Here is a 72089-nt window from a genome sequence, read left to right on the forward strand (position 1 = left end):
AGGGTTAGCTACGGGATTTTGGGGAGAAGCAGTACTCACAGCAGCTTATTTGATAAACCGAAGTCCATCAAGTGCTGTGGAGTTAAAGACCCCTGAAGAAAGATGGTCCGGCAAACCACCAGATTTATCCCACTTAAAGGTTTTTGGGTGTGCAGCATATGCACACCAAGGAGATGGAAAGTTAGAGCCTAGAGTTCTAAAGTGTGTATTTTTGGGATATTCAGAAGGAACAAAAGGGTATAGACTTTGGGTAAGAGAAAAAGGTTTTAAAACTATTAATAGTAGAGATGCAATATTTGATGAAAATATTTTTCCATGCATTGCTACTAACCCAAATGTTTTAGGTTCTTGCCCTAGTACTAACTATGCAGGTAACTCAATCAACGTTGATTTAAGACCTCCAAGTGATGAACAAGGAGAGAACACTGTTCAGGTGGAACAGGGAGAAGACACTGTTCAGGTGGAACAGGGAGAAAACACTGTTCAGGTAGAACAGGGAGAAAACACTGTTCAGGTAGAACAGGGAGAAAACACTGTTCAGGTAGAACAGGGAGAAGACACTGTTCAGGTGGAACAGGGAGAAGACATTGTTCAAGTGGAACATGGAGAAAATACTGTTCAGGTGGAACAGGGAGAGAAGATCGTTCATGTGGAACAAGGAAACCTAAGGGAAAGTCAAGCAGAGGAGTTGGAAGACTACCAGTTGACTAGAGACAAAGTTAAAAGAGCACCTAGACAGAATCCTAAGTATAGCTTCAACATTTGGAATGAAGACATTGCATATGCACTGTTAAGTGCTTTGCAAGGACAGAAGAACAAACCAGAAAGTTGTGAAGAAGCTATGAAGAGCAAAAATGCTAAGAAGTGGAACTGTGCTATGGATGAAGAGACAGACTCTTTGGGTAAAGAGAAGACTTGGGTTTGTGTTCCAAAACCCAAGGGAAGGAGTGTTGTGAAACATATGTGGCCCTTTAGACATAAAGGAAAATGCAGTAAGAAAAATAAAGAGTTGGAGGATATGAGTAAGATCCTCAACTCTAATGGGATTGATTCAAAGATGTATTTCATGTTGAGTACCATACCAGATACAACATATACTATAGTTGCTGTTAGCAAGTATATGGTATTGACTGGGAAGATACATTGGTTGAATATCATATGGATTTTAAGTTACTTAAAGAAGACCACATGTGTTATACTTGCGTTTAGAAAGTCACAAAACCAAATGGAAGGATTTTATGACTTGATCTATGCAAGGAAGATAAACAAGGTGACACAAGGAAGTGTCACTAACATGAAGACCAAGGTGTTTATCCTAGCTAAGTTCAAACTGAACTTGCTAGGGATAAACAAATGGTACTGACCCTTGGGGTCATTCAAGCCCTCATAGCATTATCAACTATCCTTGGGTAAATAAGAGAATCTGGGTGGAATTTGTTGTTTCAGATTCACTTATTTACCCTTAAGTTGTATAACACTAATCATAGGGTTTGACAAATATACCCTTACATCAGATACAACAAATATCAAGACTAAAGAACATAAAGACAGTTACAAAGACAGTTACAAAGACAGTTACAACTGAAGCAGTTATAAAAACAGTTACAAATATCACTAGGGCTCTGCCCTAGATCAGATCACAGAACAGTATATAAAGGAGGTGCTTTTCTCAGATACAACAAGCAATAACATACAGAGCAAAATAAGAGATACAACAAAAGTAAATAGTCACAGCCAGAGAGAACAATAGATTCAACAACAGAGAAAATGAGAGCCTTTTGGCTAAGAGTTGTCATCTCCATGTGAGCTCCTCCTAGAGTGTTCATGTAAAAGAAAAGAGAGTTTTTGTTAGTATCAAAAGTGAGAAAGACAGAGAGAAATACAAACTGTTGTAAATCAAAAAGTGTAACCTTTGTTTGATGATTAGTGGAATCAAGCTGAGGGCTTGACGGAGAAGTAGCCGGTTGTTTTGGGCGAACTCCGAGATCAAAGTTTTGGTGTCATCTTCTTAATCACTGTTTGCATTCTCTCATCTCACTCTTATTACTTTTCTGGTATTTGTATTTGTGTGTATGTTGAGTGTTCTTGCTATTTTCGGGTTTGTTGTGTTTCGGCCAAAAAGATGGTGATAGGGTTTTTTGGGGTTCGGTTTTGAGTAAGTTTTCTAGACATAGTTTCGGGTAGAAGCTTTGTGGGTTGTTTGGGTTGTTCTTGGTTCGGGTAGAAGCTGCAAAGAAGAAAAGAAATATCTTGAAGAACCCTAACCTTAGAACCTGTAGCAAGAAAGAAAAAGAAAAATATTAGAACCCATAGAATTATTGCTGCCATTAGTAAAGAAAAAGAAGAAAGCTTGAAGAAATCTCTAGTAGTAGATGCGGTTGTAGAAGAAAATAAGGAGAGGAAGAAATCTTTAGAAAGCCTAGAACACAACCTTGTTCTTGAGAAAAAAAGAAGAAGAGAAAAGATTAGAAACCCTAACTCTATTTTGTGTCTCTGCCGTTAGAGAGAAAGAGAAAGAAAAGAAGTGTTTGAAAAAGCTTTGAATATCTTTAGAGAGGGAAAGAGAGCTGCTGCCGTAGTAGTGTTTTAGGGTTTGAGAGCTTTACCTAATAATATACCTTTTATATTAGGATATTAGGGTTATACATTTAGTTGGGCTGGTTCTCTTCTTGCTGGGCCGAAATTGTTGAAAGGAAAGGGCATTTTACAAAAATACTGCATTTGGGGTAATTGTTTTCAATTTTACTGCCACACGGCAGAATTAACATTTATACTGTCCTCCCCCTTTTTTTTTCTTTTATACTGTCAACAACAAAACAAAAGTATGAGGCCTCCATCTTTGACAATCACAGACATAACCACCACAACAACACCAGGACACCGGAAAATAACCATTAATTCCGACAAGAATAAACAAAAGCAGTAAAATCGACGTCAATAAATAATCATGGCAAAACAACGGTAAAACAACACTAAAACAATCAAACAAAACAAAAGAAAAAAATGATTAAAAAAAACAAACAATCTGCTGCACAACCTCAACACCAGATGCAAAATCAACTATATTTGCAAGTCTATTCCTAGAAAATTATAAAAAAAAAAAAAAACTACTAAAACAACACTGAAACAACACAAAAACAAATGAAGCAAATATAACTACTTAGAAAAATATAAAAGAAACACACACCTCAAAACTCTCTTGTGAGTGAGCTCGTCAAATATATTTATAGGAGAACCAAAAGAAAAAAACCACAAAAATAGCCAAAGAGAACGAAGAAGAAATGTATTTATAGCCTCCATCTTCCACACTCACAGACATAACCATCACAACAACACGAGAACACCCAGAAAATACCTATTAATTCCAGCGAGATGGAGCAAGGGCAGTGAAATCGGCATCAAATAGATAAATCATGAAAAACAACAGTAAAACAATACTAAAACAATAGTAAAAAAAAAACAATAAAAGAAAAAAATGATCAAAAATTAACTATGTTGTGCACATCCTCAATACTAAATGCACTATATTTGCAAGAAAAGTTCTAGAAAATTAGAACAAAAAAAAACCACACTAACTCTTATATTTTCAAAAAAAAACATAACTAAGAACTTCAAAAAATTAAAAAAAGAAAAAAAAAAAAAAAAAGAAGAAAAGAAAAGAAGATGAAGAAGAAGAAGAAGAACTAAACATGAAAAAAAAATAAAAATCATGAAAAACAACAGTAGAACAATACTAAAACAACGGTAAAGATGAAGAAAAAAAAACTTGAAGAAGAAGATGAATATTAGAACATGGGGGTGAGATTTATTTGAAAAGCTAGAAGATAAAGATGATGAAGAAGATGAATAGTGAGAAATGGGAGTGGGATTTTTAAATCTATTTAAATAAAAAAAAGAATGAGACATGGAGTGTGATTTTTAAATTTATTTAAATAAAAGAAAAAGTAAAACATGTCACTTTTATGACACATCCCATCAACCTTTTCATCAAAATAATAATTATTAAATTATCTCAAAAAATAATAATTATTAAATATTAAAAATAATAAATAATAACTTTTATATCCATTAAAATAAAAAATTAAATAAATAATTGAGCCCATGTCCCAATCAATCTAAAAAAAACAAAACAATAACATAAAATTGAAAATTGTTGGCAGCCGAAAAAGAAAAAAAAAAACAAACAGTACAAAAGTTATTTTTGGAGTGTAACAGTATAAAAGAAATAAAATGGGAAAACACAGTAAACTGTGTAAATTTCCCAAAGGAAATGATGAGTCTTGTTTGACTCATTTCCTCTTTGACCGAATATATTGATAAATAAAGAGGGGCTTGATTGGAGAGATAAGATTTATTTCTCTTTGGGTTGATTAGTGTGAACCGAACCTTTACTGGTTCTTTTGATATTGATATATAACTTGAATATAAAAGCTTGTTCTTCTTGGGCCTTTAACTTTGGGCCTGAAATAGAAATAGTAATATTGTGTGAGTTATAATATTAACACTATTATTTTGTGGATACATAAAATAATAAATTTTTTGAAAAATACCAATTTGCATAACATAGTATTATTTTGCTTCTTAAAGTGTGTTGGTTAGAACAAATAATTTCCAACAACAATAATAGAACACAAAACATAACAACTAAAAAGAACAGCGGAACAACTAAAAAATAACCATAGAACAACAGTTAAAATTTAACACAGTACACAGTATTTTTAAAAAAAAATTAAAAAAGTAAAAAATTAAAAATTTCAATAGTATATGTGTAAATAATCCTTTTTTTAATTTCAACGTGAAGTATTTTTTATTAATTATTATTTTAAAATAACTAGATACGTTAGTAAATTGTGTTAAATTATATTTAATGAAAATAATATAATATTTAAATAATATTTAAAAATATTAAATCCTTTTAATTAAAAATTCACATTTTTTTCAAACCTTAAAAAAATATCAAATATATAATATTAATTTTTAAATATTTAAATTTAAATTGAATTGATATTTTTCTTTTTTTATTTAATAAATATACATAAATATCTAGTTATATAACACTAGTATATATACCAAACGTACCAAACCTATAAACTACTATTTTCTCATACTATACTTCCCATTCCTATATATAATATATACTTCTACCTTAGTTCTCATAAGCTTCAATCATGTCTACTAGTTCATCTTCTTCACTATCTTCAACTATGGCTACGTCGCTAACACCTTTTAAATCAATAAGGCATTATCTATTATATCTATTTTTCTTCTTTGTTTCATTTATTATTTAATTTAAATAGTTAGGAAATAGTTATGTATATATAGCATTGTTTTTAATATTTCTCACTCATAAAAATCGTGACTTTTTACCTTTTTATTTAAGTGATTAATCTAATTAAATATGTAATTTCGATATTTTTGTTCACTTACTTTACATTTGTTTCAATTTATTTATTTATTTTCGAAAAAGGTAGTTTATTAAGTAACTTATAACTAAACAAAATTATAGATTTATTGAATAATAATAATAAAAAAAAAAAAACTTTTAACCAATAACTAAATATAAATGTGTATATGCGTTTTGTTGTGATTTAACAAAAAAAAAAAAAAACTTGTGTTTATGGTTTTATATTATACTTAATAGATGTATGGTGCGATTTATCAAATATACATTTATATATATACTAGCATAGATTTCGAATCTTGGTTGCCTCTTTTGCTCTTAATCTTGATCTTAGCCATTGCTTTGTCTTTGTTCTTGGATAAAGGCTTAACCAAGTTTGATCCTTACTGGATTCATAGGGTTGGTGGTTCTTCTGGTGGGATTCTGGTTATTCTCTTGATTCTGGCTTTGGTTTTGAAGTGTAAAGCGTCTTTCGGAAACTAAAGAGGTTTGAGACTTAAGATGAGGAAAGAACCAGTTTTTGTATGAGAGAAAAAAAAACCCTTTTAAAGCATTTTCCTCTATGGCTTGTTGATATATGCTTCTCACTTCTCAGTTTTACATATCTCATAGTTCTTCTTATATCTCTTATTAGAGAATAGTAAGTAGTTAATATTATTAACTTAAATGTTTATTAATCTTGCTTTTGCTTTTTGTTTATATATGTTTATCAAGTAACATATATGCATAGAAAAAATAATAATTAGGATTCTGATTTTAAATTCTTGTAAATATTTTGTAACTTTCATAACCTGCATAGTTAATATGGTTCTTTTTCAAAGACGGGTTAGCTCAAATGGTTAGGTATGTAGTTTTGTCTCCATAATTAAAAAGTGTATCATAAATGAATTTAACTGGAGCTCGCGATGGTAGAGGATTTGGCTCGAAAAGAAGAGAAATTCTAGTTGTAAGATATCTAATGGATTAAGTCCAGCAATGTCGTGTTTAGTTGCCACCGTTGAGTTTGGAACCCTAAACAGACTGTCGGAAGAAGGTGAGGATGACCTCAAGTCATCGTGCCCCAGGGTCGCAATCTCGAGCACTTGATTCTCAAATATTATAAGATTAGTCGGAGACCCGAGTATTAAAAGAAAAACAAAAGAAGTGTTAGCTAACAAGACCTGATGTTTTTTCTTTTCACATAATGAAAGTGTGTGAGTGTTTATATATACACGTAGTGTTAGTTTTATTTAATATTTTAGTTTTTTATTTTAATTAATAATTAAAATAGTATAATTATTTGAATGATTTGTTTTATAAAAATAAAATATGTGTCAGTATATTTAGTAAGTAAAACATAGTTGTGTTATAATAATGTAAGTTATTAATAGTAAAATGTACATTAATCTTCTAACTGAAAAAAGTTCTATTATTTCATATCTAATAATAGCTACACAACTATATATTTATAAATTTTCACATTCTTTGCAAATTACTAATAAGCACCAATAATATTTTTCATATTCTAATATTTTTCAACCTTCTCCTCTTGGTGGTAAAATTAAAAATAAAACTAAAAATAAGCACAAACATATAAGGTAAATACTAATTACAGCCCATTTTATCGTCTTTTTATTTTTTTAAGCTATTTTATCTTTTCTAGACATTTTATCTATATTTTCCTTTTTTAAAAAATAAATAAAAAAAATTATTAATATTCTTTTTTAAGATAAGTTTGTTAGAGAGATATGTGGCTAAGATGATTTTTTTAATTTAAAAAGTGATTATTAATATTTAAAAGATTGTTTGATTTTTTGGGTTTAATTATTGGGTTTATTTGTTAACGGGAGATCAAACCTAATCGTTAAATTTAACAGAATATTTTTTATTTTTAAGTATATTCTGTGAAACCAAGAAATGCCGTTAGATAGGCACTTTTAATATATAAAGATATATATACTAGGTGAATGTACGTGCTGAGCCACGTATTGCTAATTTCATTTAAAATTTTAGTCTTTTTAAGATTTTAAATATATTTTATTTTTAAAGATTACAAATTTTTTTCTTGAAAAAATTAAATATTTATATTTGAAATATCTTTATGTATTTGAAATATCTTTATATTTGAAAAAATTAAAGATAGAAATGGTATTTCTGCTAAACCATGACACTTGAATCGGTTTCAAGGTGGAGTATTGTGTTTAATATATGAGTTTGCACGATCAGATTTAGAACAATTGCAAATAATGAGAAAGTAGATACAAAATTAAATCTAATCAAATTTAAATTTAAATAGTATATGATTTAGATATTTTTAATTAATCTATTTAATATTTAATAATTATTTAGTAAAAAAAAATATCTACAAACATCATAGTGAAAAAAATAATAACAATAAAAAAAATAGTTATCCTTATATGATAGAAAAATGGAAAAATTAAATTTTATCATCAATTAAAATTAATAATTATACCTGTATAATTAATAGGTTAAAAAAAAAGTAATGACCTATATTATAGATAGATATATAGATTATGGAGTGCAAACACTTGGACTAATTTGATGACTCTCTATTGCCAAAAATTTATTCACATTAGAATAGAAAAGAAATTATTAATATTTAAAAGATTGTTTAATTTTTTGGGTTTAATTTTTTGGTTTAATTATTGGGTTTATTTGTTAACGGAGATCAAACCTAATCGCTAAATTTAACAGAATATTTTTTTATTTTTAAGTATATTCTGTTAAACCAAGAAATGCCGTTAGATAGACACTTTTAATATATAAAGATATATATATACTAGTATATAAATTAATTATTTATATCAAAATTGTTTGAACACAAATAAATTTAATTTGATAAAATATTTATTTAACATGTATATATTTGAATTCAAAAAAATTTAACATTTATTATATTTAACGAATTCTTTGTTTAAATTTGAAATTTCACTAATTTAATAAAAATTGAAAAAAACAGCGACTTTATAATATATGTTTTAAATATTGATTTTTTTATTCTACTAATTAATTACTTAATTATATCTATAAATTTATTCTTATTATATATGTAATAATTATATTTTTATTTTTAAATTTATCTTCATTATTATCTCTTAATCATTGTTATTCAATCTCTAATTTTAATATCAAAAATATCATTTTTATGTTTTGCAGCTTACTCATTATCTTATGTCTTATTATCATCTTAATATATATGAATCAAGGAACCATTGCGAGCAACGAAATTAATGGTGTGCCTAGCAAGGATACTGTTCATGGGAGAGGAATACTGTAAGTTTTGATTATATTATTTTTAAAAAAAAATTAATATATAATAAATTTCATTTATATATTTATTATTATTAATACTATCATATAATATTTGTTTGTAGGGGTGATTTTAATTTAAATAATTCTCAAGATGGATTCTTACCTTCTAGCTACCTCATAGGATTTGGGATTTCAATTCTTATAGTTGCAATATGCAAAACAAGGCAATATAAATATAAATCTAAATATATATTTAAATAATAATAACATTTTATAAAAATAAAATTAATTTATTGTAATAATTAATTTCAAAAAATTTCAGTGGAAATCGACTCAATCTCATTCAAATTGGGTTAGTATATTGGATGACCGGTGTTGCTTTGTGCGGATTCTCAAACTATTTTCAAATTCTTACAATTTCTCGAATGTAAGTGATGAATTAAAATTTTATATTTTTATTTTTTTGCTAGAAGTAAATCGTTTTAGATAGAGGTATTATTTTTGTTCATATATAACTTAAGAATATATAAGAATATTATAACTCAATTTCTTTTTTAGCGTACAGAAAATAATATATAAATTATAGTTGTACGTGTGCTTGTTTTTTTATGCATAGAACTAAATATATATTTAGATTTTATTTGCCACAATTAAATAAATCACTAATGAGGAAAGGTTTCGGCAAGAATCGCCAAGAGGTCTTCCATTGGCCTGGCTGCTTCAAAGAGAAATAAACAAAGTGTCAGAGTGGCCATAAGAAAGTGTGCACATGAAAACAAAGCGATAAAACTAGTCCTACCCTGACTATCTAACTCAGCCCTAGCAAAGTCTTGCACTACAATACTAGCTTCATCATCCCCAAGAAAGTTGTCCGAGGGGAGAAACCAGCTGGAAGACAGATAAGCTGAGTGATCCAGAGGAATGGGTGCAGGAGGTCCGGAACCTATGTGGGACCGGCCTAAGAAATGACCTATGTTGGAAAAATAAAAGGCTTTTGCATGATCGCCCCACCGAGTAGGGGGCATCCTAAATCTAAGAAGACGCTCGTCAAATCCTATAGGCCTACACCGGGAATACTCTTGGGCAGAAGGAACATGATGAACCATTAAGGGAGACTTACCGGATCTGAATGTGCTAGCGTCTGGGGCCCTAATATTGGGAACCGGGACCAGCAACCTAGGCCGAGAAGGCGTCTGCTCTCTGCCTGCCTCCAGTCGAAGGGTCCTCCCGGCAGCAGCCTGAGCCTTAATTTAAAAGTATTAAAAATTAGATAATTATTTTTCTATATAAATCTTAACTTAAATAATATATGAGAAAGATGTAGGAAGTTTAATGCATGAGATTTTTACGTAGTTTGGGCATTAATGAGCCTTAGTCCACGAGTCTTTCTTATTTATGAGAGTATTTATTACAGAGAATGTTCTTGGTAGTTTATTCTCTTAGCTGCTCTCTTTAATTCTTATGAATCCAGAATCCTCGACCCTCGTCTTAGTGTGTTTGGGGGGTATTTATAGTATTTTTCTGGGGTGATCCCTAGAACTGAAGCACTTGTCTTTTTGTGTAGTTTCAGTAGGGGCACATATTCCCAGCAGATACACAATAGGAAATACATGACCTATACCTTAGGTATCTTAGGGGTTAGGTGGATAAAGTCTTTTATCCCTTCTTGATTGATGTGATCCCTCATAAAGTAGCCGTCACCAGCCTTATTAATCATAGCGTATTAGCTGCATAAGAGGGGTTACGCCGTCAGACTTATTGCTTATGGCAGTTCCAATACGTTTTCTCCCATGCGGCATTAAATGTGAGGTAACTGTTCAAATAATGTCTTGTTCCTCCCGGCGGTCCCTTGGCGTTCCCCTGGTCTCCGGGAGTACGTGGAGCTTCCATATCTCCTCCAGAAAGTACTTTCTCATTGATACTCCTGATTTAAAAAGACTTAGTTGATTTATCTAAGAGTCATATTTTTAGATTCACGTGTCGTAATTATATTGGTCCACATATTTTGGGTGAAATTAGGGGCAACAATTATGTATATATAGCATTGTTTTTAATATTTTTCACTCATAGAAATCGTGACTTTTTACCTTTATATTTAAGTGATTAATCTAATTAAATATGTAATTTCGATATTTTTGTTGTTCACTTACTTTATAGTTGTTCCAATTTATTTATTTATTTTTAAAACGTAAGCTGAAGAAAATATACATTTTTTTTCAGAATATAAAATATATATACGTTAAAAAAAAACTATTAATGTATAACTAAATATTTTCGAAAAAGGTAGTTTATTAAGTAACTTATAACTCAACAAAATTATAGATTTATTGAATAATAATAATAATAAAAAAAATCTTTTAACCTATAACTAAATATAAATGTGTATATTTCCCAAGATCAAGAAACCAAAATCAATGAAAGATTTTCGCCCAATTAGTTTGTGCAATGTTGTCTATAAACTAATCTCTAAGTCTTTGGTGATTCGGTTTAAAACAATTCTTCCTCATGTTATCTCAGAAACTCAAAGCGCCTTTTTGCCTAATAGGCTCATTACTGATAACATTTTGGTAGCCTTTGAATTGGTTCATTGCCTCAAGCACAAAACTAGGGGTAGGAAAGGTTTTTCAGCGCTCAAACTGGACATGAGCAAGGCTTTTGATCGCGTGGAGTGGTCATTCATAGCGGCTGTTATGGGAAAAATGGGGTTCAGTCTTCGTTGGGTGGCTCTTATCATGAATTGCCTACAAACTACTCAACTGTCTTTCATTGTCAATGGTGCAATTTCAGGCAATGTGAAACCCCAACGGGGTCTCAGGCAAGGAGATCCACTATCTCCTTATCTATTCTTGATCTGTTCTGAAGGATTGTCTCGATTGCTACAATATGAAGAGTCGATTGGCTGCTTAAAAGGTTTAGCTATCTCAAGACACTCGCCGTCTATTTCTCACTTGCTCTTCGCTGACGATAGTTTGTTGTTTTGTGAGGCGGATGATAGATCTTGTGGTGCCATCAAAAGAGTTTTGGACACTTATCACAAAGCTTCTGGTCAACAATTGAATACTGATAAGTCTGTCATGTCCTTTTCACCTAATACCACTGAGGCTGCAAAACACTCTTTCCGAAACATTCTAGGCATGCCTATATGCGATTGTCATGAGTCATACCTTGGTTTACCAGCTTATTCTGAGCGTGATAAGAAGAACATGTTCAATCACATAAAGGAGCGTATTTGGAAATTATTACATGCTTGGACTGATAAGATCTTCTCGGTTGGTGGTAAGGAGGTTCTACTTAAGGCTGTCATTCAATCAATTCCCACATATGCAATGAGTTGCTTCAAACTTCCTGTTAAATTTTGTCGAGAAATTGAGAGTATGATGTCAAATTACTGGTGGGGCACGACTACAGATAAAAAGAAGATTCATTGGAAACAATGGAAATTTTTGTGCCATTCTAAAATGGAAGGTGGCTTAGGATTTCGTAATTTTATCCATTTCAATCAAGCTCTTCTAGCAAAGCAAGCTTGGAGGTTATTCCAAAATCATAACTCTCTGCTATTCCGTGTACTTAAAGGTAGATATTTTCCCAGGAATGATTTTCTCTCTGCTGCAACATGTGGTGCCTCTTCTCTCACCTGGCAAGGGATCTGCTGGGGCAGAGAATTACTGAAAAAAGGAATTAGGAAGAAAGTTGGGAATGGTTTTAGTATCAGCTGTGCAACTGATCCTTGGATCCCTGGCAATTTGATTTTCACTCCCATTTTTTATACTGGGTGTCTGAATAGTGTTGTTGCAGACTATATTACACCAGATCGTGAGTGGAATTTTAGTAAATTGTCTGTTGACTTTTCATCTATTGATGTTGGAAGGATATTATCCCTGCCTTTATCCAATAATGCAGGCCCAGACTATTGGATTTGGCATGGTACGGGAGGTGAGTATGAAGTTAAATCAGGTTATTTCTTTGCTTGTTCCTCTTCAGCTGATACTAATGAGTCGGTTTCCAACCCAAACACTGCATGGTGGAAGTCCTTTTGGCAGCTCCAACTACCCCCTAAAGTGAAAATTTTTTCTTGGAAAGCTATACATAATGCATTGCCGGTTGCTGCTGAACTTTTTAAGAAAAAATCTCTCACTTCAGCTTCGTGTAGTTTGTGCCTTAATGCTTGGGAATCGGTGGGACATGCATTGTTTTCGTGTAAACATGCTAGACATGTATGGAAAATTGCTGGTTTTACTTTTAATAACAAGGCTGCTGTTTCCATGAACATAGAAGACTTTTTGTTTCAAATTTCAGAGAATTATACCAAATCGGAGTTGGAAACGATCTTTTGCACAATGTGGTCTATTTGGTCTGATCGAAACAATGTCATTCATGGTAAATCCCCTCAACAGCCGACTGTTATTTCTGCTAAGGCTCAGAATTTTCTAAACAATTATAAGTCTACACAGCAGTTATCTCTTCCTGCTGGTTTGTCACCGCCTGCTACACCATCCATTTCGAAAGCTTGGTCGCCTCCTCCTCCCACCTGCCTGAAATTGAATGTTGATGCCGCCTTTGATGAAGCTTGTAATAAAATTGGTTTTGGTGCTATAATCAGGGATTCAAATGGCAATGTCAAGGCTGCAATGTCTCACCCAATTAATGGTTGCTGTCTACCACAAGAGATGGAAGCTAAGGGACTTTTTTATAGTCTCAAATGGGCGAGACAACTCAATTTTAAGGTGGATATGGTAGAAACGGATTCTTTAATCCTTGCCAATGCTCTCCGCAAATCAACATCAAATCGTTCATCTTTTCAAGATTTAATATTTGATGTTCAAACCGAATTATCCTATCTCCCTACAGTTTGTGTTAATCATGTTTATCGTGATGGTAACCAAGCCGCTCACGGTTTGGCTAAACAAGCTCTAGTGTTGGATAATGTTTGTACATGGCTTGAGGACTTTCCCTCGGCTATTCTTTCTGTTGTTGTAAAAGACTCACTTATTTTATAATAACAGTTCCATTTCTCAAAAAAAAAAATATAAATGTGTATATGCGTTTTGTTGTGATTTAACAAAATAAAAACTTGTGTTTATGGTTTTATATTATACTTAATAGATGTATGGTGCCATTTATCAAATATACATATATATATATATAAAAAAATTAATTATTTATATCAAAATTATTTGAACACAAATAAATTTAATTTGATAAAATATTTATTTAACATTTATATATTTGAATTCAAAAAATATCTAACATTTATTATATTTAACGAATTTTTTGTTTAAATTTGAAATTTCACTAATTTAATAAAAATTGAAAAAAAACAGCGACTTTATAATATCTTTTTTAAATATGGATTTTTTTTATTCTATTAATTAATTACTTAATTATATCTATAAATTTATTCTTATTATATATATAATAATTATATTTTATTTTTAAATTTATCTTCATTATTATCTCTTAATCATCTTTATTCAATCTCTAATTTTAATATCAAAAATATCATTTTTATGTTTTTGCAGCTTACTCATTATCTTATGCCTTATTATCTTCTTAATATATATGGATCAAGGAATCATTGTGAGCAACAGAGTTAATGGTGTGCCTAGCAATGGTACTGTTCATAGGAGAGGAATCCAGTAAGTTTTGATTATATTATTTTTTTAAAAAAAATTTAATACATAATAAATTTCATTTATATATTTATTATTATTAATACTATCATATAATATTTGTTTGTAGGGGTGATTTTAATTTAAATAATTCTGAAGATGAATTTTTACCTTCTAGCTACCTCATAGGATTTGGAATTTCAGTTCTTATAGTTGCAATATGCAAAATAAGTAATATAAATATAAATCTAAACATATATTTAAATAATAATATTTTATAAAAATAAAATTAATTTATTGTAATAATTAATTTCAAAAAATTGCAGTGAAAATCGACTCAATCTCATTCAAATTGGGTTAGTATATTGGATGACCGGTGTTGCTTTGTGCGGATTCTCAAACTATTTTCAAATTCTTACAATTTCTCGAATGTAAGTGATGAATTAAAAATTTTATATTTTTATTTTTTTGCTAGAAATAAATCTTTTTAAATAGAGGTATTATTTTTGTTCATATATAACTTAAGAATATATTAGAATATTATAACTCAATTTCTTTTTTAGCGTACAAAAAATAATATATAAATTATAGCTGTACGTGTGCTTGTTTTTTTATGCATAGAACTAAATATATATTTAGATTTTATTTGCCACACTAAAGATATAAATGTAATAGATGTCGCCTAGAGTAAAAGTAAAAGTGATGTTATCTAACAAGTTTTATTTATCAATCAATTAATTATTATTTTTTTTAAGAAAATAGTTTTAAATATTTAAATTTTATTTAAAAGTATTAAAAATTACATAATTATTTTTATATATAAATCTTAATTTAAATTTAAATTATAAGTTGATTTAATTAATTAATGATATTTTATAATAAATTTATTAGATATATTATTTAAAATATCTAAATTTATTTACTTATTTTATTATTTAATAAAATTAGTTACATATATATTATTATAAATAAATTTAAAATTAGATTAAATTTTATGTATTTAAAAAAAATATAATTGAATTATATTAGATTTAATTTTTTTTATTATTATTATATATAAATTATATTAATTTTATGTATATTAAGTTTCACCACTACTATTATTTTATAGATTGGCTGGGTTTGGAGAAGGGCCGCTTTTAATTCTTGGAGCACCCATCATTAATGATATTGCACCAAATTTGCAAGTTTTTTATATATATACATCTCAATTATTACATATTGAGTTTTTGTATTGATTTTTTTAATGTATTAAATATATCAGAAAACTTTATGGATCTCAATATTTTATTGTTGGAGGATTTGTAAGTAACATTATTTCTATTATCTTAGATAATTTATTTTTATTTAGTATATAAAAATTTATTTTATCCTTTTCTTTTTTATTTTTATAAATAATGTAATATTACATTATATTCTATATACAATATATTTAGGCTGGAAAGCAAATGAAGTAGTGACAAGTATTTTGAATATTTTCACTTCTCATGTCTCCACTATTCTTTTTAAGTTTATTTATTGAAGGTATAAATTTTTATTTCTAGTAAGTAATGATTATATTTATGAGATAATTTGTTTATAAACTTTTTGTTGTATCATTATTAAGCTAAGTGATAGAGTTTTGTGAATAGTTAACGATATTGTATAATACATCATGAAAATTGTTGGGCAGTACTATATTGTTTTTGAGCATTTTTTTTAATTTTTAATTACTTACCTAATTATTTATAAACTCAGGTCCAAGAGATGTGGAAATTTGTAATGAGGAGGGCACATGTGACCAAGAACATAACAACTTCAAGTCCCAAATTAAGCATGATTATCTTTTAAAACATATTCCTTAATTCAACATATTATTATTATTATTATTATTATTATAAGTTTAATTGTGTATTATATACACTATCATTTACTATATCTTTGCTAACAGGTTGAATCTTCTTAAAATATCTCAAGATATGAAATTAATCTGTAATAAGAATTTCATACTTAATAATCTCGGTAAGTAGCTTATTATTTTTCTTCTCTTCTATATTAATTTATTATTAAATTATTAAATTAATTATCCAATTTAATATAATTAAATATGTTTTGTAGGCCTAGTAGTATACACATTTGTATTCGATGCTTATTCCTTCTAGGGACCCAAAGTAGTATATATACTCTACCACATGGTAAATTAATTTAATTTATTTATTTTTTTAATTTTGTAAATTTATATATAATTGAAAAACATATAAATTATATTTTATGTTTGATGTAGAATAATGCTGATAATATTTTCGGCATAATGACTTTAATATGTGGAGTATTTTGTACTATATTGGGAGGTTTTCTTTTGCATCATTTGGATGATTCAATTAAAAATGCTTTTAAGGTAAGACAAATTATATTTTTATTTCATTTTTCTAGTAATTGTGTAATTAGTACACAAATTGAAACAATGCTTTTTTTTTTTAATTTTTAATAAATTAATATTTAAAATCTTGCAGATTCAATCTTTTGCCACATACATAGGGGCATTTTTATGTTTGGGTACTTTTTTCACAAATAACACAATCCTATTTGTAGGATTATTTGGTATAGGAGAAATTTCTCTCTTTGTTGTTCAGGTACATTAAATACTCTTCTTTATAAATTCACCAATATATTAAAGAAAAAAAATCATAAGAAATTTCATTAATATTATATATATTTTTGTTTTTGAAAAAAAACATATTTTCTAATCTTTACCCACTTTTTTAAATTATAAAAAATTTGTGTAATTTTATTTTAAGAAAAGCTTCTATTTAATTTTCTTTTTTTATTTTTATATTAACAACTAATTCTATATTTTATTAGAAATAAAATAATTCTTACATTATGTGAAATTAATTACATGGTAAATTTATATTTTTTGTATAGGGTGTCACATATTATAATAATATTCGTGTGCCACCACAATCAAAATCAACAGCAATAGGTATCTGTCAATTAGTTATACATGCATTGGGAGATGTTATATTTTTCCACTTGTTGGTGATATTCAGGTTTGATATAATTATTTTACTAATAATTAAACATATATAAATATTATTTTTCTTAAAAATTTTAATAATATTAATTATAATGATTTAATTTTATTTTTTTTATAGGATTGGACACATAATTGAAAAACTACTTGTGTTCTTTTAACTTGTATTTTATTTTTAGCCGCCATATTTTGGTCAATGGGTACGTCTACATATATTATATTTATATGAATAATCCATCATAAACTTTGTAAAATGATGTTTTTTTTAATAAATTACAGGTATTTTTGTAAGTAGAGATACTCGAAGAACAGAGAGTACAACATCGACTGAGAATACTGGAGGAGAATTAACATCTAGTTCTTCTTCCGTTTGTTTAGTTGATTTGTGAAACTTATTTTTTTATTTCTTTATTTCTTATTTAGCTTTAGTTTTCATTTTTTTTAAAATACATATACTTAAATAGTTCTTGAGGAACACATAAAATTTGTTCATACACTATGTGGTATCATTTTATACTTAGAATTTTTTTTAGAAAAAATAAGAATGAGAATTTTAGAAATATTTTTATTTTATTTTATTAAATAATTTTCACATTTTTTTTTTGAACTAATAATTGTCACATTTTAGTTAAGCAAAACAAGTTTTTTAGAACACTTAAGTAAAAGTAAGTTTAATATTTGTAACACTTGATTAAAAAATAAAGTAGCACATAGGTTGGCAATTGGACTTAATTGAAAACACGTTAGAAATTTCGATTTCTTTTTTCCTTAAAGGGGGATTTAAATCCTAGACTTAATTATACCTTTATCAATCTTATACCGAAATTACAAAATTTAGAGGCAATGGAGCAATTTCGACCTCTAAGAGTAAAGAATCTTCTGGAGTGTTTGGCTACCTACGAGAAGTGGTCAAGTCAAACTTGTAGTAAGACAAAATCTAGTGTTCTCTTCTCCAAAAATATGTGTAACAATAAGAAAAATGCTATTTTGAAAAAGCTTGTAATTTCTCAAGTTCAGGGAGATGAGACACTTGGGAAATCCTTTCATTTTTAAAACAAGAAAAAATATGACTATACCAAATCGAAGGATAGTATAAAGAAGATGAAATTACTTTCCTATGTTGGAAAGACAACTCTTAATAAATCAGTGGTTTTCTCTATGCTTTTCTATGTCAACAACCAAGGTTCCTTTTGTTGGGTTTTATGCCCTAAATAAAACTCATTTCAATATAATCAGATTTACTTATTAATATAGATCAGAAATAACATTTAATGTTGCATGGCTCACATGATTTATTTCATGATTATATGTATATAATGTATGAATTCATCTGAAATCCTTTTCACATACTTGATCCTGTTTATTGTGTCGTCAACACATTGGAAAGTAAACATGACTATGTGAATAAAGTTTCCTAGATTTATCAGACATAGGGTTTTACTAATATGATAATCTACAACAGAGTTTGCTTGAATTTGGAGAAGTGCTATGTTCTTTCCAGAGCATTGGTTAAAGTAAAGCTCAGGTTGGATGCATGGAGTATGCATTGGAAGGGACCGATATTGAACTTTGACTTAGATTTATTAAACTTACCGTAATATCTATTCAAGTTAATATCGCCTAGTTGATCCTAGATCAAATGTTCTTAATCCTGTTATGATTAGGCTCAATCTTGAAAGGCTATTCGTGTTCTTTGATTTGTTAGTTAAGCCTACTTTTAGGTCAGGGTGATACGTACATTTTGGGAACACGGTAGTGCAATTGAGTGGGAGCGCTAGCATAAACATAGAATCTATAGCTTCTATCAGGCGAATAGTAAGCAAAGGATGATCTCCTTCGAGCTTGACCAAACGAACATAAATGCTGGAGTACTCATTTCACATAAGCTGAAATATCATTTATACGGGGTCAAGTGTTTTAAGGATAAAATACATTGTAGGGTGTAACGGTAATCTAATCCCTTTACAGTGTAGATCATTCATATGGAGGATCATTGATCACATTAGGATTATAACAATCGATAACTAATAATGCATCTATATGGTGGAACATATAGAGCATTCTATATACTGAGAGTGCAATTCTAAGTTCTATGCGTGGATTCATCGAAGAATTAATAAGTTAGTGAATTTTAGTGCTAAATTCTTGATCTACTTATTGGAATCTCAGTTATATAGACCCATGGTCCCCGCACTAGTTGAGATAATATTGCTTGTAAGACTCATATAATTGGTTTTGATTAATCAATTATAATTCTCAAATTAGACTATGTCTATTTGTGAATTTTTCACTAAGTAAGTGCGAAATTGTAAAGAAAGAGTTAATAGGGGCATATTTGTTAATTATGATACTTTGTATGGTTCAATTAATAAATATGATAAATGACAATATTATTTAATAATTATTTATAGTTATTAAATAGTTAGAATTGGCATTTAAATGGTTGAATTAGAAAATTGGCGTTTTTGAGAAAATCAGATGCAGAAAAGATAAAACTGCAAAATTGCAAAAAGTGAGGCCCAAATCTACTAGTATAGGGCCGGCCACTTGTATAGGAATTTACCTCTGATATTTTCATTATTTTAATGCCAAATAATTCAAATCTAACGCTAGTGGAATGCTATAAATAGATAGTGAAGGTTTCAGGAAAATTACACTTAAATTTTCTATTTTTCCTTCAGAGAAAAACCTGAGCCTTCTCTCTCCCTATCTTTGGCCGAACCCACTCTCTCTCTCTTCCTCATTGAGATTTTGAAATACTTAGTGTATGAGTAGTGCCCACACACAGCAAGTGATAGCTCAACCATAGTGAGGAAGATTGTAAAGAAAGACTTTCAACAAGAAGGAGTTTTAGCATCAAAGATTCAGAGAAAGAGATCCAGGTTCAGATATTGATAATGCTCTGCTACAGAAAGGAATCAAAGGCTAGATATCTGAATGGAAGGAGTCATTATGTTCCGCTGCACCCAATGTAAGGTTTCTTAAACTTTATACGTGTTTATTTCATCGTTTTAGAAAGTTCATATTTAGGGTGTTAATAAACATACTTGTGAGTAGATCTAAGATCCTGGTAAAATAATTTCTAACAACTGGCCTCAGAGCCATGGTAATTGATTTACTTGCAAGAAATTTGGACTTTAAAACGATTGTTTGTTTGTTTTTGGATGGTATCATGTTGTATTGAGTGTTATTTGATGATTGATTGGTGTTTGTGAATTATCGTTAAAAATAATTAAATATCTGTTTCTGAAATTATTTTTATTGGATAGTATGGAAAAAATTAAGCAAGTTATTTTTTTACAGAACTCAATTTCGATTTAATTTGAATTAGTTATGATTTTTTGAAGATTCGAAAAAAAATCAGAGTTGTGCTGAAATTTTCCTGCGATCGCGAAAACTGTCCGTACAGCTCACAATTTTTTCGTTTTTCTTCATTTTTCATGCTTTTTCATGGAATTAACTTCCGATTTTTTGTGTAGTTCTGTATTTATACTATTACTATTCCTAATTCAATTCTAATTATCATTTTGAATTAATTTATTATTTTTTAAATTTAATTCAAGATATTAGTGTAATTTGAATTTGAAAATAGTTAGTATCTATCTTTTTTGCTTAATAATCTATCTTATTTTTAAATTTGATTATATCTTATCTTATTTTTAAATTTAAGGTCAGATTTTAAATATTTTAAATTAATTTTTTTTTAATAATTTGACCTTATTTAAATTTAAAATAAGATAACTATAATCATGTAATTTTAAAAAGATGTAAGATATTTTGCTAATTTTTAAATTTTGTTATTTTATTTATTTAAATTACATTTAAAATCTGAAAAAGATATTCATTTATCTTTTTTAATTTTTTATTTAATTTTTATTTATAAAATAACATTTAAATTTTAAAAGTAGTTAGCAAATTTTGAAATGATATTTAGGTTGGTTAAAACCTAATTTTTCAAAATTGTAGGTTTAATTTTAAATTTAAATTTTTAATTTAATTTCGAATTTTTATTTCAAATTTTTTTTATTTTCGAATTTTTTTTATTAATTAATTATTTTCGAAATTAATTATTTAATTTAAAATTAAATAAATCCTACATCCAACTATCCAGCTAACCTTGTTGCAGGAGTATGTATTTTAGCTTGTGTGTAAGTTTTCAAAACCTATTATTACTTGATTGCAAATAGCCATGGTTACTTTTTTGCCAGATCTAATGATCTGATGGCTCCCTTGGTCAAGTTAATAATTTGTAACAGGTATATTTACAATCTTCTTTCATCTGTGTATGACCTAGCAACATGATAGGACCCATCCAAAGTGTGCCTGTGTGAGCCTATGTGTTTAATTTCATTATAGATGCATATAGGTTATTGTTGCTAAATAAAATATCATAGTTCTTGATAGATTTTATTTAGGCCCATTTAGTTTTCGGGCCTATTCAATTAATAACAGTTGTTCATTTTAAGGTTAAATTCCTCTCTTTTGGGCCTTGTGTGAGAGTTGGGAGCCATAGTAGTGGATACGACATACTGAACCCAGCACCCCCTCACATGAACTACCCCAATTGTGAAGGCCTATTTGCCTGATTTGAATAACTGTACTAGGTTAATTAAACTAGTTTAACCTAATAAAATTGATTAGCAACATAATTAATTTCATTTATTTTGAAATTAATTTAAGAAAATCATAGTGTAAAGAATTTTATTCTAAGCTAAACTATGTGTATTTTCTTGTATTTAATTAAATGTAGAATTATAACCATCTAGATTCTTTCTGAAGCTTAATTTAAATTTTTCATTAAATATTCCTATTTAAGTTGATATTTAGTTATCTATAACTAACCAACTTAAATCTGAATATCTTTTGGATTTAAAATTTCAAAATTAAGTTGAGAAATTTTAGGCATTGGTTATTATGATTCTTTAGATATTTTTTAAGTTAATATCTTTTCGAATATTAACTTAAAATGGAATATTTTAGATATTTTTTAAGTTAATATCTTTTCCAATATTAACTTAAAATGGAATATTTTTAAATTAAGTTGTTACAACTTAATTTTTGATATTTAATTAAATTTAAATTTGAAAATATTTAAGTTCTAGATCTTTTCTAATACAACTTAAATTAGATATTTTTTTAAATTTTGTGGAAAAGATACTTAGTCAAATAAGATATTTTCTAGATAGTAATTTCTAGACTACTTATTATTTCTAATATTAAATAGGAAAATATTATACATTGTGAAATTAATTATTTAAATAATTAATTTTGGTACAATTTATTTTAAGTATATTTTTCCTAGTATTAAACTAGAGATTAATAATTAAGCCTTCTCTACACTTAATTATTTATTTCTTGAATTTAATACATTTAATTAATTTGAAAATTAAATATCTAAGTTGATTTTGATCATGATACTTAAATATTTCTTTTTCATGACACTTAATTAAATAAAAAATTATTTTTAGTTGAAATTTAATTTTTCAACTAAACTTAAATAATTTTCAAAATATATTTTTTCTTTATTTTATTAATCAAATTTCGAAATTGCATTTCTTAAATGCTGGAATTTCGAATTTTGTTTGAAAAATAGATTAAAGTTGTAAATTATTTATTTTAATTTTGGACCAACTTAAATCAATGATTTTTTCATTAATTGATTAATTTAAAAAATAAATGAATTAAAATATATTATTAGAAATTGAATTAATTAGTCAAAGGAAAATCTAGATAGGTGATATTTTTGCTTGAAGTATTTTTCTAGTATATTTAATTAAATAGAAAATTAATATTTAAGTTGATTTTCATCATCATACTTAAATATTTGAAATTTTTCTTATATATATTTAATTAAATAGGAAAATTATATTTTTTGTTGTAAATTAATTTTATTAATTAATTTTGGGCCAACATTAAATTAGAATAATTTTTCCAGGATTTATTTTTTATTTTAACATGCATTTTTCGAAAATTGTATTCTTAAATACTTTAATTTTTCGAAATGCAATATATATTTATAGAAAATAAAATTTGAGTTGTAAATTAATTTTGTAACAACTTAAATTGAATATTTTTCTAAATATTTATTGGAAATTATTACTAAGATGGAAATAATTCATGTTATTTTCATATCCATCTAAGTAAAATTTATAAATATTAAATTAAAATTTATATTTAGAATTTTTCATTCTAAATTGGAAGTTTTAATTGAATAAATATATATTTGAAATAAATAGAATAAATAAAGAGAATCAAAGAAAATACAACTCACTTTAAATAATGAGCTTTATTATTATTAGGACATTCGATCTCCATTGTTGGTCTTACAATAGTTAAATGTTTTCAATATAACCTCGAGACGCTAGACTTCGTCCCCCTATGGATGGTTATTCGTTGAACGCATTTAACACCGTAAGATCTCCTTTGATAAGTGTTTTGTAAGTTTTCGTCTCTATTAGACTCTCCCCTACGGTGACTACTTAGAGATAAACTTATAAAACATGAAACAATGGTGGAAGCTCATAAAATGAGAATAACCTTGACTCTCGCCTACCGGGACAACGTTGGATTCTTATTTTGATCGAATAAAAGGTTGCTAGAATGGTTACTATTTTAGATGAGCTGACAACTCTATTCAATGAATGATACTTTGACTCTCGCCTACCGGGACACTGTATCAGTTTGTTGGAAACCTTAGAAATTATTTAGGATTGTAAGTTTTAGTATTTTCACTTGTCATTCCTACTTGCTATATGTTTATAATTTCTGAATTGTGTATGAATTTATATTGAACCATGTTATTTTCTGTTATTAACTTGTAGTTTAATTTTGAATCTTCATTGTTGGTCTAACTTGGCTTGTTTATCTAATGAGATAAATCCCTAGTGGATTTTCACCATTAGACATACATAATAGTGTTAGATCTCGAAAGATAAATATTGTATATGCGACATCTAGCTGTTCATCAATTGATGACACCTTAGACTAGTATTTTTACGATATGAAACAAGAAGATTGTATAAATAAGATTACTTTGACTTTCGCTAATCGAAGCATCGTTGGATTCTTATTTTAAACGAAATTATTCTAATTCCTCTTAGCTTATTCATTTCGAATTAGCTCAATAACATATCGTTGGATGAATGGTCTATAAATCATTTCATGTCATTTTATATTAAATGACGCATATGATTATAATCTCGAAATTCTATTCCCAATTGATATAAATCCTCAATCTTAGAAATCTCCTACTTGTATGGGCAAATCTGACTTAGAGTTTGTATTAGTAGTGGTGGTCCAAGATAGAATTACTCATTATATTTGGTATAAATTTAAGTCTTTGACTTTAATTTTAGATTCAAAATAGAAATTTTCTTATATTTCTAATTCCAGAATACAATACAGTTACACTTTCTCAAGTGTTTAATATCCATCTTCTATTAATGGATTAAAACTGTATGGAATATGAGTTAGGTATTCTGTGACCAGGATCCACTTGCAGTATTCTAAGAACTCTTTGATGTAACTAAACCTATGTCATCAAAAGACACTACCACATTTTTTTTAATCTATGGCATTTGTATCTTGTTCATAGTGGATTTGACAAGATCAATCTCTGCAAAGAGTTAATATGCCTATATCCACTGAAAGTAGTTCATCTCATTCGCAGATGGATGTACATTCAGGGGTGGATATGAGTTTTTCGTTGTATTCTTAAAACGATAACTCTAGATTATACCTTTTAGCAAGAAATTGGAAATGTTTGAAAAATTTCATTAATTTCTAGCAATGGTTAAAACCATTAAGGTAAGTGGTTAAAGATCTTGCGAACTGATAGGGGTGGAGAAATAGTTAGTAGATATGCAGTTCAAAGATCATTAAATTGATTTTTGAATTATATCCAAACTTACCTCCCCAGAAATTTTGAGTTGCATGTTGATGATTAGTTACTAGTCGTTGCCTAATTCCTTCTATGGTAATACAATTTCAGAATGATGTAATGGTTGTATACTTAATGTAAATCATTACTAGATTCATGGATGACCTAATCAAAATCTTAAGAAAAGCTAGAACTGTTAACCATGGTTTGTTAGCTATTCTAAGTGATTATGGGTGGACTATCCCATAGTCAATAGATAAGAAAGTGTTTGTTCAAACAAATACTACTTTTCTAGGATAATGACTAAGTCTGAAAACAAGTAGCAAATAAAGGAGATATTTTTCTTGATTCCAAAAGTGGTCTATCATCTTATTTGACATATGATGATCCCACTGCCTCTGTTGTCTTGTCACAACCGAAGAGATCAATACCATTTAGTTTTCTTAGACATAATTCACGGTACCTTGTCGTAGTGGGAGAGTTTCTAGGAACTCACCTTCTTATGACTTGGGAGATACTAGTGATTAAAATCCATTGTGAGTTTAAACAAGTAATGGATTGTCAAGATAAGAAACTAAGAAAAAAAGCCAATAGAACTATGGTTTAATCCATTCACATGGAATAACCTAAAGTTTTCTATTACAAGGACATAAAAGGAAATTTTAGTTAACAAGTCTATTCTATGGACTTAACAAACTTCCTGTTCCTAGTATTATAGGTTTGAGTTTATCTAAACCTATGGCTTATGGTATACCTGGTAATTACTTACTCTAATGCAAGCAACTTACTTTAGTAAGATGCTGAAGCATTTTCTTTCAAATGGCAATCTATAGAAGCTTCACAACTTCTTAGGCAAAGATTTTATTTATCTAAGGAAAAGTCTCAACTATTCCAGAAAAGATAAAGCCATGAAAGAATTTCTTAAATCAACAGTGAGAGGTCTTAGACATGCTTTAGTATGCCTTAGACCAGACACCTGCTGTTGAGTGGGAGTAATGAGTAGGTATCAGATTAATCCAGGAAAAGAACATTGGAAGACAATCAAGTAAATCTTAAGATTAAGAAGAGGAACTATATGTTAGTCTATAAGGGTGTGTTTAAAACTCTTAGACTACACCATATCAGATTTCGAAATTTGCCTTTGTGCTAGAAAATCTTTCTAATAAGATGGTGGTTACTCTGGGGTGGAATAGTGATTTTGGAGAAGTGTAAAAACCTATTTGAAGTCTCTAGGTCTACCAGGAAGAGACTGAATATTAAAGTTGCAGGAAAGGTACTTATTCAGTCTAAGGAAAGTTCTATACATCTTTGGCACCATTCCAAATTGCCTTAAACTACTAGTGTTAATTTCCTGATTAACCAAAAGTAGTTGCCAAAGGTATAGAATCCAGTATCCCAAGAGAGTAGACATATAGAGAGGAATTTCACATTATCAATGATTTTGTAATTAAAGGAAGAGTAATGGTGGAGAAAAGGTTGTGTTTAATTCAACCTTTCAGATCCTATTACGAGGAGTTTACTACTACTACACTTGATTTGTATATCAAGGTGTTGAGATTATTTGAAATGCACTTTTTTGTTTGATATTAGTGCAAGTGGGAGTTTGTTGGGTTTTATGCCCTAAATAAAACTCATTTCAATATAATCAGATTTACTTATTAATATAGATCAGAAATAACATTTAATGTTGCATGGTTCACATGATTTATTTCATGATTATATGTATATAATGTATGAATTCATCTAAAACCCTTTTGACACACTTGATCCTGTTTATTGTGCCGTCACCACATTGGAAAGTAAACATGACTATGTGAATAAAGTTTCCTAGATTTATCAGACATAGGGTTTTACTGATATGATAATCTACAACAGAGTTTACTTGCATTTGGAGAAGTGCTATGTTCTTTCCAGAGTATTGGTTAAAGTAAAGCTAAGGTTGGATGCATGGAGTATGCATCGGAAGGGACCGATATTGAACTTTGACTTAGATTTATTAAACTTACCGTAATATCTATTCAAGTCAATATCGCCTAGTTGATCCTAGATCAAATGTTCTTAATCCTGTTATGATTAGGCTCAATCTTGAAAGGCTATTCGTGTTCTTTGATTTGTTAGTTAAGCCTACTTTTAGGTCAGGGTGATACGTACATTTTGGGAACACGATAGTGCAATTAAGTGGGAGCGCTAGCATAAACATGGAATCTATAGCTTCTATCTGGCGAATAGTAAGCAAAGGATGATCTCCTTCGAGCTTGACCAAACGAACATAAATGGTGGAGTACTCATTTCACATAAGCTGAAATATCATTTATACGGGGTCAAGTGTTTTAAGGATAAAATACATTGTACGGTGTAATGGTAATCTAATCCCTTTACAGTGTAGATCATTCATATAGAGGATCATTGATCACATTAGCATTATAACAATGGATAACTAATGATGCATCTATATGGTGGAACATATAGAGCATTCTATATATTGAGAGTGCAATTCTAAGTTCTATGCGTGGATTCATCGAAGAATTAATAAGTTAGTGAATTTTAGTGCTAAATTTTTGATCTACTTATTGGAAGCTCAGTTATATAGACCCATGATCCCCGCACTAGCTGAGATAATATTGCTTGTAAGACTCATATAATTGGTTTTGATTAATCAATTATAATTCTCAAATTAGACTATGTCTATTTGTGAATTTTTCACTAAGTAAGTGCGAAATTGTAAAGAAAGAGTTAATAGGGGCATATTTGTTAATTATGATATTTTGTATGGTTCAATTAATAAATATGATAAATGATAATATTATTTAATAATTATTTATAGTTATTAAATAGTTAGAATTGGCATTTAAATGGTTGAATTAGAAAATTGGCTTTTTTGAGAAAATCAGATGCAGAAAAGATAAAACTGCAAAATTGCAAAAAGTAAGGCCCAAATCCACTAGTATAGGACCGGCCACTTTTATAGGAATTTACCTCTGATATTTTCATTATTTTAATGCCAAATAATTCAAACCTAACCCTAGTGGAATGCTATAAATAGATAGTGAAGGCTTCAGAAAAATTACACTTAAATTTTTTATTTTTCCTTCAGAGAAAAACTTGAGCCTTCTCTCTCCCTATCTTTGGCCGAACCCACTCTCTCTCTCTTCCTGATTGAGATTTCGAAATACTTAGTGTATGAGTAGTGCCCACACACAGCAAGTGATACCTCAACCATAGTGAGGAAGATCGTGAAGAAAGACTTTCAGCAAGACGGAGTTTCAGCATCAAAGATTCAGAGAAAGAGATCCAGGTTCAGATATTGATAATGCTCTGCTACAGAAAGGAATCAAGGGCTAGATATCTGAACGGAAGGAGTTATTATGTTCCGCTGCACCCAATGTAAGGTTTCTTAAACTTTATACGTGTTTATTTCATCGTTTTAGAAAGTTCATATTTAGGGTGTTAATAAACATACTTGTGAGTAGATCTAAGATCCTGGTAAAATAATTTCCAACACCTTTGGCTATCTGTCCAGAATTGAATGATCTAGTAAGAAAGTTTTTGTTGAAAAGGATAGACTTTTGGCCTTAAAAACTTGGGATCAATTCTGTCAACCTAAGCTTTCAGTAAAATTTAAAACTATTGAGTAGTTTTAAATTCAAGTTGGTTTGTCTCAAAACCCTATCTTAGGGTTAAAGAGAGAGTGGTATCAAAAAAACAGCATTGGTTAGTCTTTCCCTCCATCATTGTTGTTGTTGTGGTTATGTGGCCTAACAAAGCAAAAGGCACAATAAATAGTGGAAACTCCACATTTTCTCTGCTTCTGAAAGCCAGAGATACGATGAGACGGGAAAGAAGCATGACATGATAAAAGGGTTGGTTAATAATCTCGGATCAATTTAATGTATAATGCAGTATGTTCTCTGCTGCATTTCCTCAAAATTAGAAGTGTGCGAAAGAGTTTAAATAACATTACTAGTTTTCGCTCATTTACTGTACTGTATTTCTGAACTAGAAAAGCAAATGCAATGGAGGAAGGGGTATGTGCTTGTTTTATTAAGATAATCTTCATAGCAGAATGAGGAATTTTATCAAGCAGATGGTAGCTATTCCTAAAACGAACCACTAATTTTAATGATTTTAACATTTGATAAATCCAAACTAACAATTGTAAACAACAGATGTTAAAATAAGAAAGAATGTTACCTGATGTGATAGTCTTCCAATGCTCGGCCAGAGGAGATGATTAGCCGGAAGCCATTTTCAGCCAGAGTAGATGATTGGAGTCAGAGGAAATGAACTGTGGCAGAGTGGAGAATCAACACAGTCAACAGAGATAGAAGAATGGGTGAGAAAGGTGTGGTGGTGTGGTATTAATTTGATTTTTATTAATGAAGTGATATTAATTTAAGAGAAATTTAACACAAGCAAAATTTTACTATACTGCCCCAAATAGGTAGTATTACTAGGGAACATGCTTACATTAGGCTCGGGGTGTTCGCGGTGTGAGTGGTGCGGGTTGTAATTTTTTTTTTCAAATCAAATTGCATATGCAGTTTTTGTAATTTCTCAAACCGCAACCGCATTGCGAGATTTTAAAACTGTAAAATTACGGTGTGGTACACTATCATCATTATGGAACATTATAATAAAAATTTAAAAATCAATCGATAGAGTTTTAACAATACAAAAAAAAAATCTTATTAAAATTTTAACATCATAACATATATACTATTCATCAAATCACTAAATTGTCTCTAAAAAAAAGAATATAATATATACATACATTACATATATTTATTCTTATATAGAAAAAGAATAAAAAATATATTGTAAAAATTAGTAACTTTGTAATATATAGTGCGGTGCAGTTTTAACTGCAATTATTAAATTCAAAATCGTAAACCGCACTGCACGGGTTGGAAAAAATACAAACCGTAACCGCACCGTAAAGAATTTCAAACTGTATTTTTCTACAGTGTGGTGCGGTGCTGGCAATTTGTGCAGTGTGAGCGGTTTGATAAATACTCCTACATTAGGCCAACTATTAAGTACACACTAAGTAATCTTGAACACTCTTTCGTATTCTGTTTCCAGATGATTCCTGTGAGTATCCCCTTTAGTTCATGCCATTTCACCAGTTAACGGTTGTTCTTGATTCGAACTTGATGTCTAGCTTTATTGTTGACCTTTATGGATTCAATGAATGGGCTTGGTTTCCTTGCTGGGCCTCCGCAATGACCCATATATTAGCTATCCAGAAATATGGATAATATTTACCCCAAGTCTTGATGGCTTGAGAGTCATGGAGGCTTGCTACCTTCATCCAAATGTGAGATCGTATTTGGGGCCATGAATTGAGTCGGCCTCTTAATATTCTGTCGTGGAACAATGCAGAAGTGTTCCAAACTCTTGGTATTATGTTGGTGTAGTTTACGTGTCAAATGATCGTTGGTGCGTGTTCCTCGCGCAGTCTATTGGGCATGTGGCATCTTGGGTTGTGTACTGATGGCTAATCATGTTAGTGTGTTACTTGAGGCGAATATCACCATAAATACACGCCCCCTCGGTTCTATGGATTGCATTACTTAAAACCTTTGGTATTCCTAAACCATTGGATTGTAGTATTTGTGTTTTCACAAATTTAATCTAAGCCCTTGGATAAGAGGCACACGAATCAGCATTCTCCTTATAAATACTCTGCTGATAGAATTTTTGGCATTTTAGCCATTTCCTCACATTTTTTAGTATTCAAAGAGAACCTTGAAAAAGAAGAAACTTCTCAAACCCAAAAATCATCTAATGGATATTTGATCTCGGTTCTGAGCTTATCCAGGGATCGTTGAAGATTATTGAACGCCTATACCCATTCGTTGGTCCACTATTCATCATCTCGGGGATCCCATCATTGGACTTCTGAAGCAATCCTAATGAGCTTACGAGGAGGCTAAGCGAGTTTTAGGCAAGAACCTCAGTAGCAATTCAGAAATTGACACCCCAAGCTCTTAATACTATAAGTAGGTAACCTTTCTCGGGCTTTTTCTATTTTTACTTGTTGGAATATGCTTCGGGGTAGTGGGTTTTAGGTTTATTCTGGATTTTTTGTGATTAGAAAAGCATGCAACGCCGTGTAGGGTGATGTATAATCTTTAGTTGATTGAGAACTTATAGATCGTAGGATGTTACTGATTTGGAAACATTTTCATGCGTAGAAAACCCATAAACAAGGAACGTTTATAAGTTTTTTGCTTTTGGATGACTGTCGTTTCTAAGAGTTTTAATGATGTTCCTTGGAGAATTTGTCGTAATTCATATATTCTGTCTAGGATCATTTTGGTGTCAAACAACAACATCATCACTCTATTCCTTTTTTTGTGTTCCCTGTCTATTTATCCAGAAAAAATTTGTTCCTAGATATTGTCTTCGGCGAGAACCTCTCCAAGTAATTATCGGGGAAGATTGTCCAGTACCCTTACTATTTTACTCGGTTTGGATACTAACTGCTTGGTCTTTTCTTTTTCAGACTTCACTATCAAGAGACAATCAAGAACGTTAAGCCTCACGGGATGAGGCTCGAGATAATAATGATCCAGCCTAGAATATGAACGTTAGACTTGTTCTTACCAAAAAAGAACGCATAGTGGGCACTTCTTGGGAGATGGACATCACCCTTAATAAATTTTGCAATTACCAAATGTTATTAAAAACAAAAGATTTGTGCGGGTTCCAAAACGCTCCGTATTTTTTTTTATTTTTGGAATAGACTCTTGCAGAGGGGGAGAAAGCGAGCACAAGTGTGGATGGATCTGGTGCTTAGAGCATAGAGCATATAATTGTTGGAGTACACTTCCCCCTAAGGGGTTATTTTGCCAAATTTTTGGCCTCTGTAGGGCTTGCTCCTTTCCAACTGATCCTGCAAGGCAAGAAGCTATTGGCGGGATGGTACATATTTTTCAAGGATAGGAAATTGTCAATACTTAAGCCCACAAAAGTGCTCTACTTTTATGAGTTGAAGCGAGTACCATGAGGGAAAATTGATTTTACACATCCGGCTTCCCTCTTAACAAATATCCAACTTGATTTCTTGACTTTCAGAGATTTGGTAAGTGGACTGTCCTTTCATTTATTTCTTTTCTTTTTATTTATTAGGGTATCTCGTTGATTCGACTTCCTTTCTTCCTTTACAAGTCCTTATGGTCGGACAAAAAGGACCCCATGGATAAGTGTACGCCATTAAGTCTACATGGCTTGTTATAAGGAGGAGCTAGATATCAACAATTTGGTCACGACACCAAAGTTGCATGAAGTCGGCCTAATAGTTCCTCATCAGACGATTGATGCCCCAAGTTTCTGTGGGTTGGTCACTAAACCGGAATAAGTGAGGGAAAAGATTGCTGACATTATGAAAGAGGAGGTGAAACAGGCAGCCGCGGAAGATAAGGTCTAGCTAGCTAAGCTTAGGAAGCCTCAAGTGGAATTGGATGAAGCCACATATATAGTAGTGCGATTCGAGGACGTTCTTTTAGATGAAGGTGCTTTGGGAGCCAGTACTTCTAAATGAGGTAATTCACCTTATCTTTTGGTTCATGCTCCCCAAACAGGAGACTTCAACCATATTAAACAAGATGGGTTTGACCCATATTTTCTAATAGATCCTCTCATTATCCTACCAAACAATGTATGTTGCGGGTAGATGAGATAGTAAAGAGTCCAACTCATTTCCTTCCGCCTTCTCAAAAAACTAGGGTAGATCCATTTACCCTTATGCACAATCCTGGGTTCTTTGAGTACGGAAGCTTTTTAGGACATGAAGGCATCCTTAGCTTTGGTAAGGAATACTTTGAAGACTCGGGTTCTAATCTTGACGGTTGATTCCAGATCTTATAATGTTTGTCATATATTTGTGATTTCCCACTCACTATGTATTTCTAACTTTTCTTTTCTAATTTCACAGTGGCAAATGCTAAGCAGGCCCTGAAGCAATTCCGGGTGAACATTGCCGATAAAAGCAAAGCATTTGAGGGTACAACTAATGCCACCAAAAAGACTCCTCAGTCAAGGCCATCTTGGTCTCAAGCCAAACCTGAAGAGACGACACCTCCAAAGACTAAACATTTGAACACAACCATCACAGCCATTCCACTCTAACAAGTTCCACCTTCTGCTTCTATGGCATCAGCAGCACCAACGACACCGTCCAAAACAAGTAGAGTAATTGACCTCTACGAGGATGGGGTTCCAAATGAACCTCTTGTTCAGAAGAGATCTGTGAAGGTGGAGGAACGAGATGCTAAGAAGGCCAAGCTTGATGCCTTGGCAGCTAAAAGGAGAGATCGAGTTGAAAAGGACACAACTTTCGAGGACTCGATTGGGAGTACTACTCTTGGAGACTTTAAAAAGGTATATAAAAGGAATATGGTTCCTCCTCAGTTCCCAATTAGGCCTGTTGTCCCAGATGATTATGAAGCAGCACTAAATGATGAAGAGGATCAGTTGGTGACCCACACTTGGGATTCTAATTGGGGAGATGTCCATTACATTCCTACCAGATTTCTTCGAGGCAAAATGCTAAACTGTCAACCTAAGACCTGACTTTAAAGTTATCCAAAAAGGTCGTGGACAGGTCCTTTGCTACATCCAGATTTGTCTTTTCACTTGGGAGCAACATTGCCCCCTTTGCTGCAAACCTGCTTGACCAAGTTGGGACTTCAATGGGTCAACCAAGGCCAAAGAGATGGGAGATAGATGCACAAGAAGATCTGGTGTTCCTTAGTCAAGCTCTCCAAAACCAAGCCACTGGGGTAAGGTTTTTGAACGTTGTCACACTTACTTTGTCCTTTCCTCATGTCTTCATTATTTCTAATTGTTTGTCTTTAAATACTTTAAAGAATCTCTATTTTAAAATATCTGATGTTAGTGTTAGCATTAGTGTAGCACCATTATAAGGTAACACTTTAAGAATAGTTAGCAATATTTTATAAAAATTATTATATTAAATTATATATAATTCAATACTCTATATAATTATATTGGTATAGCTATTGCTTATATAATAGAACCTTTTATTTAAGAATACATTTCGGACTAAGAAAATTATATTTTAATTCAGAGATATAACTAAATAGAGACACACTAAAAAAAAAATCAAAACACCAAAAGCATTAAATGTAACAACAATAATAATAAATAATTTTTAATACTAAATCATAATAAAATTATTTTTGAGTAAATATGATATTTATATATTTTTACAATTTAGAATAAAATTATTAATCTACATAAATAAATTTATGAACTATATATATTTTTATTATAATATATTAATTATTTTTATATAGAAGTATACTTCCTTAATAAAGGACTTAAAAAGGAATCATTTTAGAAAAATACAAAAAACAAAAAAAAAAACAAAAAAATATGATTGTATGAAATTTTAGATACTTTTACAATTTTTAAGATTTTATTTACATAAAATACTGTCTTTTGATGTATTTTTATGTTGTACTCTTGTTATTTTGTAGTTGATTTTTTGTTATTTGTATAATATTTTTTTATATTGCTTTGATATTGTTTTGTTGTTGTTTTTCTATTATGTGGTTTTCTTATTGTTTGTTATTTTCTTGTGTTTTTATAGAATATCGTAAAAATGTAAAAAAAAAATAAATAAATGTAAAAGTGTAAATATTTTACCAAAAATAGCAGCTTATGTAATTTTTCCTTAAAAAATGTATAACTAATAACAATTTAGATGTTATTCTTATTTATAATTGATCCAAAATGGACTTAAATTTTTTATAACAAATTAAAAGTTATTCTTAAATAGAGTATTTTTAGACAGATGCGCTATTGTAGTATCTAAAAAAATAGAAAGAATAACGTAATATCTATCATTTTAATTTATTTTCTTACTTTTCAAAGATAAATTTTCTTAGTTTCTTCAATGAAATTCAGAGACGCACAGGCTTTTATGTAAGGATCTTGAGAAAGAAAAAAAAAAATATTGTGTATGCTGAAAGATTTATTTATAAATAGATCATTTTAGTTTTCATGTTGTTCACTTTACATTCTCATATAGTCATTCTGTAAGAGTAGCAATTTAGGTCTTGAAATAATAATATAAACTCGATACAAATTATTATGAGTTAGAATCACATAAAATAAACGCGCATCAGAATTGAGTTGAATCAAAATAACACAATGATTATTTAGGTAAGGTAAGATCAACTCATGCAACACAAAATTTACATGAATTAATTCAATTATATCCGTATATTATTAAAATTATTAATTTATAATTAAAGTATTTTTTCACAAAAAAAAAAATAATAATAAATAGATCTAAAGTAGATTTTTTACAAGAATATAAAATAACTTATTTACTTTTGATATTAAAAATTTTGTTCAGTGTATTGATAGTTTATTTAATTAATCAAATCTTATTTATTTGGAGCTTTATTTATTTTTGTGTAATAGTCAAACAAATTGATACAATTAAAAACATATGTATAAAATCAAATATAATTACGGTTCCTCTTTATTCCCTCATTCTCCTGATGTTGCTCCTTCTCTTTGGTCCCCTCTCCTTAAAGAAATCAAGATTAATTGTGATATAAAAGTGAGTAGTGGGGTTATGTGTGGTGTGGTGTGGCATTGGCGAGAAATTACTTGGGAACAATTTTGTGAATTGTTACCAACAGGCTTACCTTCTCCGACTCTCTCATTGGTGAAGATGCACCTTGCTTGTTGGCGTTCGAGATGGTGGCAGTTTGGAAGCACCAATTTGTGTTGATTGAGAGCGACTCGAAGAAGGTAATCAAAACTCTAAATTAGACTTGTTCCAATTAGAGTATTGATAACTATATGCTTCATTGTAATAGACTTTCTAAGTATTTTTTGAGTTATAATTTTTTTTATTTCTAAAAATTATAATTTTGCGACTAAGTGAGTTTCTACTCAAAACTTATCTAGTATAGTTGAAGTATGAGTCATTCCAACAAATATTATCTGTAATGAGCATGAAGTCTAATGTTTTCTTCTCTATTGAACGCTAATTTTCAAAAAAAAAAATAAATTATGAAATACTAATCATGTTGATGAACATATAATGTATGATAATTTTAGCCGACACACGAATTTTACAGACAAGTTAGGGTCATTAGACATATCAACTAACAACTAACAAGAATATATGATAGACAACACGAATTACCACTCCTCATTTTCACATATTCGTCAAATGATAGAGAGCACCCTAGCCAAAGAAAGTAGGTGTCCATTATGCTTGATTAAAGCAACTATACCTTACAAAAATGACAAAAAAACCAAACAAACAAATTGAAAGACACACGATTAAGTTAGAAAATTCCATTACTAGCTTTCAGTAATTATTGAGCGTACATGACCATTTTGGATGCACCAGTGTAAGAGGCTTCTCACTCAACTTTTTGTGTAGATCGCGAGCTAGTGGTGGCATATAGCTCCTCTTCTTCATAGTAACTGTTAAAACCTAGAATTTCTTTCATCTTGTCAAAAGATGGCATGCTTTTATGAGGAATATGACCCTCTTTGATAGAAGCAAGAGCATCCTGCAGTTTAGTCACTGGAGTCACCTTCATGAAGTAACTATTAATCTAGAACTAGAAGTCTAGGTTAATAGCAAATAGCAATCATTAAAACAGAATGCAACAAAGTACTTATAATTTTTGTAAAGGGTGTCACTGAAATTTTATTCCAAGTCAAAGGTGTCAATGTGGTTTTTCCAAACAAAAATTTCATAACATAGTTACTATAAATTTAAAACAAATAAAATCAACTGAAGTTTTAACTGTGCAATGCCTAGAACCCTTCTTTCAAGATTGTAGGGTTTAATTTGGGACTAAATTGGAAAGTGAATAAAGTTAAGATACCTAACCTGCATAGCTTGCATAGATACCCCAATTAAGGAAAGTGGATAGGCCACGAGCTTAAATCCAAAGTCTTCAAGTTCAGAAGGATCAAGTATTGGTGTCTTGCCCCCTCCTTCAAGCATGTTGGCCTAGCAGAATCAAGTAGCTCTTTCAATCACCAAAAGCCAAATCTAAATCTGAATCTGAATTTGACTCTTTCATGTGTATTGCAATTAGCAAAAGAACATTATGAAAGTTCAATGTTTAACATTCAAGAAAAATATGGTTGCCCATGATTTGGCCTCTAACAAAGCAAAATAAACTATACCAGTTTATATATTAGGGGAGAAATTTCACAAAAAGCTCTCATTTCATCTTTCGAAGCTAGTGCGTCAATGAAAAGAACATCTGCTCCAACATCAGCAAAAGCCCTTGTCCTCCAGAGTGATTCTTCTAAAGACACTCCTTGACGAGAATCAGTCCGTGCAACAATAACAATGTCAGACCCACTCTCCTCCCGAGCATCAATGGCTGCTTTTATCCGCATCACTGCTTCCTCTCTTGACACCACCTTCCTGCCTCGAGTATGACCACAAGCTTTGGGAGATACCTTTTTCACCATAAAATCCATAAGATACAGACTAGATATGGGTAAAAAAATAAAAATTGTAAAGCAAATGAGGTCCACAACTTCAATAATAATCACAAGGTTAAATGATGTTAAGCCAAAGAATATGCTGATGAAGCTCGCTCATCTAGCAAATAAGATTGATAATAAGTAACGAGAAATGTCATATTAAAATCAAATTACTAAACTAAATGCAAGAGAATTATTTCAAATAATGTGTACCCATCTTCAAAACTAAAGATGCTCCTTTAGCCACTTATCACAATAACTAGATGGTAGTTACAATACAATGTAGTGAAACATAATAATAACCTGATCTTCAAGCATAATCCCAGCAAAACCAGCTTTGATATATTCCTTAACAGTCCTTTTAACATTCATGGCATTGCCATATCCAGTATCAGCATCCCCAATAACAGGAATGGACACAGCTTGAGTAATCAGTCTTCCTTGTTCCAACATTTCCCCATATGATATAAGCCCTGCATCAGGCATTCCCAATCTAGCAGCTGACACTGAAAAACCTACACCAATCACCCATTTTTTTAAAAAATAAAAACCAACAGTTAAAAGAAAAACATTCGTTCTAGTGTTTGAACTTAAACACTTGTATTATTGTAAATGAACATAATAAGAAGAAAAGAAATAATACACACCGCTAACGAAGCAGCAGTCAAATCCTGCTCTCTCGACCAACTTGGCACTGAGAGCGTCGAAACAGCAAGGGCTCTGGTGAATCCCCGGCGACCCTAAAATCCGGCGAAGTAGCTTAGCCGGAGACTCGGCTACGCGATCTTTGTCGACAGAGTAATCTGAAACGATTCGAAGAGCTTTAATGGTGCGTTTGGAGGAGTGTGGTTTGGAAAATAGTGGAAATAAGCTTTGGTAATGGTGGGGTGTTGATGGGGAGCGAAAAATGAGATTGGAAAGAGGAAGTTTGGGGTTTGATGGGTTTTCATGGCTATGGGTGTACTGAAGAGAAAAGTTGTAGGTGGTACTATGTAGCTTCATTTGAAGCTGAAGACCCATTATTCTCACTCACTCTTTCACTTCTTGCCTTGTCTTTCTCCTTTAGTATTCAATCAATCAACGTTAGTGTTATTTAAGAACAAAGTATTAATATTGAGTCTCAAAACATTTTGGAAATGTTTTTAGAAGCTGTTTTAACCATTTTTTAAGATTTAAGTTTTACGAGAAGCCAAAAACACAAATAGGAGCTGGCATTTTCGTGAAATTTGAGGCTAAACTAACATAATTATAACCTTTTTTTCACTTGACTGTGGACTTTGTGCTAAACGTTATTTTGAGGGATTTTTATAAAAATATTGGATTTTGAGTAAAAATTTATAATTTTAACGGTTGAAATGCAAAATGATCCTAAATTTGGTAATTAAGTTAGTAAATGTTCACTTTTTAAAAAAATTAAGAAAATGGCCAAATCTAATAAATTAGCTAATAAAAATTATAAAAATAGATTTATCACATATTTTTTTAAAAAAAATATATATAATAACAAAATTAAGTTACATAATTTTTTTAGTATTGCATATTATTATATTGTAACAAAAATAAATAAATATATTAGATCATTTAAATAGATACAGCAGTATTAGATATATCGTAGTACAGAAAATTAATGTACCGTAGTAATAAAATTATATACCACAAAGAAATTATAACAATACTAAATTAATACTCAAAATATATATATATATCATGCTAACAAAATTATATATATCACCATTAAAATATGAATACATACCAAAAAAATTTATATACAATAAAATAAAAACTAAATATCATATTAAATATAAATAATATATTATAGACAACAAAAATCATATACCATACAATAAAACGTATATACCTACAATAAAAAATAAAACAAAACAATATAATATTATTAAAAAAAAATTATATATATTATATTAACAAAATTATATATCACATTTATGTATACTAAAATAAAAACTAAACATGCATTATCTAAAATAAAATGATATACTATACAATAAAACTTATATACCATATAACATAAAATATATAGCTTACAATAAAAATATATATAATAATAACAACAAATACAAATAAAAATATATAGGATGCTAATAAAATTATATATCATGTCAACAAAAGTACAATAGAAAATAAAACTTAAGTATTATTTAAAAAAAAAAAATTATATACCGTATAACAAAAAATACATATACATACACCAAAACATATATACAAAAAATAATAATAATAAAAATATAGATTACTAATACATATATATATATGTATGTATACTATACTAACCAAATTATATACTACAATTAAAATATATATACCACGACCATTGTATATAATAAAATAAAAACTAATTAAATATTATTTAAAATAAATAATCATACAATCAAAAAATATAAAAATAATAATTAAATATATGTAGCATGGCAATAAAATTATATACATATATTAAAATATTTTTATTATGCTAATAAAATTATATACCACAATTATACATATCATAATAAAAAATAAATATCATCTAAGAATAATAATATACCATACAACAAAATAGAAATATACCGTACAACAAAATCTATATACCAACAACCCAAAACAACTCATAAAAAATTAAAAAAATTGACACAACTTCAAAATAAAAAAGATTTTAACAAAACTAATATAGATATACCATAATGTTTAAATAATTTGCTTTAAATTCTAAAAAAATAAAAAAATTAAAAAAAAAATTGAAATAAGGACATTTACTAACATAGTCTTATGATTTAGGGCCATTTGCTATATTTTTTTAAAAAGAGGACATAAACTAACATACTCCTATCATTTGGGGCCATTTACTATAATTTCCCTAATTTTAATGTGGGTTGGAATATTTTTACAAAAATACTGTCTTTTTATAAAATAACTGTAAAATAACAAAATGTAGCAATTAAAACAATAGTGAAACAACTAAAAACTAATCGTGAAACAACCGTGAAAACTTAACATTATAGATAGTATAAAAGTTACACAATATTTTTGAAAAAAAAATTCTACCCCACAGTAAAAAACATAAAAAAAAATTGAAAAATTTCAGTATGTGGTGTAAAAACCTCTTATTTTTACTTATATTTGAGTCAGGGCCGTCCTAAGCGATTTTAGAACTTTGGGCAAAAAATTAAAATTAGACTTTTTATAAAAAAAAAAAAGGAGTTTTTTCATAAATATAAAAAATTTTAATAAAATTTACTTTTATATAATATAAATAAATAATACAAAAATATATGAGATTAAGATATAATCAAAGTTTAAAATATGAAGAATTAAAAAAAAGACAATAAATAAATTTAATAAAACTTTTAAAAATAAGCATCGCCAGAAAAGTCTTCAGAAAGTCATCGGTGCCAAAAAGTCATTGGTGCCGAAAAAGTCACCGACACTAGAAGTCGCCGTAAAAGTTACCGAAAAACTCATCGGCGCCCAAAAAATTACTGAAAAAATCATCATTGTCAAAACAATCACCGGAATTAGATGTCTCAGATATAAATTAAAATATATCTGGTTCGAATAAAAGCAAATAATACAAAATAACTCAAACCGGTTATAATTAAAATAGAATCAGTTCTATAACATAATGAATAAAAATAAATAACATAAAATAACTCAAATCAGATATAATTAAAATAGAATTGGTTCTATAACAGTGTTATAATGAATAAAAACAAATAACAAGAAATAACTCAAGCCGATTATAACTAAAATAGAACTGGTTATATAATATAATGAATAAAAATAAGTAACACACAATAACTCAAACCGATTACAATTAAAAAAGTAAAGAGAAAATTAGTTCCTAAAAATACTGAAAAATAAATTAAAAATAAAATTAGTTTCACAACAAAGTACCTCATAACACATAATACCTCATAAAACTGGTTATAATTTAAAAAAAGAATATGAGAATCAATTCCAAAAAATATTGATGCATAAATATGAAAAGAAACAGTTCTATAACAAAATAAATAAAAATAAATAATAACACACAATAACTTAAATATAATATATATAAAAAAAAATTGGTTATACTTATAAAAAAAAAATAATCTGTAAAGCAAGCAAGATACAAAGAGTTCTTTGACAGCCATCTTGCTCCCTTCTACCGAATTGAACAGGTTTATATTTCTTAAATGCTAAGTGCATATTTACTTTTATGAACATTTATTATGTATTCTATCCATTATATAAAAAATATTTATTATATTATAATATAAATGGAGGATAAAAAAAATGGGTCTTTTAATATAGGGAGCCTTGTACAATGACCCAAACTCCCATATACTTTGGCCGGCCCATATTTGAGTATCAACTGTTTTTTATTATCTAAATTTCGCTAAGAAAATTCGACCACTGTTGAATGTGTAGCATGGTATTATTGTATGCTACCATCTTAAACATTAGAGATAATATGCTACATCTATTTTTTAGTATCAAATTTACTCCTCAAATAATAAAACTAAACCCTTCCCCTTTATTCCATCTCTCATTCTTGTCTCTCTCTCTCTCTCTCCCTCTCTACAAAGTCACACACACATACCCTTGCCTTGCCGGAGCACCATTTGTCGTAGCACCCTTTGCTGGAGTATCTCAATTGACAACCAAGTGTGTAGGAGCAACCCAAACTTCTTACCAACATAAATCTTGAAAAAAATAATGGGTATGTAATTTATTAGTAATTATTGTTAGATTTAATTGTATTTAGGCTAATTTGAGTATATTTACACATATCATTCTTTTATTTTAGTTGTCTTGTTCCTGAAACTTAAGCTACTTGAATTTTGTATTTTCTAGTTTATTTTTCGTATTTTAGCGATCTTTAGTGATGCCTTTCACGATATGTAGTGATATTAGTGTAGGTTGAAGGTTAAGGTTGACTTTTTATGACTCATAGCGACATGCAGGGACTAAGTTCACGATAATGACTAATTTATGCTTTCTACCTACGATTTTCACAATGTCTATCGACATTGTTTGCAATGTGTGTCGACAATTTTAGAAATATATGTTGGTGAAGTGTTGAAGGACATTTATCGACATGTTTGCGATTTTTGGCAATGTAGTTGTCGATGTGATTTACGACTTATTGCAATAGCAATTGCGATATTTCTCGACATTTACTTTAAACCTCACGTTTTGTAAAAATTATTGAACCATTTGTTTTTTTAATTGATACAAAATAGTACTCTGTATTAATTTTTTTGTCAAAATAAAAATTAATAATAATTCAATCTTGTTATAAAATAATATAACATTATATAAAGTAGATGAAAAGAAAGAAAAGAAGATGAAGAGAGAAAGAGAAAGTGAATGAGAATTTCTCAGTTGTTTATTCTAATGGGGTGAACCCCTATTTATACAAATACAAGAGTCAAATATTAAGAAACTAAGAAAAAGAAGAATGTTGATTACAATTAATGGTAATAAATAAAAGATTTGGACATCCACATAATTATTAATATTTATAACACTCCCCCTTGGATGTCCATAATAACTGCCTTATTAAAAATCTTGTTGAAAACTTGATCAAAAGAAAAAGAGTATAGTGTAAACTAACTCCCCCTCATTTAGGCCTTTGTGGAGATCTTCTAATCGACGAATTTCGATATTGTCTGCCATCTTCTCAAATATTGATGTTGGTAATAACTTTGTGAATAAGTTTGCAGGATTGACACTTGATTGAATATGTTGAACACCAATATGCATTTTCTTGAAGCATATAAAGAACAATTTGGTGAAATGTGTTCTAACTCTATCTCCTTCAATGTACCCTCCTTTTAGTTGACCGATGCAAGCAGTATTATCCATAGAGAATTGCTTGGGTTGATACTTCTTTATTGAGTACAATCCATATGTTTCCTGAATATGCTATGTCAATGATCTCAGTCACACACATTCTCTACTTGTTTCATAAAATGCAAGTATGTTAACATGATTTATAATTGCCTCGTTAAAAACCTTGCCAGAAAAACCCAGTGGGACAAAATCTGAGCTAGGAAAAAAGAGTACAATATATATTTCATATTCATAATTATTTACAAGTTGCCTCATTAAAAACCTTGCCAGGAAAATCCAGTGGGACGAAACCTGAACTAAGGGAAAAAGAGTGCAACATAAATATGTCTCCCCCTCATGCACATATGATATATAATTCTTTTGGTGATAATATATCTCATAACATTATTGTTATCACTTTTAAAATATTACCATATACAATCTTTGATCATATATTTTCTATAACTCTTCAAGAGTATGTATGGACTTCTAAATTATAGATGAGGGGTTCAAGGAACATTAATTTTTATCCAACAAATTGTATCATTCATGTGTGTACACAACTTTGTTCATACTAAAATTTAAAATTTTAAGTAGATATGAACATAACACATTAATGATAATATAAATTTTCATTTGTGACAATGATGGTACTCCAAGACCATATATTTGTTCCATATCAAATGATCATATATCTATAATTCTTGATGCATATGAAGTACTTCAAGACTTCAATACTAATGAACAAACTTTATACATTAATATTTCTCGAAATACAAAAGAAATAAAAGTTTGTCCTTCAATTAATCAAAAACTCTTCAAGAGTCTATCACAACGTATAATTTACGTATTTATACTGCATAGACAACCATACATATTTTTCAAACAATAATTTACTTACATGTCTTTATTTCATACAAAGATCTTTGTCATATAGCGCGCGCGACTTAGAATTTATATCACTTATTACATGTATTAAATTCTTCTAGAATTTTTAGATAAGGCTTATTTCAAATTCTCACTATATTAGGAGCTCCAAATAAATAACCTTTTGTTGCAACATTTATGTGACGCTTATAAATTCTCATAAAATATATTCCATGCTATAATCAAATCATGATTATATTTTCTCAATACTTAAGCCTTACTTCAATCAATCTCATGTCTATGCAAACTTTGTACAACAATTCATTATGTACAAATACATATATGCAAATTTTTCATTAGAAATATTTATTTGCACACCCTACAGGTCTTACTTCACTTTATGCGAGTAAACTTTCCTGGACTGCGTCATAATATTATGGCCAAAAACAAAATGTATGTCAATGATTCTCGACAAATCTAATACCACGATCCTTCCTATCTCATGGTAGTTTATTGCATATGCACACATTCAATATTTATTGTTGACAAAAATTTCAATAAATGATAATTTCCTCCCATATTGACATAACTTATAGAGATCTCTTTAAATTACATATTTTTCAAATATGTTTATCATTTATAGGTACCTATATAGAATCACTTCAGGGATTCAATTATGATTAAATGTGTTATGTCTAACTTCTCATGGGAGTCTCTTCTAGAGTACCGTTTTCATCACGGGTTATCATTTTTAAATCATCAATACTTTATAACATTAAGGTATCTCCATGAGTACCTCTAGATTTAACAACTTCAGGATAAATCAAATGAACATTTATTAATAATTTATATATTATTCATTTACGCTTCAGGCGTTTTTAACTCATTCTAACTCAACTTTGAATAATATTGATTTGCAGTTGGTATATATCATTTTGAACTATATTGTTCTTATATACTTTGCGCAAGGATCATTTTTTAAAAATTATCATCGATCCCAACTGCTTCTCTCCCCCTGATCGAGAGAATTTTTAAAAATTGTGATATCTAATAATATTAATACACATGTAGGGATTTTAATATATCACAATGAATCAATATTTATTTAAACTCATGTATACTATATGACATTGAACTTCAGGTTCAATATCAGTTTCAAGTTCAATACTTATGAACTTAATTCATTTCTAAGAATGAGTCATACGTGTATAATTAGAAATACATAAATTTACACATTTTGTAAAATGCATGATCATATAATCTTATCACATCGATAAGAAACTATGAAATAAAAATCTAACAATGGCTCAAGATTGTTAAGGAAATATAATTTAAATATTTTCTATGTGCAAATATATGCACATTCTTCTTTTGAGCCTTATAAATTAACAATGAGAAGAATCTTCTGGTTCTTCAACAAAATTTAGTCAAATCCTTTGACAATTTATTGCATATGATTAATCATGTCAAAATTATTCAATTCATGAACTTCAGGTTCACTATAACTCGTATTTCAATGAAACTTTCACAAGGTAATGTAAATTCATTACAACATAATCATTACAAGTTTTATTTTTATATACACGAATAATATAATTATATTATTCTCCAAAACATATACACTCTTCAGGAGTCACTATTATGTTTATCAAACTTTATATTTCTTCGGGAATCACTATCATCAATTCAATGATGTGTATAATTTAAAAGATACATGACAACTTCATCATGTTATTGTAATGGTCAAATAGATATAACCATAATATATCATTCATTTTTCCTGGTATCTTTTCAACAAGTCGTCTAATTTATTAATAGACTATTCATCAGTCTAACTATAATGACTTGATATATTATATATATATATTTTTTTGGGTAACCGATAAAGGTTAAGATAACAACGGTAACAAAAGTTACACAGAAGGAGGGGGGATTTCTTCCATCCAATAAAGTTCATTGTCTATCCTAAGGGCATACTTAGCCAATCTATGAGCCTCAACATTAAAGTTGCGGCTAACATGAGAAAGAGATGCCCCAGGAAAACTAGACAATAGGACTTTAATATCAGAAAAGATAACCCCCAGTTCATTTAAATACACAGTCTGGCCCTCCAAAGCTGAGACCAAAGAAAGTGAATCAGAAAAAACTCTCTCCACGGGAAGTCCCACATCTTGAGCCCAACGCAATCCTACTAGTAAAGCAACTGCTTCTGCCTGAAAAACTGAAAAGGAACCTGCAAATGAGATAGTTAAACCAACAAGTTCATTTAAATTTAAAACTCAAATTTTAGAGTATAATTGTTATAGAGTCAAAACCAAAGGGAAACCCCTTTGGTTTGACTCTTTATCTAACTTTTAACATGATAATATAATAGTATAAATTTAAATAACCCCTACGCTAAAAAGGATCATATATCTATTTTGAAAAACCATAACTATTAAAATTCTTTAAAGTTAATCCAGATAAAAACCATTTATAATTATTTAGTTAAAAATATTTAAGTTGTAGTCACATTTGTTATTATTACATCGTTTTATACCTTCATAAGTAAATTTGAAAACATAAACTGAAAACTAAAAATTAGACCCAAATGATATTTACTATATTATTTTAAAATTGTATGTATTATCCCAGTCCTTGCTATAAGAGACATAATACTTAGTAAATTGGACTGATTTACCTTGTAGTGGTTTAAATGTACAACCAGTACATATAATAAGTTATTTCTTATTACTTTCATAACTAGATAAAAGTTATACTGTTGGAATTTATTTTACCAGGATCTTAGATCTACTCACAAGTATGTTGTTTAACACCCTAAATATGAACTTTCTAAAACGATAAATAAACACATATAAAGTTAAGAAAACCTTACATTGATGGCAGCAGAATAATGTCTCCTTCCACTCAGATCTCTAACCCTTGTATCATTTCTGTCGCAGAGTATTATCAAGATCTGAGCCCGAATGTCCTTCTCTTTGTGTGTGATCCTTCACAGTCTTCCAATCTATGATTGAGGTACCACTTGCTGTGTGTGGGCACTACTCTATCACTGTGGGTTTCAAAATTTATAAGAGGAAAAGAGAGAGGGTAGGTTCGGCTATAGAAGAGAAAGGGAAGGCTCAGTTTTTCTGAAGAAAGAATTTTCTGACAGAAAGCTTGTTAAAAACTTGTGATTTGACTGAGCCATCACTTTCTATTTATAGGCAACTACTAGGTTTAGGTTAGTAATTATTTGACATTAAAATAATGAAAATATCAATTTGAAAAACCATCCCAAGTGGCCGGCCATGGTGTGTAATGGGCCTTACTTGGATTTTTTGCAGTTTTCACAAATTTTATTTCTATTTTTTCAAAAACGCTAATTTTCCAATTCTAACCTTTTAAATGCCAAAACTAATTATTTAATAACTAAAATAGATTATTAAATAATATTGTCATTTAATTTAATTATTAATTAGACATATAAAGTCTATTAATAAATAAATAAACCTAGAATCTCTTTTCTTTACAATTTCGCCCCTGCTTAGTGAAAATTCACAAATCAGACATAGTCTAACTTTAGAATTATAATTGATTAATCACAAATCAATTATTGAGTCTTACAAGCAGTATAGTCTCAACTAGAATGGGGACCATGGATCTATATGCTGAGCTTCCAATAAGTGAACCGAATTTACTAGGTAAATCCCTACTTATTAATTCTTCGTTGAATCCACTCTTAGAACTTAGAATTGCACTCTCAGACTTATATAGAGCATATTATATGTTCCACGATATAGATATGCTATCTCATTTAACCATTGTTATAATCTTATTGTGATCAAAGATCCTCTATATAGATGATTTACATCGAGATGGGATAATTTTACCGTTCTCACCCCTCAACGTATTTTGCCCCTTAAAACACTTAGCTACCTGTAAATGATGTTTAGTGATCTAAGAATTAGTCACTTAAACAAGAGCTCATCCATTTACTTCTATTTAGCTAAGCTCGAAGGGAATCATCACTTGACTTCTATACACCAGTAGAAGCTATAGATTCCATATTTATGTTCAGCACTCCCACTCAATCATACTATCATGTTCCCAAAATATACGTTTCACCCTGACCCAAAAGTAGGCTTAACTAATAAATCAAAGAACATGAATAGTACTCCTGAGTTGAGCCTAAGCATATCAGGATTTAGATTCTTTTAATCTTAAGATCAACTACTGATATTGACTTGGAAAGATATAACGGTAAGTTTATAATATCTTAACTAAGTTGCAATATCGGTCCAGTCCAATGTATACTCCATACATTCGAAACTAGTATACTTTACCAATGTCCTGGAAAGAACATAACACTTACTCCAAGTGTAAGTACACATCATCGCTGATTATCACATTAGTGTAAATCCAAAACACTGAAGAAACAGGGACTTAGTCTTTTGATTCATATGATCACAATCACATTCCACTGTGTTGACGATACTGTAATTGTGAATAAACATATGATCTGGACTTAACTGATTTTGTGTGTAAATGTAATAAACATATTAAACCATTAGCATGTAAAATTCATGCAAACATAAATCACTTCAAATTTCTTATATTGATAACTAATTAGATTGTAAAGTATTTTATTTATGGCACAAAACCCAACATATACATCTAGGTACATACAAATATATTTTACTACTCCAAGTAGCAATTGTATATAAGACTTCTTTAGGAAGCTTTTCAAATAATCATTTTGTGATTCTTTGTCACTTTAATTATATTAGATCACTAACAAATATTAGTAAGTTATATATTCACTTATGGGAATATGCAAACTGAATTAAATAGTAACTATATATATATACATATTCTGTACCAACAATAGTTTGAAATTATTGATTTCAAGAAATAATAAAATATGTATATATTAATTTACTTCTGGTATTGCCAATATATGTGAAATCTATATTCTTTGAAATAGAATTTCATGTCTATTCATTCTCTTCAGGGAATGATATTTAAATATTCTAAATGTACAATTCACACTTATTCAATAATCAAATATACTTTTATCTTGATTATAAGTGTGTCCGTACTACACGTACGCGACTACTATTATTCAATTCCACACATGATATATAGATTTCATGCACTTTGATTGTGTGTGGTATCTCATCTTTTGGTTGTTTCCACTTTCTTCTGGAAATATATGAGTAGTAAACAATATTGCATTCACTTCAGGGAATGACATTGAACAAGTAGAACATTATTATAAATTTCTTAAAAATTTATTACTTGTTCATCCATAAAAATATAAGAAATTATTCAGCAATTTCTTTTACGATATTTCAAAGAATATATGAATGCAAATTTTGCATAGTCTCCAAGATGTATGCAGAATTTAATCTTTAATATATGTCAGATTTAATAATTTCTAACATTACAAGTAATAACGATCTATAATAACATGACTAATACGAACAATCTTTAAAAGTAATTGACTTCAATTCGTATCATTCTCTGCAGGGAATGATGAACAATAAATACATGCCTCATGTATTTAAATAGCATTAGTCATGCTCATTGTTATTTTTATACTTCGATGTTTCAATGCAATTTTCTTAATATTCTTTTTGGGTATTCAAAACCCACTATAAAATTGCATCAATAATAATCATTCTAATGATTCTTTAGTTGTATTCACATAAATACAATCATTTTTTTTGACAAATATAAAATATTTACTTCAGGAAATGTTTGTCAAAATCTATATCGATATTAAATTATTTTTCATTGTCCTCAAAAGAATACAAGAACATATATATAAATATGTATTCATCTCTTTCATTATATATCCATCAACTATATAATGAATATTACGTTTGCGTAATCTTCAGGATATATGCAAGATTTTATTGAGGACGCATAATCTTCAGAATATATGCAATATTTTATCGATGATACATAATCTTCAGGATATATGTATATAGATTTTTCTTTACTATATCGTAGACACACATATTGTAAATATTATGAATAATAAGAACATAATATATATATACATGAAATCAATAATAAAATTATAAAAATATATACATACATATATAATATATAGATATATAGATAAAAAGAAAAAAGAAAAAAGAAAACAAAGAATTCTTGAAATTGTTTCAGTCAAATAAGTATATATATATAAATATATATTTAGTGTATTTTGACTTTGAAACAATTCAAGAACTTTAACAAGGTACTTACATTGGGACTTGGGCAGAGACTCATGCTTGAAGCTTGGGCAAAGACTCGTGCTGATAACGTGTTATAAAATAATATAATATTATATAAAGTAGATGAGAAGAAAGAAGAAGAAGATGAAGAGAGAAAGAGAAAGTGAATGAAAATTTATCAGTTGTTTATTCTAATGGGCTGAACCCCTATTTATACAAATACAAGAGTCAAATATTAAGAAATTAAGAAAAATGAAAACTAAGAAAAAGAGGAATGTTGATTACAATTAATGATAATAAATAAAAGATTTGGACATCCACATAATTATTAATATTTATAACAAATCTAGAATTATAACAAAATAAGTACATTTTCTGCATTTATTCCTACTATAAATTGTCTAATTAGTTATATAAAAATAAAAAATAAAAAATTGAGCTAAGAGCATTGTTTTGTATTATTTTAGAAAATACCATTTTACAAAATAGAAAGCCAAGCTTTTGTAAATTAAAGATGTAAAATAGTAATAAACCAAAACAAAAAAAAAGATATAGCTAGGTGTTACGGAGCCTCCCTATCTTTCCAATTTACATGCATAGCATACAATATATAAATTACATTATTTCTTTTCCTTGCGAAATAGAATCACACACAGGAGCATTTCCATGCCATTATTTCAGCAAGTATTGTCTTTCTTATGTTTCTTCAATAAGCAAACTACTATCAATGAACTTAAACTTATAATCCAGAGTTATCAAAACACAATCAGTATGATATTATTAACTCAGTATGATCTTTACTAATACAACAACAAAATTAAATAGGAAGAGCTGATGGCACCACGAGTTCCAATTACACCAGATTTCGGTAAGGTTTTCTTGAATGGTATAATCCTGCAATGCTCTTGTTTTGCCACCATGGATTTATAACATGTTAAAAAGAGATGAGAGATCCATATTAAGCAGTAAAAACAAAAAGGTCAAATTCTTTACAATAAACAACAATTAGTGGCAATCAACCCAATTTACAGCGATTTACATGTTAGGATAGGTCACTAATCTAATAATGCTTTATGGTTCCGCTGAGGAAAGGCTAGATGGTGCCTCAGTCCCATAGCTCCAAAGGTGTTTCAGTTCACCTCTAATGAGTCCCAAAATAACGATAACACCTGAAAACAAAACAAGAAACATCAATTTCCAACCAAAGGGAAAAAAATAAGAGATGCATACCAGGATAAAAGGGCTAATAATTAAGAGAAAATTGGCTAAATCGATACCTAGAGTACATGGTACGAGGTAGAGAAGAGCAGGTTGACCATGTCCATCCATTAGATACAACCCAAGATACGTAAAAAAGAGGCCTAAAAAAGCAGTAACCCTCCATTAGTACAAAGACAAAGGCATAAATAGGTACATGGACATAACTATTCTTTGTAGTTTCATTTTACATGTCTAATGATAACATGTACAGTTAATCTGAAATAAATTCTGCTAACTCAAAAAATATTCAACCAAGCATGAGAAAGTGAATATATTCATCTATATCATACAAATAGAAAAGAAAAACAAATGTAATTTGTTGCGAGGAAACTCACCGACTCCATAGCCAATCACCAACCAAAGAAAATATCCACTTGCTACACCTTTCTTATTTGCTTTGTCATATCTGGACAGAAAACCAAATTCAAAGTGTAAAAAAGCAGACCCCTCATGCAGTACGCAGAAAGAATTTGTCAATAAATAGTAAAACCAGAAAACATGTCCCGGGATTTATTCATTTGGGGTGTTGTTCATTGGATTTTCTACTGTAATATAATACAGACTTTTGGGAGAGACATTTGACTTAGTTAACCACTAAGCTACCATATATCAATAGAAAAAAAAAGAGTTAATAGAGATAAATTCACTACCGAAAAGCAAATGAAACAAGCAAGCCAGGAAAGAGAATGTCCCCAAAACCAATCATATCATAACCACCCCAAGGGTCAAAAATTCGGGGAATTCTCAAAAGCATGGGAATGGCTTCTCCACCGCTATTATCACCACGGGCAACCTACAAGCATAAAAATGCAGATGACATAATTATCTGACATGTTAAACACAAACTATGGAATAATTAGTAGGAGATATTCTGATGTGGGCCAGATAAATGAGCATATCCATGAACCTAAATAAACTAAAATTTACATATGTACATCTCAAAATCCTACATCGAAGTAGTCCAGTCAACATGGAAACTATTGCAAACCAAATAACGTATGCAGTAATCAACAACAATTTAGTCCATTTGATTCTATGGTTCTAACTTCTAAACATAAACTAGTTATATATAAGACTATTGAGATTGTCCCAAAATGATTTACTCAGCATTCAGTCTTTGTTAGACTTCTCGCCAACAAAAAGCAGTCAAGAGATGACAATTGCAAACCATTAAACCCAATTCCTCTTTCCTTTTTCCTTCAATACTGTCCACCATTTCAGTTTTGCAACAAAGTAAAGATGAATAAAAAGACTTAAGAAAATACACAAACAAATTGATCTTAAAAACATACCGCAATCATAACACTCTCGTGGAATATTACTGGTGATACGAAAACCCAAAAGATGTCGTAGACAAATGCACAGCAAAGTAGTACAGTAGCAACCTGAGATGTGTAGTGAATATAAGGAGAAAAGAAAGGGTAGAAGACAAGGGGTAGTAGTTAATTACACAAAAAAGCAAAAACAAATACCTTGATATTCGGTAAGCGAGCAATTTGCAAGACTGTTATCATCAAGCAAATTCCCTGCCAGAGGAAACAAACACGAATAAGGATCTAAATAAAATACATTTTATAATAAGAAATATAGGTTGTATAAATAAGAGATTATAATCTATCATCTAAAACACAACCCAGAAGTCATTAATTTTTTGAAACCATGCTCCTCGCCTAATCCTATAATATCGGGAGAGCAGAAATTATAGCAAACGCTATGTAGGTTTCCAGGAGAGCCTTAGACCTTGTGGGAACAAACCACATGTCCGAACTCCCTCTGGAAAAAAATAAAGATAATTAAATAATTGGGGGTAGTGGAATCATATTAGTACACAGAACTTACAAGAACATCTTGGCCAACCCATGAGTAAGAAGCTCTTCGATTAGCAGCCCAGAAAATTGCAAATGCTGCACAGAGAAACAATACAACAAGCGAGAGGATAGAAACCTCTCCAAAGAAAGGTAAATCCACTGATTTCTTGCCACAGTTTCTACATTTGCTGTTTCAGAATAATTATGAAAAAAAATATATAATATGAGTTAAGGCTCCAACACTGAAAAGATTGTTGCAAACAAAGAACATATAGCAAGTGTACCTTGAAATCAGACTCACAATGCAATTATGCATTCCCTGGAAATTACAGTAACATATATCAGGAGGGTATACACAACTAAACACCACGGTTGTCAACATAAAATTTAGAATAAGCAAGGGCAACCGACAACAGAAAAAACATGAACTGTCTAATTCACTGTAATGATTTGTAGACCAGAGCTTGACATGATTCTTCTTTGAGTAAGGGGTAAATTTTTATGAAGAAAAATTACAAGGCATTAGTATCTGAATGTCAAACTTTGCATACACTTCAAATACAGAAAAACAAGTCAAATACTCAATTTCGCAAATAAGCATGTCATAGAGGAGTCATTAAATTCTTTGTTCAAGAAAATTATCATTAGTTTTCTTCTTCTTCTTCTTCTTCTTTGGCAAAAGGGAAGATTATAGTTAGTTAATATCAGCAAGAAATTAAATAGCAGATAAATTGTTTTACCTCAATACCACCAATGCAGAAAAGTACGATCAGCACCCAGATGAACCAAGATGACATAAAAAAATATAGCAGAACCAGAAAAGTAGAAGCTACTATTACAAAAACTACAGCACCCTTAGCACTAATATCAAGAACTTCCTTCTCAGAATCATCTTTGGTTACTCCAGATTCCTAGACAAAGAAAGAAAATTTTGTAACTGAAGTAAATTTAAGCATAGCACATTAAAAAATAAAGGAACGCCCAAACCACAGTAGACAAACGATAAAGGGCATAACTATTTATTTAATTGAACAAAATTGATACCATGATTAAGAGACTAGTATAGGAATATAATTAGGAGCAAATAATATGAGACTGAATCAAGTCAAGCACTTTATGGGGAAAGAAAGTGCAAGCACTGAGTTGGTAAACGGAATAAAAGATTATAAGGGTGACAAGAGAAATTATTACAGATTGCACAGTGCCTGAAAAAAACTAGAAATTGAGGACATATGTAGCAGATCAGTATGTAACAATGAAAAAAAAATATGTATTCATTTAGGATATAGAAGCTAGCACAGATAAATGTAAAAGCCGTATTACACACACATGCACACATGCACAATAGGCAATGCACAATGGTTAATATCTATAAACTGTATACACTAACCTTAGGCGATAACTCATTATAACGCTCATCTGTGTGTTCAGGGGCAGTAAACTCTGACCAAAGTGAAGCACATACAAGAGTCCCAACAGCCATCATCCACAGAAATATCACAGAGTAGTCAACAACTGGTCGTTTTGGAGAATATAATAGTAGTTCCACTGCAATGGACAATTACAAATCATTAGAAGAAAAAATATTAATAGTTAATAAGTAGCTTGTACGGACACAAAGTCAGCATTAAGCCATTTGCAAAAATAAATAAACAATATGTAAACAATTTTTTTTTAAAAAAAAGTACTGGAAGGAAATGTTGCTCAAATGTACATCACAGTAAATAAACAAATACTTCAATCAAGTGTTAAAAAAAATCAATTAGTACATTCGAAACATAGGGCACAGTCAAGCATTAGTTGGCTAAAACTATTCTAAAGCTATAAACCCCGTCAAGTTTACATCAAACCCCTACCTAAATTAACCTCTTCTGCACATTTTTCACATTCTTAGAGCATTTTGAAAGTTTAAAAAGAAGAAGGAAAAAAAAAAGCAATATCCTAATTACAACAAATGTTTGAAAAAAAAAAACAATTTGGAAGGAAATATTGCTCACATGTACATCACAGGAAATAAACAAATAGTTCAATCAAGTGTTTAAATAAAAAAATCAATTGTAAAAAAAAATTGTAATAGGTCCAATCATCAGTGGATTAGCTAACTATATAAAGAGAACAAGCTGAATGACAAGCTTCTTGCTAATTAAAGAGTTAGTTAGCAAAGCATAATGAAAGGCATTGTATAATATAAAGTAGCAAGGATAATTTACTTATATTTTTCTACTATTTGGACTGCTTAACCTTTAGAAGACATGAAGCTATAGTATCAACCCTGGAGGAATCTTATTAATTCAAAATACCCTGTGCAATTGTTACACAGACTCAAAGACTAATTGGAAATTTTCTTTGGGACGACAATGGAGCACGTGATAGTTCATTTGGCAACTTTGGAAATACAGCTTCATAATAAAGTCCTTTTGTATAAATGACAAGGAGGTTTCTGGTAGAAAGCGAGACATTATGTCATAAGGGTATCAAAAGAAAATGTGAATATGGTATTAATAGAAATTATAAGATGCTCCATAAGTTTCATTGAAACCCTTGGAAGTCCATTGCGTCTTTAGTTTATTTATTCAAACACTATACCATACAATGTTGGAAATGTTAGATAATTCAGAATCTAAAAAGAGTGTTAGAAAGTTGGATTATAATTTCTATTTTGTGACTATTGCATCTTGTTTCCCAGTTTACTTCCTCTTGTCACCAGAATCAACATTCTAGGTAACACAATTTTGACCAAAGTTTAAGAATTTTACAACTAACCTCTCTTTCCACTTGCCAGAGACTTGTTAAGAGCATCTCCTCCAGACTTTGGAATCATCACAACAGGAATTGAAATGTTTAAAGCAGTGCCATTCTCAGAACAAACCATCTTGTAAAGATCTGATACCATAGATTTAAAAGAGAGCATTAGAGGTGAAGAGTCAAAAAAAAAAAACCACTTCAGCATTAATTTCCATTTGCAACATGTTTGTTTTGCTTACTTTCTTCTTTTACTACTTTGGACAAATCAACTATCGTTAACAAAATTCAATTTAGAAAAACATGTTTAATATGTTTTTTTTTTTTGAAAAAAGAGGAGGCCACAAGTGTGCAAGGGGTAGTAGTTAATTACACCAAAAAGCAAAAACAAAGCAGTGCCATTCTCAGAACAAACAAAGCAGTTAATTACACCAAGAAAGAAAATATGTTCTGTATTATTATGTTTCCTGATTTGAACTATTATATTTATGTTTCCCATGGTATTCCTCCACAACAAATGAGGTTATCAATACATAATTCACCGGTGGGAGGAGTCTAAGACAAGTGCACACTTCCCACCAATCAACTCCCCACCCACAAATGAATGGAATTTTAACCCTATAATCATTAGGATTCACAAGGAGAGCATGCAGGATTCTGAGAAACTCTCCCTCTCTCTTTCATTCTGGCCATGCCAAATATAGATGAACACCCAACTTCACATCAAACAGCTAAAAAGGGTGAAAACAGACATAAAAATAAGAGTTTCACATATATCCTTCACAGGAAAATGTTATGCTACAATTTTAATTATAAGAGGTCCATGGAGGACCAGATGAAACTAAGTTGTTTGCTTGAGAAGTGGGAGGATCTTTGAAGGAGTTGAAAATGCGGCTGAAGTGGTTTGGGGAAAGATTAAATACTGGGTGGCTAACTGACTATTTAAGTCAAAAGGGTTTGAGGGGTTAGCACCTCAAGATTTGACTAGATAATGGAGTCTCATTTTGCACTAAGAAAACATGGTCAGCTGTAAATAAGATTCATGTTTGTATTTATCTATTATTTTTGAGTCTCGTGCTTGTTTTGTAACCACAATTTTCCTCCGCCATAAGCAATGCTCCCGAATGAATTTTGGGAGGGGGTTAGTCTAAGACAAGTGCCCTCAATCTCTTTTTCATAAAAAAAAAATAATAAAAAACTAAAAAAAAAAGAAAGAAAAGCAATTTGCTTGAGAAAGCTACTACATAATTTGACAGCCTCAAAATAGATGCCTGAAATGGTGGTGGGAGACACATGAGCATGTCAATGTCCAATAAGGATGGTTTACAAGTCGTAAATGACTGCAAAATGAAGTTTCTGAGAGATATAATCAACATGGATGAAAATACAAATAGATAAAATACAGAGGCGAGATATTAGGGGCACCATCTCCCTCACTTTAAACAGCTAACATATCTATATTATAGCTGCACACCATGGCTAATTTTCTCAGTAATCTATCTAGCTAACTTAAACATATAATAAACAAAATAATCCTCTTTTCTTGCACAACGTTGACCTTCCATCAGCTAAGTTGCACAACCACATTGAAGGCCTGCATCAAGGCTTTACTTTCCTACGACTGACTAGGTTAATGTCTTTCATCAAAACTAAGCTTCATTAACAGATTAAGAAGTGCATGTGATAGAAGTGTATTATATTATAATATTTAAAAAGCGAGGAGGAAAGAATGAAACCTTCTTTGTCATTTATCACCAATAGTGCAGCAGCACCTCCTGCCTGTGCAACTTCTGCTTTAGCTGTGAAATCACAATCACCGCGTATGGACAAGGCAATGCGACCAGATAACTGCAAATAGGCAAAGTAAATTGCTTCAGAAATACAATATAATGATTTGATGGGTATCTACATCAAACTAATTCTTAATAGATAAACAATTTCTTGAATCTATAAGATCCCAAAAGTTTCCCATTCAGTACAAATTTGAAAAGGAATTTTTTTTATTTTTAAGTAACTTAGGGTGATCAAAGTGATTCATTCCCATTCCCTTCCAACAAACAAGGGAGAATTTTTTAGAACTACTTGAAAACTAAAGTTCATGAAGAAATAAAACATAAAAGTTACAGATAAAATGAAGGAAAACCTTTGATGAAGATGGGGAGCAGCCATTTAAGGGATTTGAGAAAACAGCCTGCAATTTGAGATTATTATCCGCAATAGAAGGCAACAAAGCCCCAAACCTTGCATTGACCCCGACTAAAGTTTTGCCTTCATCGCCATCAATCCAGTTGTTAACCTTAACCTATAATACAGGAAAGTATTGGAAGGCAAAAAACAATTAGAATATGATTTAAAACTTGAGCTGAAAACACAATTCCAAAATAGCTTCCTCACCTATAATATTTGTAAGACAATCATGAATCAAATATGTCGCAACATAATTGTAAACATTGATAGTTTTTAGTTATTAAACAAAAGTCCCAGAGTCAAAAACATGTTAACTCTTTAATCATGTTCCCGACAATCATAAATTTAAAATTAGTAATCAAATAATTTGCCTTCTAAGAAGATTAATTTGTCAATAAAAAAATAATAATAACAAGCACAACACCCGAAGATATTCTTCTGCATGTCATATATTTGTGATTTGTTTTTTCTTAGCTATGGAACTTCAAACAATGCTAAAGATTTCAACTAGGTCTCTAATCTCTATGCAGTAAAAGTCATTTCTCTAGCGGTATGTATTTGGTTTAGATAATGGCTCCTGCTATACAGAGAAGCATAATCTAGGATTGCCAATTTACACGGTCTTATGATGTTGATAATAGCTAGTAATCATTCGTCATTGACATTGATTTCATAATAAAACCACCCCCACCAAAAAATTCATATACAAAACAAAATAATCACAGCATCAAAGCCTCAACCCAATCTGATGCAAAACAATAGTTTATAATGCAAATCTGTGAAGCCAGAAGAACCCCCAACACCAATTCTGAAATTTAACTCTCCAACTAAAACTGGGTTCCTCCAGCAACAAATAAATGATCTCTAGTTAGATCAAGAAGTCCATATTCCTCAAAATTCAATAGATCACCGATCCAATCCATAATCAACAAATCACCATTCTCCGAAATTCAGCACTCAGCTCTCAAAGTTCCAAAAGCAAATGCCTAAATGGAATCAAGTGAAATCCCCAAATGCGTTTAACAAAAAGAAAGAAAATCAAATTCAATGGGAATAGTACCAAATTAAAAGGGTTGTTGCAAAAGGGGGACTTGGGAGAGGCATCGTCGTCGAGGGTGACATCACTACCTCCGGCGAAAGAGAGAGCGAAGAGAGAGAAAACGAGAAAAATGCGGAGGCTATGAGGATGAGAAGCCATTGACACTCGTGGTCACCGCTCCTCACGCCTGAGAAAATCTTTTTGTCTTTATATTCGATCTCAGAGGGGAAATGAGAGGCAGAGAGAGATGGATATATTTGCTTGTAATTAGTTAGTTATTAATATAAAAAAAGAAGAAAAAACATAAATAATGGGAAGAAGAAGAAGAAGAAGATTGTACGGTGGAAGATCAAACCAACTGTACTCAATACAGTGCCCAAGATTGATTGAACACACCGGCACCAAAACCAACAACCACTCCTTTCTACAATAATAGTGAAACTACAATGGGTACTATGCCCCTAATATTTGGCTTATTTATTGCAAATAATAATAATAAATTTATTCGAAACAAAAGTAATAATAATTTTCCTAAAAAAAAAAAAGTAATAATAATAATAATAATAGAATATTTTTTCTCTGTGAAGTATGAATCTTGAAGAGAGCTTTGTTTGTTGATTTATTTTAAAATATATTAAATATCTTCGAGTCAATCACATTGTATTTGGACTAAAATAGGAAGTGAGATTAAAAAAAATGAACATCAACCATAATCCCTCAAAGGAATGGACCTATGATAGTTGGGAGTACATAATTCCTTAAGAATAGAGAAATTTGAATTTTCATGCTTAATAAACTCATAAATTAGCCCCCTAAACTAATACTATGCATAATTTTTTAAATAAAATAACTTTTTCCTAAACCCCAAAATACTCCTCCCATTTTTCCCAACCGTCCCTCTCTCTTTCTCTTTTTTCTCTCAAATTTCCGAGGATCCAAAACCCATACCGGCCACGCACGACGAGCACCACCCACGCTGAAAACCAACCCACGCCCATCCATACCCATCTCGACCGAACCCACGCACCCCGGCCGACGACCACCGGAGAAGAAGAAGGTCTGATGCCGTGCTCAAAGACTAATTTTTTTTTGGTTTTTAAGGTCAGGTCTGATGGGCCCATTGGACCCCATCGGACGAGCATCGGGCCCATCGGATCCGACCTTAAAACCCCAAAAAATGTGTATCGGGCCCCATCGGACGGACATCGGGTCCATCGGACCCGACCTCAAAAACCCAAAAAATGCCTCATCGGACTGACATTGGACGGGCATCGGGCCCCATCGGACCTGACCCCTTAAAAGTCCAGAAAAATTGAAAAAAAAATGTCAGAGAGAGTTTCCTGCGATGGTGGGGGCGGTCGGGTGTGGGCGGCCGGCGTGGACGATGTGCGTGGTGACGGCCGGTGGGTGGTGGTGACGGCTGGTGGGTTTCCTGCGATGGAGTTTTGGGCGAAGATGAGACAGAGAGAGTTTGAGGAAAGGAGAGAGAAAGGGTTTAAGTTTTTGAGAGGGGTATTTTTGGGGTTTTGGACAAGTTGTCATATATTTTCAATGTAGATAAGTATTAGTTTAGGGAAAAAATTATCCATTAATGCATGCATAGAAATTCAAATTTTCCAAAGAATATCAGCTTGAGCCGCTTTTTTAGCATTGGCAGCATTGGCTAAATTAGGTGGATCAGTTGCGTTTTCAATTTTGCCTACAAATTTTTTTAATGTCAAGATCAACAGGAACTAGTGACTCCAAACATTATCGTCGCATAGACTTTCTTAATTCTGAAAATTAAAACAAAAAATAAGAAACAAACCAAATAAGAACGTGTTAAATAAAACCAAACTAGAACGAAAAATAATTAATTTTAATATTCGTTAATTTAGTCCCATGCAACGACATCAAAAACTTAATAGGGAAAATTTATAACGTAAATATACATATCGTTTCAAGTAATAAAGTGTCTAAGCATGAGTATCGTCCCACAAGGACTATTACCAAATATTAATAATTATTTTTCTATTTTTTATTTGGTAAACAAATATTGAGGTAGTATTATTAAAACTAAGAAAATAATTTGACTATAAAAATAAATAAGCAAACAATGATTATAAAAATTAATGGATGGGACTTAGGGTACTAATTTCATCAACTTTTTAATTTATTTATTTTACTAATGTATTCTACAATTTCATTTTCTTATTTTTTATAGCGGGTTAACTAAAATGAATCATATTCTTTTTCAAGATATAGGACCTCAATTTATCAATGATAAATTCAACATATAAAAGGCATTAAGAATGAAAACCCTATTTGCTACACAAGTCATACTGGTACTCTTGTTCAATATGTAGGGGTGAGCATAAAATTCAAAAAATTGAAAAAATCGTTCAAACTGACCTACCAAACACTGTTGGAACCGAAATTGACGAAACTAAAAATCGAAAAAACTGCTAACAGTTAAAACCGCCATTGAACGATCGTTTTTTTTTTGGGTAATAAACCGACCGAAAAAATCGATACCGACCGTTATACATATATATATTAATTTATTAAGTTTTTTTTTGTATTATAGTTATTAATAATATATTAAAATAATATATTATTTTTTTATTAATATTAAAGTCAAAAGTATAAGATAATTAGTTTTTAAACAATTAATTTTTATGTTTGTAGTTGTAAAATGTAGAATAATGTATTTATAGAATAAATTTGATCATTTTTTTTAAAAAAATGGTTCGGTTTGGGCGGTTTAAACCGACCAAACCAAGATTCAAAACGGTCAGTTTTAAGAGAGGTTCTGGATTGGTTGGTCGGTTTTCAGATTGCACCAATCGAGGCTGAAAATATAATTTTGAATTTTTATATAGAAAAAAACTGACTAATGCCCAGCCTTCCCAATACGGAACTTATGTCTATTTATCTATAGTATATTCAACTCTCATTCTTTAATCTCGAATTGAAATCATAAAAAAAACATGCAAATTGTGATCAAGTATTTACAAGCATAAAGTATAAATCAAATAAATTAAAATAAAGAGGAATAAATCAATAGAACATCATAACAAAATAAAAAAAATAAATAAATTAAAGTGATTCCATTATCCCCTAAATAAGAAAATTAGTGCATAAAAATCATGGTCATAACCATTGCGTTCATAAAAAAAATAAGAATATAAACAAAATTAAAGAAAGAGAAGAAGAAGAAGATGATGATGATGAGAAATACTAAGTAGTTGCTAATTAAGAGTTTTTGAGTTTTGAGCTCTGAAAAATGTACTAAAAACACTAATAATAATGTGTTTATATAGACTAACAAAGCTCTCTAAAAGATACTAAAAATATTTGAAATTTAAATTTTAAAAGATAAAAAATGCGCTTAGAAGCCATAGCTCAAGGCACCGAAGTCACAACTCCACCGCCCATCAATCTTTTTTTTGGCTCACGATTATATTTATTTTTTCAAATTTTCTTCCAGTAGTCGCAACCCCCTATGATGGAGCTGTTGTTAGGGTTTATGCCCTAAAAAGCCTGTAAGAATATTTTTGTTTATAAATATAAGTTGAACACTTTTATACATGCTTGAATGTTAAATTATTAATATTTTATATTAAATAATTTATATATAAATATCCAAAAATTTCTTATTCATGAGGTTGTGACTTGTATTGTACGAAGAATTAAGATCACTTAGTCATGAATAAAACAGTCAGTAACATATTAAAGTTTTAGAATCTTTAATCAATGGTTGCTAGTGCAATTCACTAGTACCTGTTATTTGGTGCAAGCAATCTTGGTTTGGATTGCTGATGTAGTATGACATCTAAGTGAAGGTGTTGTATGTAATAGAAATTATATTAAACATGGTTAATAGTCAAGGCCGGTCCTGAGGGTAGGCAGGCTAGGCGTGTGCCTCGGGCCCCCGAACGCTCAGGGCCCCGAAATTGTGAAAAAAATATATTAATATATACATAAAATTTTAAATAAGAAGAAAATATAATAAAAATTATTTAGTGTAGTGGTAAAAGGTTTAATTTTTCTCTAAGAGATCATAACCTCTACATTTTAATTTTTTTAAAAATATTTAATGTGTAGTTATGAGGGATTGAACCTTGGAGCTCTTAAGAGTTTTTAAAAGCTTTACCATTAAACTAAGCACTAGAACTATAATTTTTATAATAGTTAAACTATATATATAGGGGCCGCAAAATTTGATTTCGCCTAGGCCCCATATACCTTAGGACCGGCCCTGTCTGTTAATAGTAGATCGGTCTGAATCCTAAGTAATTATGAACTATTGTTCATATTATTAGTTTCTTTGATTCACTCGTTAAAGTTTCGCAAGGAAGATAATTCCTACTACTTATGTTTTGGAACTTTAAGAATATGGATGGTTGGGAACATAACCTACAATTATGGAATCCTGACTTTATTAATGGATTGAATTACCCCTCTTGGACCTGGAGGGCCCTAATTGAGGAAGCTAGCCTAGGCACCTCCCGAACAAGTATTCAAAGGGTCCAACACAGATGTTGACAGCCTCAGGGTGTCACGGGTGTCCACCCTCTGTACACGTCGAATCTCCAAGTGATGGTGACACTTTTTCTGATAAGATAAGATCATGTCTCCTACATCCCATAATAGTATGGCATGCACCTCCACCACCTTTTTACCAGACAGGTATTACGGACTACCACTTGTATAGGTGAAAGCTTTAAGCGACACGTGGCCTTTAATTTTAAAGGTTAAACTTTTGAAAGACACGTGTCCATTGCATACATATTATCCCAAATCACCTAGCTGCAAGGTGCACAAGCATGGACATGGATTTAACAATCAGATCTTATTTTACGTGTAATTTACCCTAACAGTGGAATTTGAGAAAAAACTGTAGCGGGTCATACGCCTGTCCATACCCACCAATTAACCTATAAATAGCCCTCCATTCTCATACGAAAGGACAGAGAACAACTTTCATAGCACAAACTCTACCGATACTACTCTAGGTCTTTTTCTTCAAGAGAAATTTAGGGTAAAGAGTTAGGGTTTCCTACAACAATACTGTAAACACACAAACACTGCCCTTAGAGGCTAAAAGACTGTCTCGTGTACTAGGGTTCATTAATATTTAAACCACGTAAAAATTCTTTGTCTTTTTGTTGACGGTAAGAACTCGTCAACTAAGTTAGTGGTTGGAAAACACAAAGGTACCCTCAAATGTAATGAAAATAAAGGTGAAAAGATCTATGAATATTGCTCTATATTGAATTTAAGATCTGATTTACACCAAGTAATTTTCCAACCCCCTCTCACATATGTGACGAGGGTATTGTTGGGTTTTGTGTCCTAAATAAAATCCATTTCAATATAATCAGATTTACTCATTAATAAAGATCAGAAATAACATTTTATGTTGCATGGTTCACATGATTTATTTGATGATTATATATATAATGTATGAATTCTATTTAAGTCCAGAACATATGAATTTGTTAATGATTATAGTGTTGTCAGCACAGTGGAATATAATCATAATTATATGTTCGAAAGTTTATTCCCTGATTTGTCAGAACACTAGATTTAGACTGACATGTTATAATCAGCGATAGGTATTCTTACACCTTGGAAAAGTGTTATGTCCTTTTGAGGACATTGGCAAAGTTTACCAGTATCGGATGTATGGAGTATACATCGGAAGGGACCGATATTGAACTTTGATTAGATATATTAAAACTTACCGTAATATCTATTCAATTCAATATCACCTGTTGATCCTAGATCAAATGATCTTAATCCTGATATGGTTAGGTTCGATCTCAAGAGTACTATACATGTTCTTTGATTTGTTAGTTCAGCCTACTTTTGGGTCAAGGTGATACGTACATTTTGGGAACATGATAGTATAATTGAGTGGGAGAGATACCATAAATATAGAATCTATAACTTCTATAGGAATTTAGAAGTGAAACGATGATATCCTTCGAGCCTGGCTAAACAGAGATAAATGGTGGAGATCTCATTTCACTTCGCTGAAATATCATTTATACGGAGCTAAGTGTTTTAAGGATAAAATACATTGAAGGTGTAACGGTAACTTAGTGCCTTTTCAATGTAGATCATCTATTAGAGGGTCATTGATCACATTAGGGTTATAACAATGGATAACTAATGACGTATCTATATCATGGAACATATAGAGCGTTCTATATGACTAAGAGTGCAATTCCAAGTTCTAAGTGTGGATTCAATAAGGAATTAATAAGTTAGGGAATTTACTTGGTAAATTCGGTTCGACTTATTGGAAGCTCGGTTATATAGACCCATTGTCCCCATACTAGTTGAGACCATACTACTTGTAAGACTCAGTTAATTGATTTTCATTAATCAATTATAATTCTAAAGTTAGACTATGTCTACTTTATGAATTTTCACTAAGCAAGGGGGAAATTGTAAAGAAAAGAGATTCTAGGTTTATTTATTAGTTAAGATACGTTATATGTCTAAATTAATAAATATATTAAATGACAATATTATTTAATAATTATTTTTAAGTTATTAAATAATTAGAATTGACATTTAAAAGGTTAAATTGGAAAATTGGCATTTTTGAGAAAATGGGAATGAGAAATAACAAAATGGGAAAGTTGCAAAGTGAGGTCCAATTTCCTTATCTGGGCCGCCCACTATGCATAGGCTTTTAACATTTTAATTTTTTATTATTTTAATGTCATACAATTCTAACCTAAACCTAGAGGGCATTCTATAAATAGAAAGTGTTGGCTTCAGGAAACTCATGACTTTGCACATTGTTTCCTTCAGAGAAAAGCTTTGCCACCCCTCTCTCTCTTTTCCTCTCTAAAATTTCGAAATTCCCTTGAGTGATAGGGTAGTGCCCACACACATCAAGTGGTACCTCAATCATAGTATGTAAGACTGTGGAAAATCAGCATCAAAGAAGGAGAGAAAGAGATCCAGATTCAGATCTTGATTATGCTCTGCTACAGAAAGGAATCAAGGGCTAGAGATCTGAATGGAAGGAGTCATAATATTCCGCTGCACTCAATGTAAGGTTTTCTTCAACTCTTATGTGTTTATTTCATTGTTTTAGAATTCATATTAGGATGTTAATGAAACATACTTGGTAGTAAATATAGATCCTGGTAAAATATTTCCAACAGGTATTTATAGGCTCTAACGACTTGGGATACAAGGTGGTCCCTAGGGGACAAAACGTTGCTTTCAAGCTGTAGGCCACAGGTATTGGAGGTGGCCTTACACCTCGTACTTTTTTCTGGTATCAGGTGGTCCCTGGATGCAGGCTAGTGGTCCCCGATTGCAGGAGAGTGATCCCTGGATGACGTCGGGTCCTTAGACCTTGCTGGTCTATTGTCGCTGCTACTCATACTTCCTCGCATTCAAAGGCTTCAAAAGGCATGGTTGTACGCTTTCCCTTACATGCCTTGTCCCTTGAGTCCTTGCCCGACATCATCCTTGTTGATGTGTACTTACCCCTCATTTTATGCTTATAACCCCTGAGTAACCTCTCTCACACACTTGTATGCACAACTCGCATGCGAGCCCCCACACTCACACACATCACTCAACACCCCCCACATGCACACACGGCTCGCATGCAAGCCCCCCCCCCCCCTCACACACACCACTCGACACCCCCTCCACATGCACACACAGCTCGAATACGAGCCCCCCCCCCCCCACACACACAACTCGACACCCCCACATGCATACACGGCTCGCATGCGAGACCGTCCCCCCCCCCCCCCCCACACACACAAACCACTCAACACCCCCCACATGCACACACAGCTCGCATGCGAGCCCCCCATGTGCTTGCATGCGAGCCCCTACACTCTTACACTTCCCACGCACGCTTTAAGTTCAACTTGCCCTGGGGCCTTCACGTGGACTCATACGCGAGTCCCCCATGCATGCACATATGCATCTTTATCAAATTCATGGGGTAACTTCTGGGATAGTACGGACGTAACTTGACATCCATAATACCGCCTTTGTGAAATATGCATTGGGTGAGTAGGTTGCCTCATTGCACTCTCGCGTGTCTCTTTGCCCTTGGGCGAATAATCCTAAAAATTAAGAGCACTAATTTTTAGGGTCAACACTTACCCCCCAATCTACTAGAATTCTTTTAAGTGTTCTGGTAGACTGAAGGAATTGGGGAGTTCGTTTGGCTGCAAGGCAATTATTATCCCCATCACGCTTACTAAGGATGTGTCTACTATATATAGAGGGGTCCCCTTCTTTGAGCTATCACTCCACATCATTCCTTTGGCGTAGTGGCAAGCCTCCTTCCCCTTGTCCAAGAGTTCCTGAGTTTGATTCTTCCTCAGGTCACTTCTTATACTTTTTATTTCTATTATTCTGGCATGGGTACTTTCCAGTCTTGAAGTTATATTATGTTGGATGTATTTTGCCCTTGCTATTAGGGTGAGGCTCAATTATTTTCACCTTGGTTTTCGCAACAGGCATCTCTCCCACTTTGAATGTACTACCGATCACTTTGTCCAAGAGCTCTGCAGCAAAGAGGGAAGATTCCCTCCCCACCTTGGGCACTAACCGCTGCCCTATGGCCTCAATGTCTATTATTGGCCCAACTAGAATGGTGGCATGGAGGCCTTCAAAAATCTCAGTCCTCCTCATTGTCGAGAGACTGTTAGCTCTCTTCTGAATAACTCTCCCCCTTATCTTGTGTCACTTTTCCAAGGCATTTTTAGTCTCCTCCACTCTCCTCAAGGTGGTGTAATCAAGGGGGACAAACTTCATGGGGAACTTAAAGCCCACAAAAGGAATCCTTGGTAAGAATGTGAATCTCTGACCCTATAACTGGCATCACTTGGTTCTACTATTGTTGTTGGTTCTGATGACGGTGTGGTTGCTGGGTTTGTTGGTTAGATGATGACAAATTTAGTGGAACTGGGGGGTTGGCCCTCTAAGGATCACCTCCCCCTTTGAGAGACGCAGTTTGAAGTGTGTCACTCTCAGGCACATTAAATGCCCTTATGTTCTCCCCGAAGATAGCCGATGCTTTGCCTGCCCTGACAAGAGCTCGAGAGGCAGAAGCCTTAGCAAGCTCTTTCGCATGAGGAGGGATCTCCCAGACTTCAGATGAGGAGGAAGTTGATGAATGTTGTGGCCTGCGGGACCTACGGGCCTTGGCCTTACTCTTTTCTTCTTTTTCCTCTCAAGCCTCCTGCCTTAGCCAAGCTCGCTGAAACTATCTCTCTCAACGAACTCATCATTCTCACTTTAGAGAGTACCTGTAAACATAGCCAACACATGATCAGTGAAATAATTCAAAGCTACAAAGTCAAGAAAAACATGTAGCATACGACAAAAGATCCTTAAAAAAGTGGGCATCTGGTTACAACCATTAAACAAGCAGTTATGAGGTTCTCCACGAGCAAGAAGGGTCATGCCCTCCAAACTAGTAAAGTTCCAGAACCATGCAAGTGTGCAAATGTTTACAAAAGCACAAGTAGCCCTACTCAGTCCATTTGGATAAGATCAGCACCCCTAGAATACAAAATTTTGCACACATCTCAGTCCTAAAATATGTTTACAGATAGCATCCTATCGTTCAAACTGTTGGGTTTTATGCCCTAAATAAAACTCATTTCAATGTAATCAGATTTACTTATTAATAAAGATCAGAAATAACTTTCTATGTTGCATGGTTCACATGATTTATTTCATGATTATATACACATAATGTATGAATTCTATTTAAGTCCAGAAAATATGAATTTGTTAATGATTATAGTGTTGTCAGCACAGTGGAATATAATCTTAATTATATGTTCGAAAGTTTATTCCCTGATTTGTCAGTTCACTGGATTTAGACTACATGATAATCAGTGATAGGTATTCTTACACCTTGGATAAGTGGTATGTCCTTTCCAGGGCATTGGCAAAGTTTACCAGTATCAGATGTATGGAGTATACATCGGAAGGGACCGATATTGAACTTTGATTAGATATATTAAAATTTACCGTAATATCTATTCAATTCAATATCACCCGTTGATCCTAGATCAAATGATCTTAATCTTGATATGATTAGGTTCGATCTCAAGAGTACTATACATAATCTTTGATTCGTTAGTTAAGCCTACTTTTGGGTCAGAGTGATACGTACATTTTGGGAACATGATAGTATAATTGAGTGGGAGCGCTAACATAAATATGAAGTCTATAACTTCTATAGGAATTTAGAAGTGAAACGATGATATCCTTCGAGCTTAGCTAAACAGAGATAAATGGTGGAGATCTCATTTCACTTCGCTGAAATATCATTTATACGGAGCTAAGTGTTTTAAGGATAAAATACATTGAAGGTGTAACGGTAACTTAGTGCCTATTCAATGTAGATCATCTATTAAAGGGTCATTGATCAAATTAGGATTATAACAATGGATAACTAATGACGTATCTATATCGTGGAACATATAGAACGTTCTATATGACTGAGAGTGCAATTCCAAGTTCTAAGTGTGGATTCAATAAGGAATTAATAAGTTAGGGAATTTACTTGGTAAATTCGGTTCGACTTATTGAAAACTCGGAAATATAGGCCCATGGTCCCCATACTAGTTGAGACCATACTGCTTGTAAGACTCAGTTAATTGATTTTAATTAATCAATTATAATTCTAAAGTTAGACTATGTCTACTTTGTGAATTTTTACTAAGCAATGGCAAAATTATAAAGAAAAGAGATTCTAGGTTTATTTATTGATTAAGAGACTTTATATGTCTAATTAATAAATATATTAAATGACAATATTATTGAATAATTAATTTTTAGTTACTAAATAATTGGAATTGGCATTTAAATGGTTGAATTTGAAAATTGGCGTTTTTGAGAAAATGAGATGCAGAAATGATAAAACAACAAAATTGCATAAGTGAGGCCCATTATCCAAAGCCCATGGCCGGCCACACTTAATGGATTTTATCATTTATTTTTTCATTATTTTAATGCCAAATAATTCTAACTTAAACCTAGGTGGTTACCTATAAATAGATAGTGATGGATCTCATTCACACTTAACTTTTGTTAACTTTGTCAGATGAAAAGTTGAGCCTCCTATTCTTTTCTCTATAGGCCGAACCACTTCCCTTCTATTTTCTTCTCTAAAATTTCGAACCTTGAGTGATAGAGTAGTGCCCACACACATCAAGTGGTATCTCAATGATAGTGTGTAAGACTGTAGGAGATTCCAAACAACAAGAAGGAGAATCAGCATCAAAGGAAGGAGAGAAAGAGATCCGGGTTCAAATCTTGGTGATGCTCTGATACCAGTTGTTGGAAATATTTTACCCGGATCTAGATTTACTACCAAGTATGTTTCATCAACATCCTAATATAAATTCTAAAACAATGAAATAAACACATATAAAGTTTAGTAAACAATGAAAGAGATCCAGGTTCAGATCTTGAGTGATGCTCTGATACCTGTTGTTGGAAATTATTTTACCAGGATCTTAGATCTACTCACAAGTATGTTGATTAACATCCTAAATATGAACTTCTAAAACGATTATAAATAAACACATATAAAGTATGAGAAACCTTACATTGGGTGCAGCGGAATAATCTGTCTCCTTCCACTCAGATCTCTAACCCTTGTATCCTTTCTATCGCAGAGTATTATCAAGATCTGAGCCCGAATGTCCTTCTTGTTGAATTGCTTTCTTCACGATCTTCCACACTATGATTGAGGTACTACTTGCTGTGTGTGGGCACTACTATATCACTAAGAGGATTCGAAACAATCAAGAAAGAAGGAGGAAAGATAGTGGCGGCTAGGTTTAGTGTGATGGCTCAGGCTTTTCTCTAAAAGGAATAAGATGGAAAAAGTTACTTTTTCCTGAAGCCATCACTATCTATTTATAGCATGCCACATAGGGTTAGGTTTGAATTATTTGGCATTAAAATAATGAAAATTTTAAATGATAAAGCCTACATAAGTGGCCGGCCATGGCTAGTGGATTTGGGCCTCACTTTTGTAATTTTGCTGTTTTATCATTTCTACATCTCATTTTCTCAAAAACGCCAATTTTCAAATTCAACCATTTAAATGTCAATTTCAACTATTTAATAACTATAATTAATTATTAAATAATATTTTTATTTATTATACTTATTAATTAGACTAACCAAAATATCTTAATTAACAAATATACCCTAAAAACTCTTTCTTTACAGTTTCGCCCTTGCTTAGTGAAAAATTCACAAATAGACATAGTCTAATTTGAGAATTATAATTGATTAATCAAAACCAATTAAATGAGTCTTACAAGTAGTATTGTCTCAACTAGTGTGGGGACCATGGGTCTATATATCCGAGCTTCCAATAAGCAAATCAAGAATTTATATCTTAAATTCACTGACTTATTAATTCTTCGTTGAATCCACGCATAGAACTTAGAATTGCACTCTCAGTATATAGAACGCTCTATATGTTCCACCATATAGA

At 31.0% G+C, this 72089-nt stretch overlaps 2 protein-coding genes and 1 long non-coding RNA gene across 3 annotated transcripts; all 3 read right to left on the bottom strand.

Annotated features, from left to right (window-relative positions):
* Positions 1–1559: 1559 nt before the first annotated feature.
* Positions 1560–2095, bottom strand: LOC133030858 (uncharacterized). The gene is made up of 2 exons (XR_009684395.1): positions 1911–2095; positions 1560–1813 (listed from the first exon to the last, which is right to left on the bottom strand). It is a non-coding gene; the product is annotated as an uncharacterized LOC133030858 (long non-coding RNA).
* A 34233-nt stretch (positions 2096–36328) lies between these two features.
* On the bottom strand, positions 36329–38776 carry LOC115722243 (uncharacterized). The gene is made up of 5 exons (XM_030651398.2): positions 38309–38776; positions 37965–38176; positions 37353–37634; positions 37051–37173; positions 36329–36724 (listed from the first exon to the last, which is right to left on the bottom strand). The coding sequence occupies exons 1-5, from the start codon at positions 38679–38681 to the stop codon at positions 36572–36574; spliced, it is 1143 nt and encodes a 380-aa protein (XP_030507258.2). The 5' UTR covers positions 38682–38776; the 3' UTR covers positions 36329–36571.
* Positions 38777–51297: 12521 nt separating this feature from the next.
* Positions 51298–60222, bottom strand: LOC115722242 (signal peptide peptidase-like 3). The gene is made up of 14 exons (XM_061103736.1): positions 59603–60222; positions 58499–58657; positions 58092–58203; positions 56377–56496; positions 55004–55161; positions 54354–54524; positions 53898–53932; positions 53645–53801; positions 53278–53331; positions 53098–53190; positions 52456–52598; positions 52141–52211; positions 51823–51906; positions 51298–51714 (listed from the first exon to the last, which is right to left on the bottom strand). The coding sequence occupies exons 1-14, from the start codon at positions 59738–59740 to the stop codon at positions 51617–51619; spliced, it is 1593 nt and encodes a 530-aa protein (XP_060959719.1). The 5' UTR covers positions 59741–60222; the 3' UTR covers positions 51298–51616.
* Between the last annotated feature and the right edge of the window lie 11867 nt (positions 60223–72089).

This window comes from Cannabis sativa, chromosome 9 (assembly GCF_029168945.1).
Source record: "Cannabis sativa cultivar Pink pepper isolate KNU-18-1 chromosome 9, ASM2916894v1, whole genome shotgun sequence".
Lineage (NCBI taxonomy): Eukaryota > Viridiplantae > Streptophyta > Magnoliopsida > Rosales > Cannabaceae > Cannabis > Cannabis sativa.

Bases quoted from the DNA above. Each gene is read 5' to 3' on its own strand.
- LOC115722243 (XM_030651398.2), bottom strand. From the start codon at position 38,681: ATGGGTCTTCAGCTTCAAATGAAGCTACATAGTACCACCTACAACTTT. The intron at 38,177-38,308 runs GTGTGTATTATT...TGATTGGTGTAG, and splicing joins TGACTGCTGCTTCGTTAGCG to GTTTTTCAGTGTCAGCTGCT. The intron at 37,635-37,964 runs GTTATTATTATG...ATGGTGAAAAAG, and splicing joins GGATTATGCTTGAAGATCAG to GTATCTCCCAAAGCTTGTGG.
- LOC115722242 (XM_061103736.1), bottom strand. From the start codon at position 59,740: ATGGCTTCTCATCCTCATAGCCTCCGCATTTTTCTCGTTTTCTCTCTC. The intron at 55,162-56,376 runs GTTAGTTGTAAA...TGTCCATTGCAG, and splicing joins TCTGGCAAGTGGAAAGAGAG to TGGAACTACTATTATATTCT. The intron at 51,907-52,140 runs GTGAGTTTCCTC...CTGCTTTTTTAG, and splicing joins GGTGATTGGCTATGGAGTCG to GCCTCTTTTTTACGTATCTT.